Source organism: Eulemur rufifrons, chromosome 19 (assembly GCF_041146395.1).
Source record: "Eulemur rufifrons isolate Redbay chromosome 19, OSU_ERuf_1, whole genome shotgun sequence".
Classification (NCBI taxonomy): domain Eukaryota; kingdom Metazoa; phylum Chordata; class Mammalia; order Primates; family Lemuridae; genus Eulemur; species Eulemur rufifrons.
The window spans coordinates 48139174-48209163 of record NC_091001.1 but is presented as its reverse complement, the minus strand read 5'-3'; the positions used below and the strand labels follow the sequence as shown (position 1 = coordinate 48209163).

The 69990-nt window shown below is 53.3% G+C and overlaps 1 protein-coding gene across 9 annotated transcripts; it reads left to right on the top strand.

Annotated features, from left to right (window-relative positions):
• Positions 1-14002: 14002 nt before the first annotated feature.
• Positions 14003-46090, top strand: ATOH8 (atonal bHLH transcription factor 8). 9 transcript variants are annotated; one of them, XR_011236162.1, is made up of 4 exons: positions 14003-14804; positions 23573-23764; positions 39665-39791; positions 45069-46090. XR_011236162.1 is itself a non-coding variant. In XM_069493828.1 (3 exons), exons 1-3 carry the CDS (start codon positions 14061-14063, stop codon positions 45072-45074), a joined length of 942 nt encoding a protein of 313 aa, XP_069349929.1. In that variant the 5' UTR covers positions 14003-14060; the 3' UTR covers positions 45075-46090. The 9 variants fall into 9 exon arrangements, 6 of the variants coding, with proteins under 6 accessions (XP_069349929.1, XP_069349927.1, XP_069349925.1 ...); XR_011236161.1 differs by lacking the exons at positions 39665-39791; positions 45069-46090 and adding exons at positions 24887-25175; positions 25608-34290; XR_011236163.1 differs by lacking the exons at positions 39665-39791; positions 45069-46090 and adding an exon at positions 23214-23365 and having other exon boundaries at positions 23573-23628.
• Positions 46091-69990: the final 23900 nt, after the last annotated feature.

Genomic DNA, 69990 nt, shown 5'->3' with positions numbered 1-69990 from the left:
AGAAATTCCATTTGTGCACATGAAGAATTTGTAGGTTCCCCTGGCAGGTACCAATACATAACATATGGTTTTCTAGGGCTTACTGTTTGCCAAGCACTGTGCTAAGAACTTTGCCTGAATTATGCCATTTAAAATACTTTGAAGCTCACTTTGCAGATGAAGAGACCATGGCACAGAGAGGTAAGCAGCTTCCTCGAGGACTAATCTTAGCATTGGTGCTCCTCGAGTTAGAGTATATATCCAAGAGCTGGAGAGGAAGGCTCTGGGGCTGATGGGCCAGCCCTGGGGACTGAGGTTAATCTTTGAGGAGGGGAGAAAAAGTGAGGAGGGTGCTTCATGTGGGCAGAGCTCACCTCCAAGGAAGAGACTGCTTGGGATCCAGAAGAATCACACTTAATGTGGATGGGTACGATAACCTTCAGATGTCCTTGGGCCCAGACTCAAGCTCTTGGAGCAGACTGAGAAACTGAAAGAAAATAAGCTGTCTTTGAATGAGCACATATAGTGCCCAAATTGTGGTCTCTAAATATCTTTTCTCACTGAAGAGAACAAAGGCTTCTTGAAGGATTACCTGTTTCCCGGTCTGCAGCAACAGATATCCGCGATGAGCCCAGGACATCTTGTACCAGAAAGCAAGCTATCAAACACCACTGGAGTCATGGCAAAAGGACTCAGGTGCCAACTTGAAGGAGCTCCCACTGCACAAAATGGGATTATTTGTGCATCAAAAACAAAACAAACAAGCAAATATCCTGCAATGAATTGAAACACATCAAATATTGTAAAAATCCATGAGTTAAAAATGATTATTAAAAAAAGACGTTTGGAGAATGCCTAGAGAACCAACTCACTATTCTGAGAACTGATAAATAAAGGGAAATAATTTTTTTTTGTTAAAATTTTTTTAAATTTCAGCTTATTATGGGGGTACAAAAGTTTAGGTTATGTATATTGCCCATGCCTCCCCACCCTCCCGAGTCAGAGCTTCAAGCGTGTCCATTCCCCAGACAGTGTGCATTGCACTCATTATGTAGGTATACACCCATCCCCTCCCCCCACCTGGGAAAGAATTTTTTTAAAGCTGCCTCTGGGGTCTCCCAATGATATAGTGGATTTGAGAGTTGGCTGGAAAACTCCCCATGTACTCCTCAAAATTCTCCCTCTGGCTTTCTCCAGGCCTGAATTTCCACCATTAAAGATTCATTTGTTTGGGTTTTCAGATGTCCTGAACCAAAGTCAAAATACCCTGGGAAAGGTTTGTTATTTAATTTCCTTGAAGATCGTGACAGATGAAGAGTAGAGAGTCCTTTGGTTCCTAGGGTCTGGGAGATAGAGGTGCAGCCAGAGAAGAGGAGCAGGGAGGGTCACAGAACTTGGCAACATCGTCTAGGGCAGGGACTCTGCAATGCGAACATGCAGCAGGCTCCCCTGGGCTGGCTTTCTGCAGTTCAGCTCCTTAGCAGCCCAGTCAGATGGAGTCTGATCCAACAGGTAGAAAGAATGCCAGAGTGGTACATTTATTACACAACACAGCTGATTTGGACACAGGTGGTTTTGCCATCACTCTCTGGGGGACACGGCTTTTCCCTCTTGGCCTGTGTGACTTCCTGCTCCAGAGCCCTTGACTATCAAGCACCTACAGACACTGCAAGCTCCACTGGGACCCTCACACCCGGGACTTCTACCAGGTCCCTTTAAGGTGCCAGGCTCTTCCTTGCAGGGGAAGCTGGCACCGTGGAGAAGGGACCCAGCCACATGGCTCCCAGTGCGAGCCCTGCGCTGCCTGCTCTTGCCCTCTCTCATGGCTTCCCGAGCTGTCCTGACCTGCCCAGCATCTTGTGTGACTGCCCACTCACTCCTGGCCCCTGCTGTTGACAGCCCTTCTGGGACCCTGCTGGGCCTGGGACCCACACCCACCCTGTGCTACCTCCTAGCACCCTTGTTCACTGGCAGGAGGTTCTTTGCAGCCCCGCAGATCAGCTCTGTGGCTCTGCTCGATTTGTGGCCGCCTGCCCTCACTCCGGAGTCTGCTAACCACCCCTCTGTGCTCCTCCCCACCCTACGACCTCACCTAGCCCCTTCCTCCCCGACAGACCTTTCCTGGGCCCCACATCCCCTCTCCATGGCCCTCCCCTGCTGAGATGAGCTCCCGTATCCCAGGCCCGAGCCCATCCTTCCTCCGTAACTGTCCTCCGCCCACCTCTTCCCCAGGGACAAAGCACCCAGCTGGGGGCTGACCTTGACCAACGGCTGTGGCTGAGCTCCCCTATTCTGACACCTGGCCTTTGCCTGACCCCATGGGCAGGCCTGGGCGCCAGCCTTGGCCCTCCCTGGCTGGCCCGTCCCCCTGCCGCCCGAGCCTGGGTTATGACATCTTTCCACTGAGCAGCTCTTATTTTGAGAAGGCAAACACAGTGGCGCCCACAGGCATGTGCACACGCCAGCACACGCACACACACACCCTGTCCATCGCCCGGACGCCTCACGCACTGGGGTTCAAATCCGGCTGGCCATGTTTATTTTTCTTCCTCTAATTTCCCCTTTGGAACAAACATCGGTCCTGTAACCCCGACCACCCTCTCCTTTCAGATCCGTAGCCACCCCTCACCCTGCTCCCGGGTCTTCCCCTCACAGCTGTGAATGAGAACAGAGTAAGTCTTTTAGCAGGAGGCGGCAGCCTGAATGAATTGATCACAGCCTCGCAGCCAGCAGGCGAGGAGGGGTTCTGAGCATGTGTTTGAGTCTTAAAAGCTCTTTGCACACCCTGAAGCTTCTATTTTGCCGTGTGCCTTCCTCCTCACCCCCCTCCTTTAAAAATTTATTTCATTTCATTTTTGGTCCCATGCATTTTGTTTTCTGTTTTCTACAAGGGAGCCTGAATCAGGGCCTCAGAAAAACAAGGTCGAGCTGCCAACTGGAAATGTTTGCTCTGGGGGCGAGTTCGGAGGCTGGCGTCAGGCGGGGCAAGATCCGTGCCAGTGGAATGTGATTTGGGGAGGAAGCTGCAGGTCACTCAATCGCTGGCAGCCCGCCCGGGAGCAACTGGATGCTTTCTGGGCTGTGTGTGTGTGTGTGTAGACTTTTTTCCCTCATGCAAACAGAGCCCAGGAGACGTGGAGACAGAAGCATTAGGAACAAACTAGACAGGGAGTTGGAAAATCAGGGGAACTGGGGGGATAAGGGAGGGGAGGGTGCCAGGATCTTGTGCAGCCACTTCATTCAGCACCCGCTATGTCCTCAGCCAAAGCTGCGAGCCACCCCAGCCCCCAGTGACTCGTGGGTTCTTTGGAGAAACAAGGCTCTCAGTATAGAACACGGGCAGGGGAGCCTGGAAGTTCCCCAGGGCAGGGTGCACGAATGGGCTGAGGGTGTTCAGGAAGGGCTTCCTGGAGGAGGTGTGGTAGAGTCTGAGCCCCAAAGCACGTGCAGTATTGCACCAGAGGGGAAGAAGAAATGGTCAAGATACTGTTAGTAGCCATCATATGCTCTGCCCTGTGCTAAGCCCTTTACCTTGGTGATATCCTTTAATCCTCACAATCACCCATGAGGGTCATTAATCTTTCTATCCTGACTTTGCAAACGAGGAAACTGAGGCCCAGAGAGATCAGAGAACTCAGCCAAATGTCCAGCTTGTAAGCAGTGAGCCAGGGTTCAACTCAGCGCTGTCCAATCCAAGGCCTGAGCTCCCTCCACCACCACTTTTCACTTAGCCCTAAGGAAAGGGTCTGTTTCCCCAGCCACCCCTCGCCCAGGAGAATTGTTAAATCCAATGTGGGGAATATCAGGGCCCTAAGATGCCAGGGTAGGGTGATGAGTGCTTGAAGACCAGAGAGATAACCTGCCGTATTTTACTGTTCCTGGGAGGTAGTGGCTGGGTCCCTTGACAGTCCTGCCAGGTTCATGCCTAGTCAGTCCTCTCCCACAGCCTAGTCCCCCTTACCAAAGACCCCTGTCCCCTCTCGCACTCCCTAGCATGTCCCCTGCACATGCCAAGTTCTTTGCCACTTCAGACCTTCCTGCTGGACTCCCACTTCTGGGGGTCCTCAGAAGTCACCTATGTCACCCTGAGTACTGCATGGAACGGAGGGAACCGTAGAGAATGGACTTGCCCTCGGCAACAGCACAGCCCTGGGGCTGAAGTCAGGATTGCCGAGCTGCCACTGCCTCCTGTGTGAGGTCAAGCAAGCCTTTTCCCTGTTTGGGCCTCAGTTTCAAAATGACGAGGGGCCTGGATGGCCTTTGAGCTGTTGCGAATGGATGGAGAGCATCTAGGGTGGCAGGTTGACCTGAGGCTGCTGTGGGCATTGGGGCAGGCTTGTCCCAGGACCCAGCCCACTGCAGAAGGATTCTCTGCCAGAGGAAGCTGGGTCTGTCCCAGGCTCAAGAGAGGCCAGAGGAATGAGCCAGCCTGGGAGGGCAGGAGGAGATGGGGCAAGGAAGGCGAGTCCTGGTCAGGATGGTTAAACCCGCTGGACCTAAGCTTGTTGGGTAGAAATCGGATGGGCAATGATCTACCTGATTAGAACCACTCCGTTGACACATGGGGGTTTTATTGTCCTGAGCCTAAATAGTTGGTTAGCCTCCCACACGGATTCTTTTTGACCAAACTGACAACTAGCGTTAGGAAGACACTGGCTTGGGCTTCCCTGGGCCTGCTGTGTCTCCTACGTTGGGTGAACTGAGTCAATTCCATGAGACAACTGATTTTACCGGTTATTTCCAGGAAACAGGCAATTGACCAAATTAACCAAACCCAGTAGATATTTGGGCTTCTTGGAGACAATCTTTGGATCTGACATCTTTAGTCCTCAAGAGACATTTGGGCCACCTGCCACTTACCAACAGTAGTCAGATGCCTGAGAAGTCTGGGAAAAACCCACCAACAATGGGCTTTGGGGGTGTCTCTCCCAGCAGTAAAATGGGAGGGTTGTACTAGACCAGGAGCGGCACACACATGGTGTGAATACTGCCACTCCTCTTTCATCCACGCCAGACCTTGCTAATCAATTACAGCACTCATTCCCAAGGGACCCAGGTGCAGCCTCGGGATCTTTTTCAACACAGGGCTTCAGGCAGCCTTTATCAATCAATTAGATTTGGCATGCGTGATAAAGAGCATTTGTCCTCTGGACACGACATGATCTCCAAGCCTCCGTCCAGCTGTGCTGATCTAGAATTGCAACTGATGAGGCGTCTTGAGGACTCAGCCTGGAGACCACCAGGTCTATAGCTGTCCCTGGGGCTTCCAGGTCAGTGGAGCTGCCCTTGAGCTTGTGGCCTATTAATTTTCCTCACCGCTAATAAATGTGCATTGCGTCAGCTCTGTTCTGCCCCCTCATGTTCTCTGGCTGCTACCATCAGCTGGGACTTTTTCAGACAGCTACAAAAATAGTTTCTTCTTTTTTCTTTTTCTTTCTTTCTTTCTTTTTTTCTTTCTTTTTTTTTTTTTTTGAGGAGCCTACTCTGAAGAAGCAGCCAAGGCTTTTTTTGTTTCTTTTCTCCTCTGAGGGAATGGGAGAGATGAGTAGAGAAGACTTCACAATGAAGGAATGTGCTCCTTAGGGAACTGAAAGTTGTTTTCCTTAAAGAGAAAGAAGATGAAGAAGTTAGCACACTCTGGTTTCACTTCTAGCCACAGAGCACATCTGTGGGGAGTGATAACAGCTACCAGGAGGTCATTGACTTAAGGCGAGTCTCCTTAGGATGTTGATAAGTGGTCCCGGGGAGCAGCGCCCTAATGAGCTCCTCGCTCACCGTGGCACCCCGGCTGGTCCTGCGTCGGTGTTCCAGTGGGTTCCATCAAGGCCCTGCCTGGGAGAGAGCTTTTCCTCCCTGTGGCAGAGGTTAGGCATGCAGGGGAGCTTTCTTTCTCACAGGCGAATGTTTCACTTTTCCCCACTGTTGTGCTCTGGGGTTTGAAGAGGCTTAGGACAAATCCTAAGACGCTAGGGACAGGAAGAGCTTGAGGTCTGTGGGCTCCGCCTCCCCTTCACTGGTCTCCATTTACAGATGAAGCAGCTGAGGCTTGCAGGGAGTAGGGGACCAGAGGCAGGTGCCGAAGGGTACAGAGCTGGTCCCAGGGAGAGGATGCAAGTCTTGACTCCCAGACCAGCGAGTCAAAGCTGCAGGAAGCTCAGATAGCGTCCGGCCCCGGGCTTCGTGAACTCGAGTAACGTATGCCCTTGTCCCAAAAGGAAACATATTGTCCCACAACCCCAAGATTTGAATTATACTCTTATGCTTTTAATTCTTATATAACTACAAACCCCAAACAAATGAATAAATGAATACAAACAAAACTACAAAAGCAATCAACATTCACATTAATATTAAGTTAATATGATGGATCATATCGTTTTACTGAAACAGAATCCCACAGGGTGTAGAAGAGGAGCAGAGAACCAGCGGGGGACCCTGGGGCTTTTTCCCTGCATCTGTCAGAGCTTCCCCATCAGAGGCCATTAGAACGAGGACTCTGGGGGACAGTGTGATGTCAGGAGGAGGGAAGAGGCGCAAGAGAGGGCAGGGCCAAGTCAGATACCAGCCAGAGGAAGCTGAGAGCCTGCAGGAGACTTTGCTGCTTTGGGCAGCCCACTTATCCTCTCTGGGGTGTGGTTGCGCAGCACAGCCTGGCGACGGGGTTTCTTCCTCGGGCAGGGCTCCTCAAGGCCGAAATCATCCCTAGCAGACCCTCGATGGTCAGGGCAGTGCCATGTCACCTGCCAGTGGGAACCTCGCTGGGCTTTGCCCATACTCTCACCTGCTATTTCCTGTCTCCTCCGAGTGGGGAAACAGACCAAACATGATGCAAAAGTAAAGCCTAGAGTGTGTCACCAGGTGAAAACAGCTGGCAGTTCCAGTTACAAATGGGTGGTGAGGGGAGGCCTCAGTGACCATGTGACATGATAGCAAAAGTTTAAAGGAGGGGAGGGAGCAAGCTGTGGGCGTTTGTCAGGGAGATGTTCTGCCTGCCAAATCCCACCATCCTTCCAGCCTGGCTCAAATGTCCCTTCTTCCAGGTGGTCCCCAGGGCTATTCTGCCACATTCTGAATTCCCACAACTTTTCCCACAGTGTCTATGGCTTTGTACACTGGGTCAGACTTGGATTATCTTCCCTACTGGACTTGGAGCTCCTTGAGGTGGGTGCTATGTCTTCTCCCACTGGGGTGTCAGCTCCATGAGGGCAGGGGTTTTGCTCTGTTCACTGCTATATGTCTCTGGCCTCAGTAGGTGCTCTACAGAGGGCACTGAAGGGGTACAAGTGGATAAAGGGAGGGACGCAGATGGCCTGTCCTCAGTGCGTGAATTCCTGGTAGCAGACACTTCACCAAACTCATCTTCCTAACCAGCCCCATCACGGTGCCTGGCTTGGCTCAAGATTTGTCCAATGTAAGAATGATTGTTGATTTGAACCTATTGTCTGCCACTCAACTGATCAGGCAGGGAGCCCCAACACCAGAGAAAAGAGAGTGAATTCAAGACAACCACCAGTTCTCAGCAGTCAGGGAAGCTGTGCTTCTGACATGATCAGCTCTGTCTCTGGATCCACTGGTTTCTTTGGTCAAAGTGGCTGAATGAATGGCTGAGCAGGCCCTGGTCCAAAGAGAGGCATAGGCCTTCATCCTTTCAATAAGTACTTACTGAGTGTCTACTATGTGCCAGAGAGTGTTCTAGAGGCCGGGATACAGCAGTGAACAAGGCAGGCAAAAATCTCTGTCCTCATGGAGCTGCCATTCTGGAGCAAGGGGACAGAAACCAACAAGCCAGTGATGTATATGTAGTATGGCAGATGATGGTGAGCGCGAATGAACAATAAAGCAGCAAAGAGGTAGAACATACTAAAGGGAAGGGGTACAAGCTCTATAGAGGGTGATCAGGGACAGCCTCAATGAAACACCAGAAGGAGGTGAGGGAGTGAATCATGAATGCCTCCCCGGGGGAAGGGCATTCCAGGCAGAGGGAACAGCCAGTGCAAATGCCCTGAGGTGGGAGCTTGCTGGGTAGGCTCAAGGAGTAGCAAGGAGCCCAGCGTGGTGAGAGCAGAGTGAATGGGGGGAGGGATTAGAGGGGATATAGTCAGAGAGGAAATGGGGGACCAGATGCCAACTCTGGCTCTTACTCTAATATTCCAGTTCTCTATTGCTGCAAAACAAAGCATCCCAAACTGTAGAGGCTTAACACAACAATTTAGTATTTTTTCTCATGGTTCTGTGGGTTGACTGGGCTCAGCCGGGTGATTCTTGCTTGGGTTCTCTCACGAGGCTGCAGCCACATAGCGGCTGAGGCTGGAGGCATCTGAGGGCTCCACTGAGCACCTTCTTCAGTTACATGTCTGGTACCATGGCATTCTCCATGTGGCCTCTCTCTTCAGCAGAATCACCCGGTCTTCTCGCATGGCAACTAATGGCTCTAATCGGCACAATGCTGAAACAGCCAGTCTCCATAAAACACAGCACCACTTCTGCAAAGCAGTTGCAGCCTAGCCCAGATTCACGGTGGTGGAAGAAGAGACCATATCTCCATGCATGCAGGAAGGGAAGGAATCTATGGCAGCCCCTAACACATCTGAGAAAAAGAGGTTTTAAGCAGAGAAATGACATGATGTGTCCTATGTTTTAAAAGGATACCTGGCCAACTGTGTGGAAACTTGTCATGCCAGGCTCCTCCTGTTGTTTGTTGACAACCTTCTTTTTTTTTTTTTTTTTGAGACAGAGTCTCACTCTGTTGCCCAGGCTAGAGTGAGTGCCGTGGCGTCAGCCTAGCTCACAGCAACCTCAAACTCCTGAGCTCAAGCGATCCTCCTGTCTCAGCCTCCCGAGTAGCTGGGACTACAGGCATGCGCCACCATGCCCGGCTAATTTTTTCTATATATATATATATATTTTTTTAGCTGTCCATATAATGTCTTTCTATTTTTAGTAGAGATGGGGTCTCGCTCTTGCTCAGGCTGGTCTCGAACTCCTGAGCTCAAACGATCCGCCCACCTCGGCCTCCCAGAGTGCTAGGATTACAGGCGTGAGCCACCGCGCCCGGCCTGTTGACAACCTTCTTGACTTTTCCCACTTCCCTTTCTCCCCTCCACTCTGACCACAAGAGCCGAGGACTAAGTCCCGCCCCATGGGCACTGCCCTCTGCCGGGGAATGCACTGCATGAACTGCAGCGCGTGCTCAGGGCTGAGAAAGTGCACCCTCAGGTCTCAGGAAGGGAGCTCTGGAGGCCTCCCCCTCTCCCCTCCTGCAGTGCCCTTATCTAGTATCTGCCCCAGCCCCAAAGACTCTCTCCGTTTGCCATAATTGGGATGGCCACTTGAATAGAGGAAGGGAGAAGGAGGACTGGAGAGTGAGTGTGGAAAAGCTTCCTGCTTGGGTGTCTCATTGCTGTTTTCTGGATCCAGTGTCCTGCTGGTTAATGGTGTCAGTGCTGGCACTGTGACTAGGAGGTAGAGAGAGGCTTTGGGGACCACCAGGTTGACAGTATTCTACTTTCTTCTCACTCCCCTGGGTGGCCCCATCCGAGGCTGCTGTGAGTACAACTCCTGGGGGCACCATTCATAATGTGTCTGTTTCTACCAGGAGAGTTTCCTCCTGGCAGTCTAATTTTTGCTCTTCCTTTCTCTAATGGGTACCACACCAACTTTGGAACAACCTGAACAAGAACTCCAGATTTAGGAATGTAGAATTTCATGTAGCAAGCATCCAAAGTTCCATCCTATCCAGCCATGAAGACGGTAATCACTGGATGCCACCCTGCAGAGATGTCCTGTCCTCACTCACAGGTGTGTGTGCACCAAGGAACTGCTGGGCCGGTTCCAGCTGCAATGCAGGGAGGGCACCAGGACCTGGATATCAAGATCCAGGCTTCATATGCCTGAGACTCCTGGCTGTCCAACGTGGTGCCCCTGCCACCTGACCCTGACCTGGAAGGAGCCAGAGAGGCAGTGTGCTGGACCAGCGGAGGCCCGGGGTTTCATCTGATAGTTGGGATAGTCAGACAGCAAGAAGCCCACCTAGGCTGGCAGCACATGCAGGAAGAGCCAGCTGTCAAAGAGGCCAGCCCCATAGGTGACTCAGTTACTCACCTCCCCAGATGCTAGCCACTGAGCCTTTAAGAGGCAGTGAAGCACAGTAGTCCAAAACCAAGCATGGGTTTTTGGGTCAGTTGGCCTGGGTTCAAATGCCACTTCCATTATTTCCTTTCTGTTGGCAAACTCTTTTTCCTCTAGAAGACTTAGTTTCCTTATCTGTAGAATGGGTTTAGTTCCCTGGGTCATTATAAGGGTTAGTGAAATACAGTCTATAGGGGCAGTAATTAATGCCTGGCTTTCTAGCATCTGTTCCCAGTGGCCTAAGCCCTAAACTCTTTCCTTCTCTTCCCTTTCTAGTTTCATTCTTCTTCCCTGGACCAGCCATCTAGGAGATATGGAACCTTCTAGTGGCATCATTAATTCTATTCCAGTGTAACTTCAAACAGGTAACTCAGTGGGTGATGTTTTTAATGAAGGGCATAGGTTTTCTTGGGGTGTTTTCATCGTCCCATTCAAAGGCAGGGGCGGGGCCACCTAGAGTCTTGGGGGCTGGCAACTCTATGAATTCGTGAAATCCATATTACCGTCATTGCAGGGTCCACAATTAGCAAGAAGTTCCTCATAGAGAGACCTCAGTGTTGTGTGCAGTCCTGGCAGTGTGGTACCACCAGGGGGCGCTGCCCAGCTGGTCCCTCTGCCCGACTTACAGCAAGGCGAAGGCGGCAGAATTAAGAGCTGGGAGAGAGAGACAGGTTTGACCCTTAGACAGCGGAGGAGGACGAGAGCTAGCCTGGACCTGGAAGGTCTGTGATCTGCCAGGCTGAGAATGGCACTAACAGGGACCCTTAACATCAGCTGGGCTCTTTACAATTTGCCTCCTGTTCCCAACACACCATCTCATCTTAGGACAAATGGGAAAATGCCCCATGAACCGAGGCACAGAGAGGTGAAGTGGCTGCTTAAGGCCACACAGCTGGTAAGTGGAAAAGAGAGGATCCCTCCTAGGCTTGCCTGTTGCCAATGCCAGGGCCCAGGCATTTGGCTTGCGGAAGAGGCAGCATGGTGACGGGGAAGGCGGCATCTTGGGAGCCTGGCTGTATCTCCACCCAGCTAGGCTGACCATTCCTATCCACTCCCTTCCCCTCCTTCTACCCCATGGGATCTAAGTGACCAGCTCCTCTATTTGGGGGGAGTTGGTAAGGGGCTCGAGATCAGCATGAGTGGAGCCCTCGGTATTCAACCAAGACATGTGAATTTCCTCTACATAGCTTGGCTTCTTTAGGGATGATAATCAGTCCTGCCAGAGACTTTCACACACCCTAGCTAGCCATAGGTATCCCAGTCTCCAACTACACCCCGAGTCTGGGAGCAGATCCTAGGATGCAAGGGGGCCTGGGCAGCTGTGCTAACCAGGGATGCCTCAGGCCACCATGCCTGATTTTAGGTACTGTGATAAATGTTGTGTGTACAGCCTCATGTAATCCTCACAGCCCTAAGAGGTGTGCTATTATTATCTCCACCTTACAGAGGAGGAACCTGAGGCTCAGAGAGTACTTGAGCAAGTCTGGAGAAGCTGTATAGCTTTTCCTCCATCTCTGCCACTGACAGGCTGGATGCACAGGGCTTGGGTCTCCGATAGGAATGTAAAGGGCATGAGGGCTGGTTGTCCACAGCAATGGCTTCCTGAGTACCATCTCTTAGACACAAGGAGGAAGGCAAGAGCTGGCCTTTCAGGAGCTCACAAACCCAGAGGGTCCAACAGAGCTGGGTTTGGGTAAGTTGCAGCGATACTTGCAAGCCGTCATGCTCAGAGGCCAGCAAGAGCAACAGGAGGCTGTGGTGATCAGTGAAGGCTTACAGGAGGGGGACTGAAGCTTGTCATCAAAGGGGGAGGATGACTCTGCTCTGCAGAGAGGACATGGGGGAGACCTGTAAACAAAGGCTTGGGCTTTAGTGTCCCAGGCTGGGAGGGGAAGCAGGAGAATGAAGGCTCCTCTCTGGGGCACAGCCTTGGCCTTCAGGACAGAGATAAGCTGCAGGAAGGTGTGAGTGCCCAGGGAAGACAGTGCCTCAGCAAGCATATGCTTTATGATGCTGGCACTGACCTTAGTGGGAAAAATGAGGTTTTGCATTTACTATAGTCAGAAAACTGCCTACCTCAGTGGTGTGTGTCTGTCTGAAGGCTTATGTTAAAGTCCTTTTACATTCATGATCTCTTTTTACTTTCCCAACTACCCTGAGAAGTTGGCTGGACAGAAATATCCCCAAAGACAGTAACAGAGCCCCTGTGGGATGAAATGTCTTGCTCACAGTCATGGGGCTCGACAGTTGAAAAGCCAAGGCCCAACCTGGGCTCCTGGCCCCAGCTCCATGCTCCTGCCCTTGAACCTTCTGCCCAGACCCCATCCCTCCTCCCAGGACCTTGCATGCTGCAGGCCACCCTGCCATCTTCCTCCTGCAGCCCCAGGCATTCTCCCCTGCAGGAGGGGGGCACTCCTGTCTGTGTGTGAGTCCTTGCATTTTCATCAGAGCGCAAGGCCAGGGTCAAGGGTCTATCTTCTCCCAAACCCATCTTTTGGGCTTTCTAATTTGACTTTTTTCCAGAGCCTCCAGTGGAATGGGCACAGAGGACTAGGGGTCTGGGGAGTTGGCCTCTGCCCCTTGCCATTATTCTTCACAACCACCTTGGGAGGAAGGTATGATTATGACCCCTGTTTTACAGATGAGGAAAGGGAGGCACTGAGAGGTTAACTGACTTTCCCGAGGTCACACAGTAAGTGGCAGAGTGGGGTTTGAGCCTTGGAAAATCGGCATCTAAGAGCTGTTCTGCTTCAGTTAATGTTATAATAACCACAGCTACCATTCAACTAGTGGCCCACACCTCTTACGTGCCTGGTGCTTTAATTCCTCAGGGCAGTGCTGTCACTTAGGAATTGATGTTCTCCGAATTTCTTATGTCATAGATGAGTAAATCTGGGCTTAGCAGGGGCCTGGGGTGAGGTGACTTCTCGCAAATGTTAGGTAGGTCTGTCTAAATCTGAAGCTTCCATCCGCCTCTGCCTGTTTGACCCACTGTGTGACTCTGGAGCTTCTAGAGCCTCCGTTTCCCTATGGCTTAAACCCTCTCCTCCTCCCGGCTTCCCTGCTCCAGCAAGCGTGACAGTGGACGTGTGCCTTGCACTCTGTGGGGGTGAGGGCCGCCGGGCAACTGCGGAGTCCCTCCTTTCCCCATCGACCCCCGCCCCCGCTGGGCGAGTTGGGGTGGAGGCGCGGGCGGGAAGATGCTGAGGGGGAAAGGTCGGTGTTGTGTCACGGAGAGGCCAGCAAGGCCGGGTAGAGAAGGCCCCGCTACGCTACGATTTCGGGAAGGGCCGAAGGGCCCAGAAGTCACGTGCTCCAGGCGGTAGTGCAGGAGCAGACGGTCCTCGGGGAAAAGAGAAGCGCCCCCGACTGGAGCAGGGGGCGGGGAGGGAGCGCGGGAGGAGGCAGGTTCTGGGCAGAAGGGATGGGGGGGCGGGGGAGGCAGAGAGCACGCGGACAAAGGAGGCGGCCGGCAGCCCAGCTGTTTTGAAAAATGCTTCCTGTTTCTTTAAAGGCGCTCGCGGCTCGGGCGGCCGGGGCTGGGGAGGCGGTGGCGGCGGGAGCTGCCTCCTCTCCGGGCGGCGGCGCTGACTGATCTCGCGAACTGGGCTTCTGTGTAAACTGAGGCTAAACAAACACAGATGGAGCGCAGCGGGCGTTCTCCAGAAATGCTGGCACGGCGGCAGCGACTTCAGATGACACTCTGAGCGCTCCGGGAACGGACAGCCCGGCGGCTTCGCGGAGCCGGCGGCGCAGCTGCCCCGGGCGAGGGGGAGAAAGGGAGAGAGGGAGGGAGGCGGGGAGGGAGGGCGCGGGAGCGGAGGGGGAGAGCCAGAGACTCGGCGGTGCTGAGCGCGGCTGCCGGGGCAGAGCGGCGCGCGGCGTGCAGAGCGGGCGAGGCGGGCGCGCGTCCCGGGCAGCCCCACGCCCCTGCCTCGCGCGCTGTCCGCGCCATGAAGCACATCCCGGTTCTCGAGGACGGGCCGTGGAAGACCGTGTGCGTGAAGGAGCTGAACGGCCTCAAGAAGCTCAAGCGGAAAGGCAAGGAGCCGGCGCGGCGCGCGAATGGCTATAAAACTTTCCGATTGGACTTGGAAGCGCCCGAGCCCGGCGCCGCCGCCACCAACGGGCTGCGGGACAGGACCCAACGGCTGCAGCCGGTCCCGGTCCCAGTGCCAGCCCCAGTGGCGCCGGCCGTTCCCCAAAGTGGGGGCGCGGAGACAGTCGGGGAGCGCGGGAGCTCCCGAGCGCCCGAAGTCTTGGATGCGCGGAAACGCGGCTTCGCCCTGGGCGCAATGGGGTCGGGACTCCCCACGCAGCCGGCGCCGCCGCCTCCGGCGCCCCAGGGCCAGGCACTCGCGGGCTCCGACGCACAGCCTTTCCGGGAGCCCAGCCTGCGTCCCCGCATCTTACTGTGCGCTCCGCCTGCGCGCCCCGCGCCCCCAGCGCCCCCTGAGCCAGCAGTGCGCCCCGCGCCCCCCACACGCCCCGGGGAAAGTTCCTACTCTTCAATTTCACACGTAATTTACAATAACCACCCGGATTCCTCCGCGTCGCCTAGGAAACGGCCAGGCGAAGCGACTGCTGCCTCCTCCGAGATCAAAGCCCTGCAGCAGACCCGGAGGCTCCTGGCGAACGCCAGGGAGCGGACGCGGGTGCACACCATCAGCGCAGCCTTCGAGGCGCTCAGGAAACAGGTACTCGCTCCCCACCGCATGCACTCACTGCGCCCGAGGGCGACTGCCGTAGTGGGTGTGTGAGTGGCCGGGGAACTGTATGGAGGATAGGGGTGTGTTTAGGGGGCAAGCTGTCGACTCCCGGTCCGACCCCGGGGCCCAGACAGGTTTGGCCAGTGACTTTACCACAGCGTGGGTACCGAATCTTAGTTTGCGAAGTGTGGGTAAGTGTTTGAGATCTCGGGCCCGGGCATGTCCCCTCCCCCCCGCCCCCCGCCGTGGCTAGCCCCGTCTGCGAGTCTGACTTCATCCCTCACATTTCACTTTTATGGCAGCGAGTATTTGTCTCGCAGAGAGTCTCGAGGGAGCGGTGGGGAGTGGAGAGGGCAATGTGGGAATCTATCTTGGGCAAGAGAGGGGCGGACGACCCTTCCCCTCCAGGCACTTGTCGTGGTTGGGGGTCTTGGAGCCCCTGTTGGTGGTAGCAAAGCCTGGAACTGCTGCAGTGGAGCAGTCCTGGGGTTGCGGGAGTATAAGGGTCTGGCAGTCCTAGGAAGCCTGTCACCTCTCTTTAGCGCCCAGCTCCCAGTGGGGATGCCTGTGCACTCAGGTTGATTCTAGATTCTGCACCCCTGGCCCTGCTGTCCTTAAGAACCTGGACTGCAAGCCTACGCCCCCTCCCCAGGGGTGGCCTCTAGAATTGGCTGGTGGGAGTCTTCTCAGGGGATCCCTTCCACCCCCACCCTTCATCCCGTGGTGAAGCTGGCAGCTCTGCTGAGGGGCCCAGAGGGGATTCCCTCTGGTGGATCTGCAGAGCTTAGTTCTGGGGTAAGTCTGGGACTTCTTGGTTTGGAGCTGATGGGGGCTTCCCTCACCAGACAGTGCCCCTGTCAGGGTGGTGGAAGAATACTGAACCCAAGAATTACCCATGGTGGGGAGGTGCAGCTTACAAGGTTGGCACTGCCCTGGGGTTCCAGACGTCTCATTTTCTTAGAGAGGGGAGATCTAGGAAGGAGGTGGTGAGTGCTCACCCCCACCCCACACAGAGCATGGGGAAGGGTTGCAGGTGGATGTGACTGGTTTGAGGAATGAGGTTTTTTTTTTTTGCATGCTTTGCAGCTGACTTGCTCTATTACTCCAGGAAAGTTTCTCAACCTTTCTGGGCTTTAGCTGACAAGAAAACATTTCAGAAACCATGGTCTTCTTTTTGGATCATACTCTCCTCTTCATCCTGGGGAGTGGGGTGGGGCAATGGTGCCTGTGTCTGTCCATGGGAAGGAAATTGAACTGTCGGGGCAAAGAGGCCTTATGGCTCTCCAGTCAACAGGTCTTGCTTGGGCTGGGGAGGGATGTTTGGTCAGTGAGGTGGGGAGAGGGTGGGGTGTCAGGTGGTGGTCACAGACCAGGCTGGGCCTCTGCCTGGTGCCACACTGGCTAAGACGCTGGGCAGTAGGCACAGTGGAGCAGTCAGTCTCACCCTGGGCCAGCAGCTTGTGCCTGAACTGGGTAGGGGTGGCAGCCTGTGGGGCATCCTGCACCCCACTCCCCAGGACAGAAGGATGACAGAAGGGCAGAGAGATGCCTGTCCACCTGCTCACCCTGCAACTAGGGAAGCGCCTCCCAGATTGGGGAGGCCACGTGCCCAGAGCCTCACAGCTGGTGAGTAACAGGGCAGGGCTGGCACCTAGGTCCTTTGACTGCCAATTCAGTGCCCTTTCTACCCTTCCAGCTGCCTCTTTCTGTTCCAAGTGAGAGAATATTCATCTGAGTGCTCTATTACATCTCATTTGTCCAGGGGCTTTTACTTCTTTTAACCATAAATTCCGTCTTATTTGATCTTAACAATATCCCTATCTGGATTGGATCAACTCATTTTATGGAATGGAAAATGAGGCCCAGAGAAGGAAGGAGACTTGTCCAAGTCACCTAATGGGTTGGGGAAGATGACAGCGGTTTCTGGAATGGCTGCCTAGCCAAATGTTTCCCCCAGTGCCATCGGTATCAGCATTGTGGGCTCTCCCCAACCCCGGCCCATGATGTTTGTTAATAATCGAGGCTGGTGTACACTTGGCAGACTCCCTGAGATTATTAATCCTGGTCTCCTTTCACTTCCACTCTTCCTGTGGGAAGTTCTGTATAAAAGGGACAAGTTCAGTGTGTCTAAGCAGAAGGTGAAACCCAAGCCCTCTCAGGGAGAGAGTGTGTATGCACACACAAACACATAGGTACACAAACCCGTGTGCACGCATGTGCTCATGACACGTGCCCAAGAGCACACACAAATGTGTGGTCATGGAAGTATGAATACATGGTTCCTCCTTGCCCCAACCATCTGCCCCTTCCCTAAAAAGGCTGCTAGGCCAGAGTGGATATCTGCCTTTTATCTGAGAAGGAAAGAAATACAGTGCATTTCTGGTCACAGAGCCAGGGGGCGAGGCCACACCCACCATGTCCCTACCATCTCCCCACCACCACTGCATCCGTCTAATAGAGTCCCACGCTCTGGGAAGGAGGAGGAGCTCCTTCCTCTTCTGGTCCTCAGTCTCCCCTGTAAAATGTACCCTTCCTTCTGCCCCAATTCAGACTGGCTGTAGCTCTGGATCTAGGGTCAGGCCTGCCTGTTTGAAATGGGCCCTTGGGAAGGGAGGAAAGGCATAAGGGTGGCTCTCCCAAAATGGGGCCATGGCCAATGTGGTGCTAAGATTGGTTCTGGGATCGTGGCCTGGTCTGGGGCTTCATTTTCCTGAGCAGCTTCCTGGTATGATGAAAGGAGCACTGGCCTGGGAGTCCAAAGGCCAGGCTTCGAGTCATGTCTCTGCTACATGCTTTCTGTGTGGCTGTGGACAACTCACTGTCCTTCTCTGGGCCTCAGTTGCTAAAGCTGTAAAATGGTAATATCGCTTACCTCATCCACAGCTACTTTTCAAAGAGCCAGTGAGGAAAGGAATGGGAGGTATGACAGCAATGAACATTTCTTAAGCTTCTCCAAGGTCCTCAGGGCTGTGTAAGGCTCTTGACAGATGTAGCAATAAGAACTCTTTAATTGTTTTAGTAACAATCACAGGAACTACCATTTATCAGACACTTTGTGCCAGGCACTGTGCTAAGCACGTTATGTGTATTGGTTCATTTAATAAATAGGTATTGTTATCACACCCCTCCATCCCTTGCCCTATTTCACAGATGGTGACACTGAGGTTCAGAGAGCTTACATAAGTTGGCTGAGCTGTCCTAGCCTTTTGCCACAGCCTGTGGCCTTGTGGATTTTGTGCTGCATGCCACTTTGGCGTGCTGTTCACCAGCCTCCAGTGTGGTGGTGCCTCCATGGCATCATACAGTCGCAGCCTGCATAGCTGTGTGTCGCTGTCATTGCACAGCCTGGATTGGAATCAGGGCTCTTGAGGCTTTTAACAGCTCTGTTCCTCAGCCTGTCTAATGCCCTGGAGCCATCCAAACTCAGCATGCGGAAACCAGACAGGCTCCTGTTTTGTCATGATCCACTGTCCTCTCAACCAAAAAGGAGCAGGGGAGGGCAGGCTGCGTGGCCGCCTGCGAGGTGCAGGTGGGGAGAGGCCCTCTGGCCTGGTGGGGGCTGTGCAGGGCAGATGGTCAGGCTGCAGCACATGCCACCAGCCCAGCTGCACCAGAGCCCTCCCTGCTGCCTCATGTGAAGGCCATGTGTGCACAGCTGGGCCTGGCCCCTGTGCAGGGCTGCTCCCTGCCAGCTGGGAGGGGTTGGAGGGAAAGGCTGGCCTTTCTGGGTGGGGCTGGAGTGGCAGGACCTTCTGTCTCACAAGCTGTGCCCCCCCTGGGGTATCTGGTGTATGTGTGGTTTTCCTCTCTCCCCTCAAAGCCCCTCAGCATTGTTGGAGGGATGGTAGCTTTGGAAGGTGATGAGGGGCTGTACCTCCCCTGCTGTCCCTAGAGTCCCCCAGGGGTCCTCACCAAGTGAACTCAGGGTGGCCCAGGAGGGGGCCTGGGGAGTATCCCCCCAGCTCAGCACCTCCCTCACTCTCAAACCCCACAGGTAAAAGGGAGATGTGGAAGGGGGCCAGGCAGCCTATGCACATCCCCTTGGGCAGTGGGGGACAGGCCAGCTTGCATTGAGCTGCATACAGGTATGTAAGGGTGGCAGAGACCTTTCTCCTGTTCCATAATGTCCTCAGTTACCAGGGTAGCTGCTTGCTGAGCCTCATTGCATCGGTCGAGGTGCCTTACCTGGGCATGCTGTTGCATATCTATAGTGCTACCTGCCCATGTTACAGATGAGGACACTTACAGAGAGGTTGCAAATGGCTCAAGGTCACAGAGTGACCAGGATCTGTACCCAAGCCTGTCTGGCCCTGGGGCTACAGCTCTTAACCACTAAGACCCAGGTTCTCAGGGGCTAGCCTCGTGGCTGTGTAGGAGGCTAGGATTTTAAAGGACCTATTGAAATAGATCTTGAGAAGGACCTTGAACATCTCTGGGTAGAGTGGCTTCACCCCAGAAATCTGGCACTCATTGACACGAGATGATTAGAGAATGCTTTCAGATGGAATCAAGCACTCAGCTGAGTGGACATAGTGCTGTCAGAGCTCTGTGGGCCCAGGAGTCTTGGTGGCCTTCCAGGAGGGCTGAAGGGTGGGCAGGAGTTGGCACAGAAGCAAGAGGGCGGAGGGCTTCGAGGCCTTTCCTGCATTCTCTGGCAGGTTCTAGGCTTTGTTTCTTTATGGTGCTTTCCCATGGTTGCCCACTGGGGTCCCACTCTGAGGTGGCAGGCATTCTGATGCCCATTTTATTGGTGGGTAAACTGAGGTTCTGTAAGGTTCTGGACCTACCTAAGGTCACATGGGTGGCCAGGGGTAGAGCCAGGCCCTCAGGCTGCTGGGTCAGTGCCCTTTCTGCTTTTACCTGCTTGCTGGAGCTGGGAGAGGGTCCAGCTGGGGATGAGTGGGATGGAATGTTTTGGGGGTATATGGGGGCCTTGTGCAAATGCCAAAACCTGCTCCTCTGAAGTTGAAAAATCCCTGTGGGATGAGCACGAGGTAGATCCTTTTCCTTTCCTGGAAGTTGAGCAGTCTGTTGGGACGGGGAGCCAGGTGGTTCTGCCTCCCCCTCTGGCCTGTGTCCTCTGATCAAGGTGAGCAGACAACTGCTGTGGGGTCCTCTCTGCAGGTGGTGGGGTGGGTGGGTGGGCTCTGGGCCTTGCTGTGGATGTTCAAAGAGGTAACTCATGGCATGATCAGTCCAGAACTTTCCATCACCAGCTCAGAAGGATGGGCTGTCTACCTCTTCACCTTAGGCTATTGATACTATTCCAAATTTCTAAGCAGAGCCCAGCTAACCCACAACTTCAAAATCCAGCTTATCTTTCACCAGCTGAGAGATCCAGAGAGTTCCTACATTCCTGGAGGTCCCATGCTTCTCTGTAATGTGAAAGTGATCATTTCTACCTCACTGGGCTGCTTAAAAGATGAATATAGACATTGCATTCGAAACACCCACCCCCTGCCTGGCCTTAGTAGATCACAGTAAACAGCAAGGCAGCCAGGTCTCAGTGGTCATAGAGGGCTGTGCTGCATAGACTCTGGCATGAGTTGCTCTATGTAGTCCCTGCAGCTGGGTGTGGCACACAGCATTGTCCCCACTCCCCAGATGGGGGTACTAAGCCTCAGAGAGGTGGAGGCACTCGCCCAAAGTCACACTGCTAGTAAGTGCCTGGAATTCGGACCAGCTCTTTCCGCCCTCCCTCAAAGCTGGTTGCTAGATTCTCGTTTTGCTAGGGTAGCCCAGGCCAGGGTGCCTCTGAGCTGGGCTGTGTGGGGCTGGGTGGCTGCATCCTAGGGTCTGGGTGCCAGGAGGGTCTGAGGAGCCACCCCCGGAGATGGGGAGGAGGAGGGGGAGCTACCTGAAAAGAGCCCTTGGTGTCCCATATATGGCCACCTCTTATAGTGGGAGCCAGGGGAGCCCAATGGCCATGTGCCTTCCTTGGGTGCCAGTCACACGAGCTTCTGGCTCCAACCAGCATGATCTGAGGCCCAGTAGTCACCTCTCTGTTTCCTCATGTGCAGATGGGAAAATAATCTTTATTTGGGGGAAAGGTTTTAAATAGGATAATACTACCTGTAAGTAGCTACAATAGTGCCAGATATATGAGAGCTTAATAGATGGTTTTCTTCTTGTTAGACCTGGAGCTTGACAGAAGCAATGAGACAAAGTGGCAAATCTGGAACAAAACTGGCCTCAAACCTGGCACAGGGCCCCTAGGTTGGCCTTGGCCTCATGTGTTGCTCTGTAGTCCTGCAGTGACCCTGGGTGGCAGCGTGCAGATCCCTCCCGTGATCCCTGCTCCCTGCTGGAAGCCCAGCTGTCAGGGGCCAGGGACTCAAAGAGCTGGGTGTTTACGGAAAGCCCCAGCAGGGCATCTGAGTGAAAACAGTGCTAGGGGCTGTGTCACAGATCTGTGCCCAGTCCCCAGAGCCTCCCCCCGGGCCAGCACTCCCTCCCGCAGCGAGGAGGAGGCAGAAGTGCTGGCTGGCTGGCTCCTGAGACCCCCTTCCCTGCCCCAGGACGGCCAGACCTTGTTTATTTGTTCAGGCTGATAAAGCAGGATTTTCTGGACTCTGGTTAGGAACCAGCACAGTGCATTGTTCTGCCAGCTTCTCTTGGACGGGTTTGGAGCTGTGGCCGGGGCTGGGAGTGGGGTGTGGAAATGTATGGGAGTTGGCTTTCTCTGTCTGGGTTTCCTAGTCTCTGGACCCCCGGGGGGTGGAGGGTGGGGCAGACGTGTGTCCTGGCTCCAGACCTCCTGCTTCTCACCCTTTCTGGATGCCCTTTGTGGGGACCTTCTGCAACACCAACTGTAATAATTTCATGGCCCTCTGTCAGGCCTTACCCTGCAATGCATACGTCATCTCGTTTAATCCTTACCTCCTTGTGGGGTCAGTCCTGTCACCAATATGACAAGGACACTGAGGCTCAGAAAGATTCTGTACCTTGCCCAGGGTCTTATAGGTAGGCAGAGCCAGATCCAGGAGTTGAAACCAGGTGACAAAAAGGTACCTGTGCTCAGGCTGTATGCCAAATACTAAATCTTCATCCTCAGAGAGAGGAAAGGTTTTTGAATCCAGTTCAGAACATTCTGGAGTAGATATGGAGCAGATTGTTCATTTGTTCACTCACTCCCTCAATCAACAGACCCTTTTGAGAGCCTGTTACGAGCAGGGCCTGTGCTGGGCTCTGCAGACCTGGCCTTCCACCTCCGCTCGCAGGGAGGTGACAGTGTGGGCAGTCAAGGACGGATGGGTGCCGCTGGAGCCCTGTTAAGGGCAGGGTCCCCTCTTGGCGTAGGGTGTGGCTGGGGAGGTCAGGAAGAGCTTTTAGACAATGTGAGGTTTAAAGTGAGATCAGAGTGGGCGATGTCCCCAATCTGAGGTGACTGCCTTGTTCATGCTTTATCCCCGGGGCCTGGAATAGAGATTTCCATCCTTGGCACTGTCGACATTTTGGGCCAGGTAATTCCTTGTTGTGAGAGGCAAGATCCTGCACGTTTCAGGGTGTTTAGCAGCATCCCTGGCTTCTCCCCTCAATGTCCCCCTCCCTTGTGATGATAACCAAGAATGTCTCCAGACATTGCCAACCATCCTTTGAGGGACAAAGTCGCTCCTGATTGAGAACCACTGGCCTAGAAGAGTGCCTGGCATATGAGGGTGCTCACTAAATACTTGTCGTGTGGATGTGCCGAGTGGTCCCCGTCTCTGTGGGGTACGGATTAATCAGTGATAGGGACACCGGGTATAGATCCTGAAGAGGCACAGGGAGAAGGGAACCAGGACCCTTGGTTGCTGGGTTTTGTAGCCATTTAGGCGGACAGCACATCATAGGGACAGTAGGATCTATTGGTTAGTGCCCATCAGACAGATTTCGTGGAGATATTTCCACATTACAACACAGGACTCTGTTCCATTGTGCCACAGTCTTCGTGGCTTTTTGCTCATGCAGCACAAATGTCGGTAGATGATGTTAAAAACTTAGAGGCTCCATCTCTTCACCCCACACAAATCCCTGTGCAATTAGTAAGCTTCTAGTTGGTGATGAATCATTGACAAACGGGTCAAGTTTGTTTGGGGCTGTAAGTATTTATTATGCAATTTTTGTCCGCCCAGCAGCACCCTTGGTCCAGAGGGCATACAGAAAAAGATAAAAAAAGAAAAAGGAAACCAACCGTGTTTGTGTCTTTCCAGCTGAGCACTGACACTTTCCTTCCTGTGTGTTCCCAGAGTCCCAGGTGCCTACCTCTGTTAGGACGTTACGTCACTCTTGAGTGTAAGCTCGCTGAAGTCAGGAATCAAGTTCTTAATTGTTGGACCCCCCAAGTATCCAGCAAAACAAGTGTTGCTGAATGAATGAATGGAACATCAGAGCTAAAAAAAATGTCTGTTCTTTCAGAGAGACTCCTTTTCAGGGAGGGTGGAGGACAGAGTTCTGTCATGATGGAAATTCACTGTGCTTTGATTTGGATGGATTGAAGGAGCTGAGCCTCAGTTTCTTCCCCTGCAACATGGGAATTCGGATGTGTCCCAGAGCGGATGCACCGAGACGTACGTGTGTGTATGTGCGTGTGTGTGTGTGTGTGTGTGTGTGTAAATAGCAGGTCCTTGGAACAGATCATAAAATCAGGGTGGAGGGCCCAGGTGTACCTCAGACAGGCCGACCCCCCCCACACCTGCCAGGCCAAGGAGCGTGTGGGGGTTGCTTGCTCAGCACAGAGACCCCTGCAGACCATCCTGACACCTTCTTCCCCCCAGGTGCCATGCTACTCATATGGGCAGAAGCTGTCCAAACTGGCCATCCTGAGGATCGCCTGCAACTACATCCTGTCCCTGGCACGGCTGGCCGACCTCGACTACAGCGCCGACCACAGCAACCTCAGCTTCTCCGAGTGTGTGCAGCGCTGCACCCGCACCCTGCAGGCCGAGGGACGTGCCAAGAAGCGCAAGGTATGCGCCAGCTGCTTGGGCAACAGCCTCTGGGGACAGGGGAGGCGGGAACAGGAACTTGGGGTGCCCTGCTTGTGCCCAGGATTCTGAAGGGGCCAGAGAGATCAGCTCTTGGAGGTTTACTGGAGGTCCCCCCAGCTTCAGGACTCTTCACATCCCTGGGATTATGAGTGTGACCCCACTCCTGGTAATCAGGCTTCTGGGTGACCTTGGACAGTCACTCAGGGTCTCTAGGCCTGTGTTTTCTCATCACTTAAACGCAGAGGACTGTTAAGCTCTGAAGCCCTTTCTGGCCTTAGGTGCTCTGGTGCCGAATTCCCCGTGTGGTCCTCTCAGGATGAGATTCCCCTGAGCAGGGTGACTCCCAGGAGAGCCCTTTGGCAGGTTCCTGGAAGGTGACTTGGCCTGTGGGTTACCCGAGGCTGTGCATTAAGGCAGGTGATACTCATTCATTCATTCATTCTGGAGAGATTTATTGAGCCCCAACCATGTGCCAAGCAAGTTGGGTGGGGGTATAAAGATGACAAACTCATGGTCCTCCATGAGCTCCCCATGCAGCTCACAAGATGGTCAGAGAGACCCTCCTGTAGGTAGATAAGGGCAGGACAGTGTGGCTGTGCGAGGGGCAGTGGAAGGCCAGGCAGAGGGGGGACAGGTTAAGCCTTCTGCCCCAGGGAGTTTGAGTTTGAAAGGGCATCTTAGTGTAAGTGGTGTTTGAGCTAGGACTAGCAGGACAACCAGGAGGTCACTGGGCAGATGAAGAATGGAACAGCATCCGAGGCAGAGGGAACAGCTTATACAAAGCCCGCTGTGCTTGGGAAGTGTGTGCAGGAGGAAAGGTGTTGGGCACAGCTGTGGTCCCCAGATGGCCTGTGCTTCAGGCATTTACAGTCAGGGGCGAGCGCTGAGCAAGGCTCATTGCAGCCCTCTGAGTCTGTTTCCGTGTGGCTGAGGGAGCAAGACAGAGAGCGGGGCCTGGTCTGTGTCTGTGAGGAGAGACGCCGCGCGCCCTGGAGCAGGAGGGCTCCCCTGGCATTCAGGGAGCTTGGTGACTCTGTTGTCCTCCATCCATTCTTCCTTCCTGGCCTGCCCCTCCCCCTTACCCTGACATCCCTCCCCCAGACCCCCTCTCAGGCAGGCCCCTTGGTGGGTTCTCCGGGGGTTCCCAGAGGCCCCCCATGGACACCCAGGCCCATGCCAGGGAGGGCTGCGGCACCTCCTCACCGCCAGCCCTGCCGCTAATTGAACCTGCATTCCTGGGAGTGATTTACTGCGGACCAATTAGATGAAATCCTCATCAAGTGGGTGAGAGAGGAAGCGCCACCGGCTGCGCTGGGCGGCTTTCCTCTGGAAAGTGACCGGGTAAATGAAGGCGTGATTGATGGCTCCATGCAGCGCTGTGACAAAGGAGGTTCGTAAACTCTTGGTGAACTTCCCCTGGCATCCAGGCCTGTTGTTGGAGGTGTGGATGGGCAGGGTGGGCAGGCGCCCCAGTTGCCCGGCCCCCGCCCCTCCCCCTGCCTCCCCCTCTTCACCCTGGAAAGCGGGTGCGCAGCAGCCCCTCCCTCCACTGGCTCCTTGCTCAGAGCAGGGTCCTGGGCTGGGAAGAGGCTGTCCCCACCAGTGAGGAAGAGGAGCAAGTAGGGTGAAGAGCCCTGGCAGAGCGGAGTTTTCGGTTTCCCCCAAAGTCACCTCAAATCTAAGGCACCAACCTCCCCATTGTGCGGATTGGGAGGCTGAGGACACAGATTGTGGTCAAGCGCACCCAGCAGCCCTGGGCTCGAGTCCTGGCTCACTCCCGACCAGTTGTGTCGTCCTGGACCCATTTGTTACCCTCCTCCAGCCTGCTTTCTCATTGATAAACGGGGACAGTGGAAAACACTCACTCGTGGGCCACCTTGAAGATGCAATGGGTCTCTGCGTGAGAGCGAGGGGCACCCAGGGCATGTTTGTGGTGGCTCCCTCATGGCCTCCCCACCCTCAGGTAATGGGACCCGAAAACACTTGGATTTGAACTTGAGGTTCATCCTGTGGGGCCTACATAACCTAATGCCTTGGAGGGGCTGTGGGGGCCAAGGTGGGAGTTCCAGGGTGGAAATAGTCTCTTTCCACTCTCTCCCAGCCAGCCCAGGCCTGAGGGCACCTCCCGTCTCCTGCCGACACTCTGCCTGTCGTGGGTGTGAGGTCACCCCGCTGGGTGTCTTTGCCCTAATGACCTTCATGGCCTCACGGGCTCACATCATATCTATGGTGACGCATTTCCCGAATGAAGACACTCAGGGACCAGTGGGGACCAGGGTTCATGTTGGAGCCCCCCAGACCACTCCTTGCTTCGGTACTTTTATCTGGACAATCAAGATTTGGCCCTGCAGCTGTTGCAAGCATGGACTGTTGGTGTGTCCCAGGCCATCAGATTGCTTCTCGTCTCATAACCTCTGGTGTCCCTGGAGCCCTTGCACACTCAGGCACCCTCTTTTAGGCCCCTGTGACCCACGTTTTGGGCACCTGTGCATTTTCTGCCCGAGTCTTTAATTGCTAGTTGTCATCTTCCTTCTGTCTGTCTGTCAGTCTGTCTGTCCTAATCTGGGTATGGTACCCCACTCTTTCCCCACCCCCTTGGTTGGGATGTGTGGCATCACGCTGAGACCAGCCTGGCTGGCCTGAGCTAGCCTCTCTCAGCAGCTGTTCTGCTCTGGGGGTGGATTCACTGGGCCCTGAGACTGAGGGGCCTGGAGCCCCAGGGGAGAGGGTTTCCTGCCTCCTTTGGGCCCCTTGCCCTGACCTTTTGTTTGGAGGGTTGAGATGATTTGAATGAGGAGCACAGCTTTAGACGGGTCCTGGCTTCTGAGTTGTAATTGGAACCTCACTAGCTTATCTTCCTCCTTTTGTGGCCACCCAGCCTGGGCCTCCGAGGCTCCACCTCCACTTACTAAGATTCTGTTGGGGGAACCAACCCCCAGGACAATCAGACCAACAGATATTTTTTCCTCCTGTGTGGGACTGTTTCTGTGAAAAGGCTTAGCGGTAAATTGCACCTGGTTACAAGTTTGCGGGGAGAGACTGAGGACATGCTCGGGTGAGAGAGGACGTGCCACTGGCTGCTGCGGGGTGGCTTTCCTCTGGAAGTGACTGGGTACATGAAGGGCGTGATTGATGGCACCCAGCCGGGGTCCAGGGGAAGCCAGGAACTCACAGCAGGTGCAGGAAGAGCCCCTCCTTCCCGGCCTCCACCTTCAGCTGGTGTCCATCCCCTTATAGGATATGTGACCACTGCAGCGGTCCCCAAACAAGAGACAGGGCTCTTAAAGCTCTCATTGGTACATACACCCTCCCCCCCTTCCTTCTGTGGACAGCTGTTGACCACCGTCTATGTGCCAGACACAGTATAGGCAGTGTAGACACAAACTAATTTGCCACATACCACCTGGCGGCAATTGAACACTCTTTGGTCTAGAAGGCTTGGGAATCAGGAGTGGTCAGGGTGAGAAAAAGGAAAAGCAAAGAGAATTCTTGTTTCTAACATAAGCCTCCAGCAGTCAGCTGCCACCAAGATGCTGTGTTGGGGGCCTCGGTGGGCAGGAAAGCCAGGGAGGTCACCCAGAGCTCTGCTGGGGCATGAGGGGAGGGAAGAGGAGTGACAACTAGAACCTTCCATGCAGGGGTCTTCTCCGCCCTTTCTGGGTCTAGAGGTATGTTCGTGGGCGGATTGGCATGCAGTCTGTGCCACCACCCTGGGCTTGCCTGTTGGCCTCACCTTTGAGAAGGCCCTGACTGGACGCTTGGACCCAGTTTGGTTCTGAATGGCATCGTGAGTGTGTAGTTTCTTTGCAGGACCTGGCTTCAGTCCCTGTCACTCAGGGTTGCTGGGGTCCCTTGCTGTTCTTCCCTGGAAGATGAGACGACCACCCAGGCCTACTTGCTTCCCAGCCCCTTCCTACCAAAACTGAGCCATGCTGGAGTCCGTTGCCCCCTACACATGTCTGTGGTTGTGGAAGCCCATCTGGTTAATTAATTCCTGACCAGGTGTTTGTGGTGGGGGACAGCTTCATGGTCACCCTCCTAGCAACTCAGCTGCATGTTAACTGGAGTTTAAAGTCTTAGGCCCAGCAACTCTGATGATGGGCCTGCCAGGCCGGGCTACAGGAGGCTGGGGGGCAAAGGTTTGGGCCTGCAGACTCTGGGGACAGTGGGCAGATATCTGCTCTAGCAGCTGGAATGATGACAGTCATCACCCGAATGATTGATGGGTATTAGAGCCATCCCACATGAGGATTGCTCCCTCAGACTATGTCCACAGAAGGCTGGGTGACCCTCCTTCAGGACAGCTCCTTGGGAGGTTGAGCCCCAAGTGTCCTCAAATGTCCTCTGAGGTCACATGCATTTCTCATGAGCTGCCCTGTCCCTCCAGGGCTGCATTAAGAATGGGATTTAAAGTGCGCTGGGCTCACCCGCTAGGCATCCTCTGCCCATCTCAGCCCTTCCCAGTTCGGGGATTGGGGACCCCAGGCCAGTGAGCCCTCCCTTTCTGGGCCTCACAGGATGTGAACTTTGAGGGTTTGGAGCCCCATTTGGAAGCCCCAGTAGTACAGAGGGCCGTGTCAGAGGCCGCCCAGCAGAGAGGCAGGCGGGAGGGGTGGAAGGCTCTGGAGAGTTCAGTTCTGACTCGGCTGCAGCCGGAGATAATGCATGTTAAGCACCTGGCTCTGGGCCACGTTTCTGCAGCTCCTGTTTTTAAAGCAGCAACTCCTGGGAGCTTCTGAGGAGGAGGAGGAGGGAGACGAGGAAGAGCAGGAGGTGGCAGAACTGTTCTTCTGCACCTGGGCTGGGTGGGCCTCCCCAGACCTGCTGAATAGGAAAGGGCCAATTTTCTACAATCTAGGGCACCCCTGTCCAGCGATGTTAAGCCATTGAGCAGTACTAATAATAATAACAACAACAGCAGCAGCAGTTACTAAACTTGACAGAGTATTTTGAGTCTTGGTAACAAAGGCCTTGCCCTCAAGTTGCTCAAAGGCCGTGGGTTGGGGTGGGGAGAGAAGACGACCTTATGCGCTGACCGAAAGGCTGTACCAGAGGCCTGGACGGTGAGTGGGGGCCCCAGGGTGGCGTGCTGCAGCGGCCCTGCCATGGGAAGGCTGGGTCTGCATGGTGGCAAGGTTTACTCCTAGCCCCGGGGGTGATCCGGAGCCGGAGGCGGCATTTAGGCTGGGTGCCACCTGGTCAGAGCTGTGTCTTCCCTCTTTTCCCTGCTGCTTTCTGGAAGGGGAGGCAGGTCGAGGGTGGTCTGGCTCCTCTTCGGAAGAACATCCCGGGTGCAGACTTCTGTAGCTTCAGCTCCAGGGACAAGATGACCAGGGAAGAGGGGGTGGTGTGAGCCAAGGGTGTCAAAGGGGGCCCCTTACTGTCTGGATGGCTGAACCCAGGCCACCGACAGGACCCGTGAGTGCCTGCCCCTTCTGTGGAATATTCCCGGAGCCTGGGGTGTGGGGCAGAGTCTCGAGAGCCCTGGCCTGCCCGGATCTAGCCCCTCCTGTGGCCCCACCAACAGCCCCTGTCCTGGCTTTATCCCCACTGGGGCCTGAGTCTCCACTGTGAGGGGGCAGCTGTCGTAAGTGGTTTCTGAGGCCCTTGCCAGCCTCACCTCCGTCCGTCCTTCTGCCTCGATGACTGTCCCTGTGTTACCTCCTTCTGCCCATCATGGCATTTCACACAGATCTGAAAGTCGCTCCTGGAGGCTACTAGGGCCCAGTGCGGCGTGTGCAGAGGGTGTGGCTCGTGTGCCAGGGACTCTTGTCACCAGCCCTGAGGTGGGGCCCAGTGTTGTTCTCTCAGCCTGAGGGATTGCCCGAGGTCACCTAGCCAGTAAGGGAGGTGAGCCTGGCTCCTGCCGCTTCCCTGTCCTGCCTCCCACGTGGGGTGGGGTGGGGGAGGGGTGGTTCTCATTTCCAAATCCTCTGGACCAAGTTACAGAGTTAACTGCCATCTGCTTTCAGAGCCATGGAGTCCATCTATGCTGGGAAAAAAGGGGGGGTGGGAAACCACCATCAAATTCCCCTCCAGTCATAAAAATGGATGCAATTTATTTTTTCTGGCATTCCAATTACATAGACGTTTGTCGCCAGCTGTTTGTTCTAACACGGAGTGTTCTCTCAGCTGCCGTTTCTCTTCTCCCGTTTGACACCGTTAGGCCACAAGTCTGGCAGGGCCTGGGCTGGAGGGGTTGTCGGCCGGGGAACCCTACAGGTGAGCTGAGCCGGCTTTCACGAGGTTGCTTGGGTGGTCCCGAGGCAGGGTAGAGGCTGGGTGCTGCTTTCTCTCTCCTTTCACCCTCTCTCCACCCTCTCCTCCTCCTCCTCTGTCCTTTCTCAGACTACTCCCTCTCCCCAACGTGCACTCACAGATCCCCACCCTTCTCCCCAACATGCTGGGTACGAATGAAAAATCCGGGTCTCGGACATCGAGAGAAAGAACCCACCATCCGTGCTCAGAAAGTCTCAGACAAGTGAGCAGCCTCCGTGCTGCTCTGGGTGAGCACTCTTGGGAGTGCAGAGCACCCTCCTGGCGCACATCCTTGAGCCAGGACTCCCCTCCCGAAACTGCTGCAGAGTCTCAGTGGCCTAGGGATGCTGGAGAAGGGGTGTCTGTGTAGGGTGGGGTAACCCCAGAGAACACTGCAGTTCCTTTCAGTTCCCTGCGGTGCTGTCACTTAAGGGACATGGCACTACACTGGGGAGGCCTCAGCAAAACCGTGAGGTAGGCCGCGTGGAGAGTTTTGGGGCCAGAGACCCAGGTTTGAGTCTTGGCACTGTCACCTCTTGCTGTGTAACCTTGGACATGTTACCTGACGTCTCGAATCCCTGGTGCACCCATCTGTAGAGTGAGAGCACGCATACCCTCCTTGCAGAAAGGATTAAACAAGATCCCATGTGAGAAAGGGCTGGCGTTTGCTCAGTGAGTGCCAGAAAGGAAATCTCGTGAATTTACAGCTACAAGGTAATAACTTAATTGGAACCCCAGGAAGAAGCACCTCAGGAGAGGGCAGTGCCCAGGGTGGATGAACGACTGACCAGCTGCGACGCAGCTGAGGACCAACAGTTGTCTAGTGCCTCAGCCCGAACCCCTGTCCCGCATCTGGAAAGTGGGGCCACGCCAGAAATCCTCGGATTTCAGAGTGGGCGGATTCGTACCCAGAACGTGCCTAAGGTGTGATTGTACCATCACACCTATCAGCAGGCCATCACCAACAGTCACACCCGCATGTGCCAGGCACATCCCACACGTCATCTCTGCCCCTCACCACACAAACCCCTCCGCGCATAGCGGGAACGCGGAGGCCAAGAGAAGGGCAGTCACTTGCCCAGGGCCACGTGGCTAGGAAGTGGTGGAGCTCAGATTCGAACCTTCTGTCGGTTTGGTTCCAAACTCTGAGCTCTTTGACTCCTGAGGCCTGCCGGCTCCCTGAAGCTCGCACACTGCCCGCCACGGTGGCCCGCGCCTGGGAGGCCCCCAGCAAGTGCCCAGTGTGGTGCTGCGGTGCCTTGCCCGTGGCGACAGCTCTTATATAAGCAGCTGGGCTGCAGCTCGTGGAGACTCCATTTAGCTGCGGGGAGCCCAGAGCCTGCTGGTGGTGGCGGTGCTGGTGGTGGTGAGGGGTGGGGTGGGCTGGGGGGCGTCATCGGCTCTGAGCACCCCCAGCGCTGCGCCGTCAGCAAGGCCTGACACCGGGTTAAGTCGCCTGGCGGCCTCTGGCTGCAGCTGGGAGCGCGCCTGGTTCCCATTCGGGCGCTGTGGTTTTGATTAGCTGTTCTGCGAGGCGGGCCTGCTGGTGAGTCCATGGGAGCTCTGCTGGAACAGAGGGTCCCCCGCCCAACTGCTGCGGCCCCCCCTCCTGGCAGCCCCAGACTCCAGATGTTCCGAGCGCTCGCTGGGAAGGCCTGCTGGCGCCACGGAGGGCAGAGGGCAGGGAAAGCACGCGAGCTGGAAGCCCAAGCACTCAGTCACCGCAGGCCTTGGCAGCCCGCCCGGCCCGCTGCTGGCACATTCCCCAGCTCTCCCCTGGCCATCTGTTCCCAAAAAACCCTTTCAGAGCCTCATCATCACTCAGGATACAACAGCGCGAGCAGCTGGTTTGGAGGCAGCAGGGAAAACCGTGCAAAAGGTTCTTTGTGAGAGAGGAAACTCGCTTATGAATAACAGGGCTGGACGCCGTAAAAGTTGGCGGCTGGAATTCTTGTTTCTCAGGCGCCGCTGTTTTCTCTTGACTTTTTATCTCTGGTTTTCATTCCCCCCCACCCCGTTTTTGTTTAATGTTGTTTCTTCCTCTTCTCACACCAGTTGTGACTTTTCTTCCTCCCCCAAGGAGCCTGAAGTCCACCTCATTAGTTCTGGATGCTGCTGAACTTTCTTTTCTTTCTCAAAGGTGTTAACACTGGGGATGGTTAGAAGTGACTTTTCCTAAGACCTCGCTGGAGGGGACAGGCGAGCAAGAAGGTAGCTGGGAGGGCATATCAGTGTTGAGGCTCTAAACAGGCATCACTGCAGCGGTCATTCTGCCATCACCCTGAATGCACCCTGAGTGTGCAGACGCCAACAATGTCCACCCAGGGGCAGGGCCGGGGAGACCAGAGAGCATGCAGAGACCCCCAGCTCATCAGAGAGCAACGCAGAGATGCTGTGGGAGGACAGTCGCATTCATAAATACCCCAGCGCCTGGGCCCTGCAGCTGATTGCAGCATGACATGAAGCCTTTTTTAAGCACTGCCTGCCGCCGCCGCCAAAGGCTTCTGGGAGATGTCAGCCTGGAATCTGGGCACCTCTTGGGAGCAGTCACCGGATGGCCTGTCCAGGGGCCGCGTGGGGTCCTGGGGCAGGGCTGGCAGCTGGGAGTCCAGCCCTGGGAAGGAAAGGAGAGAAGGGCAAGGCCTGGCTGCCTTCCTCACGCCCCTCTGGACCCCGAGGGAGGAGCTGAGTCAGGCCTGGGGCTGTCGGGTGTCAGGCGGTGGTGATGTGATGGGGGGACACAGGGGAAGGGGACCGAGGGCTTTCTTTTTCCTTTCTCAATTCCCTTCACCCGTTTTCCCATCAGACCCAGAAGCCCTGGCAGCCCCTCACCCCAGCAGTGGAAAAAGCCCATCATTGCCACTGCTGTGGGTGGCCGGCCTTTCACAAGCCTCAGATTTGGGGCTTTGGAGGGTGTTTTGCATTTCATCTGCACTTTATTCAGCCCCTTGCACCTCATTCCTCTTGCTCTCCCCTCTGCTTTCCTCCCAGTCCCAGCTGGAGAGATGGCAGCTCTGGCGGGACCAAATATTTATGTTTATCGCAATTTCGGGGCCATTAATCTCTCTATCTGAAGGGCTCAGTATGGGCCCACGGGAGCCTCCCTCCGACCACGGCCTCTGTGGGCAGGTGTCTCGTCTGGACTTTGGAGCTGGTCTCAGCTCTGCCCTTAGGGGCTGGGGGGGGGGGCTGGGTGCTCAAGTGTCTTAGTCTCGAAGAGCCTGCTCAGCTATCTCCTGCGTCTGTTCAGCCGTCAGTGGCATAAAGGATGTGAAATCACTCTGCGAACTCTGCTCTCCCTCTCATGTCTCCTGCTTGAGAAGTTGGTCTTCACGAGGCCACAGGGCAGGAGGAGCTCCCGGGGAAAGAGGAGTGGCCACTGGGGATGGTGTGGAGTCAATCTAGTGACCAGAAATTGCTTTTGAGCCCTGAGGTTTCCAGAGAACGAGGGGAGGGGAGGACTGGGCTGCCCTGCCCACTGCACAGCCTTGAGCTCCGCACCTGGCGCAGTGGAAGGCATAGGACAGAGGGTGTCAGCGGGCCCTGGCTCCCCACCTGTCCTCGAGCAGGTCGTCCCATTTCTGCCCACCCCAGAAGACCAGAGACCTGTGCCCTCCTAGCAGTCCCAGGATGAATATTTCTAGAGGGCAAGGTTGGGAGCCATTTCCTCCTGTAAGACCTTCCTGCCTTCTGCCCAGAATTCACAGCCACCTGGGCTTGTCACACTACCCAGCTGCCCAGGCCCATCAGTCCCACCAGAGCCCCTCCTGGCAGCTCTGCCGAAAGGCAGTCAGACAGCCTCACTCCATCCCCTGCTCAGGACCCCTCGGGAGCTCCCCACAGGTCAAGAGATGAGGTCAGACTCAACAGGACACCTGATGGCCACCCCCCAAGTGACCTGGCCTGAGCCGGTCACTCCCCATGTCCCAGTTTACACCCCAGCAGTACAGAACTCCTTGCCCAAAAGGGCTATTTTTGGCCTCTGTGCTCATGCCGTCCCTTCTGCCTGGAATGCCCTTCTCCCCTGTCTGTTTGGCTAACTCCCGCTCATTCTGGAAGGCTCTGCTCCTGCTGGAAGGCCTCCCTGACCCCTACCTACCCCAGCTTCCTCCTCAGGGGCCCTTAGTACAGCCACCACCCTGCCTGTACCACAGGGACACATATGGTCTAATTCAGGAGAGCATCGTGATATACTAAAATAATGATATAAAATGTTATAGGATGTGAGACTCTATTATGTGATATATTAGATTTCATTTCATGTCCTTACATTGCGTTATATTTTTAGGCAGTATGTTATGTGATGTGACATTCCATTCATTACGCTATGCTACACGATGTTGGTTCAGTGCCTGTGTCTCTAGCTAGACTGTGAGCCCCTTCAACTTTGTGTCCCATCTCCTGGCACGTAGTAGGTCCCAAAATAATGACACACCATTCCTTCCACTAAAATGCACACAGCTAGGGTGAATATTCCTGTGCTGAAGGCAAGGCCTCTGGGAGGGGTTAACTGGGGGCTTTAGGACACAGCCAGGGACATGCCCCTGGGCCTCCCCCCGCCCAGCACTGTCAGGCTAGCACCCTTGTTCTCTTGAATCAGCAAGGAAAGCTTTGAGTTTCAAATAACGGAAACCCCTCAAGCAGCAGCTTGAACTGACAGGGGCTCGAGTTTCTCATAGTTCAGAAATCTGAAAAGTGGCCGCCGCTGCCTGGCTCCGACTCCAGGCTTCTTTTGGTCTTCGCCTTGTGGCACACAGTGGCTGCCACGGCACCAAGCCCTTCACCCTCAAGCTACATCTGGAGTCAGGACAGGGGCCATGCTGGGAAGACTGTTTGTTCTCACCAGGGCAGTCAGCTCTGCCCACCCCACTCCTGCCTTCCCTGAAAGAAGGGTGCTCGCCTTGAACCTGAGAAAAACATCAAGGTCTGTCAGCTGAGAGGTCAGCAGAGTAAATAGCTGTGTGGCTCACACCGGGGCGGGGGGGGGGGGGGGGGGGGGCGGGGGATTGACCCTGATTTGTGACAAGGTGGTTTTCTTTCCAGTTAGGCTAACCAGTGTCATAACCTTAACCACAGTGTCAGAACCCCACTTCCCTGAGCTCACCGGCATGCACCACAGCCCTGCAAAGTGGGTGCTGCTAGCCCCATTTTCAGTTGATGGTACTAAGGTTTACAGACCCTAGGTCACCAGGCCAGGCCACGTGACCTCTTACCTGAGCACCACACTGTACAGTTTGCAGAGCCGTCTCATGCCCATTGTTTTCTTGAATCCTACACCAACCTCCCGGGGTCCACGTTATTAACCACTGGAGCGAGATGAGGTGAAGCCGCCCAGGGTCACATAGCAGGGTAGGGCCTAGTTTGTCTCATCACACCCGCTGCGGCCAGTGCCTCCAAACCCAGGCCACCACCATCCCCTGTCCTCTGCTCTCCCTGTCTCCTTCTCTGCAGGGTGTGACTGCAGGGGCAGTCTGGCGGCATGGAGCCTGGGGCCTGGGGCTGGAGACACAGATCTGAGTCTCAGCCCGGCTCCTCGTGAGCTCTGTAATGTCAGACACTTGGCCCCAAACAAGCTTCACTTTCCTTATAAACTCTGGGGAAAAAACGTGGATAAAACTCTGTGGGTGAGGAGCATTCAAGGAAACGATGGCTGTGAAAGGGTTTTGGCAGCTGGAGGCACTGCTCGGTCAGGGAGCGTTGCTGGAGGATGCTGCTGGTCCCTCAGGGAGGTGGGCACAGGGACCCCCGGCACCCTCTCCTCTCCTAGGGACTCAGAGAGCAGATGCCAGGCTGGGCTTCCCACTGAGGACTCGACTGCATGGCCAGGCAGAGCGTGCCAGGTCTGCCCCTCTGCCGCCTACTGTGTGTGCATGTGTGTGTGCGTGAGCCTGCGTGTGCACAGGTGTGCTGGCGCCTCCACGGGCACCATCTGTCAGGATCAGGTGGCGGGCCTCCTGCGTGGTGGGCCAGCTTCCCTCCTGCACACTGGAAGGCTGGTGGGCTTCAAGGGCTTCAAAACTGCCCCCCGGGGGGTCAGGAGCCCTTGGAGGTGGCCCCTCCGTGGCAGGGCAGGACAGAGCCGGGCAGCCGCAGGGAGCGAGCTGCCCAGAGCCAACCTGAATCTGAAGAGCTGCAGCAAAGCATTGCTGAGAGTCGCCTCTCCACAGCAGCCACGCTGCCCGCCTCGCTGCCCTGTCACCACACACACACACACACACACACACATGCAGTATTTTTGGGTACATGAATAGAAAAAGATGAAGAAAACATGAAGGGCCTCGGACATTTATTTAAGAATAAATAGTTCTGAGGGTTTACTCTGTGTCAGGCACTGTTCTGGGTGCTGGGGTCACTTTGGAACTTTGGAGAACAAAACAGACAAAGGCTCCACCCTTTGGAATTCATAGCTAAACGACACAAAGCCATGCATAAAAATTCAGAGGAGGATCCTCTGGGACGCTTCTTCGGAGCCCACTACACTTAGTGTGTGCACGGTGCTTGCACGCGCGACGCTCAGGTGTCCCCGATCAGAACTGCTGACCAGAAACCACCTGTGGAGGCCGGCGGGGCTGGGGGCCGGGTCCTGGGGCAGGTGCAGGGAGGGCTCCAAGAGTCACAGCCAGCAAAACACAGTCGAGAGCAAAGCCACAGGCACAGAAGAGCCAAGAGGCTGGGGCCACTTAGTGTCAGGACCGAGGACCCCCCCAAGCCTCAGGGCCCCGGGAGTTGTGTGTAGACCGATGTTCATGGGCTTGACCTTGAGTTGTCAAGAGGAAGCTAAAGTACATCCAGTAACGTCTCACTGAGAATGCAGGGAAGTGCATCAATTATTGGGAAAGCGCCTGTCCAAGCCATTTTGGCACAGAAAACACGAGGCTTCCTTTCTCTAGGGAAGCTCGCTTCTGTGGAAGGGCTTGTTCTCCTAGGCCGGTAGCACTGGGAGGGCTGGGCTTCTTGTCTGAGTTGTTTACTGCAGGGTCCTCAGAGGCTCTGGTGGAGGCTGGCACGGTGTAAACACTCAGGGAACATTTGCTGGGTGCGTGGAGGAATGGAAGCACGAGGGAACGAGGTGTTTGCGTCGTCTTCCACGAATATCTGATGGGAGGAAGCTCCTCTGTGCCGTGTGAGGGAGGCCCTGGCGATCCGAAGTGCAGACGCAGTTCCTGCCTCCAGTTGCCGATGGGGAAATGGGGGGTCTGGGGACACACAGCACACGCGTGTGTGCTCTGACATGTGGCACTCGGTGCTTGACGCTGTAGTTGTCTTTTTTAATCTTCCTGACAAGCTCATGCAGTAGATACTGTTATTTCCATTTTATAGGTAAAGAAACTGAGGCCCAGAAAGGTTAAGCTCAAGGTCACCCAGCTGGTAGACTGGGGAAGTCAGTATTCAAACGGAGGCAATCTGATGCCATAACAGGCACATTTAACCACCATGCCATGTTGCCTGCTGGTGGGTGTGCGTGTGCACACACGTGTGTGGGTATGTGTGTGTGCTGGTGAGTAAAGAGCCACCTGATCAGAGATGTCCCTACTCCCACCTGGATCCCAAGGTGGCTCCAGAATCTAGCCAGGGGAGTGGCTTAGGAACAGTGGAAGAGGCTAGGGGAGGTGTTTTCTCATTTTAGAACTGCATCTGCATGGAATGCACACTATTTTTGCTGGAATCATTGGATTCTTTGGGCTGCTCAAGGGCTGGTGGCCTCTCCCAGCCACCCTATTGGTGCCCCCACTGGTTCTGAAATAGCCACGCTAGGCTTCCTCCTGAGAGTCTCCCAGAGACACAGGGTGGTCTTTGCAAGGGCTCACTGCTAGCACTTTGGCATGACTTGGCTTGTCTGGTTGGAGCCTGTCACCCCCTGCTGTCACTTTGCAGTAAGGACCGGGGAGGGGAGGCACTGAGTGATGACAGTAGTTCCCAGCCCGGAGGAGGCAGGCCTGACAGGGTCCCTCCACACTGGGGTTGGGGCGGTGGGGCTGTCTGTGTGAGGGTCATGAGTCAGGCCCACTGGGCAGGTCTGCCCAGCTGGGCCACCTGTCTCCCCAGCTGTCTGCCCCCTCCGGCCTGGGCGCCTCCTCTGGCTGTGGGGAAGGCCTTGGAGCTTTGAGCTGCTGGGGTCTGGAGGAACAGCGTGTCGTGGGGTGGTGGGACAGCGTCACAGGACGGAAGCAGATGGGAAGCCATGGCAGCCGCCTGCAGGCCTCGCTCGGGCCAGCTCCGGAGGGTGGGTGGGGGGTGGGGGCCAGAACGACAGATAGACTGATGGACGTGGAGAGACAAACAAAGAAGAGGCCAAGAAGGAGTTGGCACAGAATTGCACAGGCAGAGCCGGAGGAGAGAAACAGCTCGGCAGCCAGGGAGAGTGGCCTGCAGCCCAAGAAGGCGTCAGCACGGGGTGGCTGTCCCCTGCAGGCCCAGTGGGCCTTGTGAGCTCTGGCCCTGGCTCTGGGGGTGCCAGGCCTCTCACTGCCAGCCACCTTCCTTTCAGCTCCAAGAGTTGAAGGCCAAGATTTTCTTAGAACCAAGGAGGTGGCAGCTGGGTGGATGGCTTGCGGACCTGCCGCTTCTGTCTGCTGCTGAAGAACCCGAGGTCTCTAGGGGTCCCGGGGTCTGCCTTGCTCTGCCGCATCCTAGCAACGTGGCCTAGGGCAAGTGAGGCAGCCACTCAGGCCTCATTTCCTCATCTGCAAAATGGAAGCCGCGACAGGCACCTCCCAGGGACTGCGCAGGACAGTGCATGGAAAGGACCATCGCGAGGTGCTGGGCACATGGTTGCCCTCAGTAAATGGTGGCACTGACCGCTGATGCCCTCTCTTCTGTTCCCAGGCCCTAGGAGGACAGGGGTGCTCGTGGAGGAGGCCTGTGGGGCAGGCAAGGGGCCATGATAGTGACACTGACAATAATTCATGGCACAAAGGGATGTAGGGAGAGTTGGGTGAAGTGCTTCAGGAGTTCAGAGGACATTGCGGCACTCATTTGCCGCAGCTTGTGGTGGGGTGGGGCTGGTGGGATAATCAGTTGGACTTGAGCAGACCCTCATTATCCTGGACTGGGGAGGTGGCAGGAACACAACTGACAGCGCTGTGCCCTCCTGGAGCTTCCATTCTGGTAGTGGGACAAGCTCCAAGCGGGTTCTGCCACAGTGCAGGTCCACGGGGGCTGCTCAGCCAATGCTTGCCTAGGGCGTCTGGGACCCAGCTCTGCCTCTGGCATCTTAGCACAGGCTGGGCCCCCCAGGCTACCTGTTCTCATCCTGCACGTCATCTGATGTGGCAGGGCTGTCATGCACGTCATTGGCTGACTCTGGGATTTGAACACATCCACTGGCTTCAGTGAATGAGGGATTTGACCACTGGCACCACCTGTGCTCCTGGCCTACGGGGCAGCTGTCACTGGCTGGGAGCCCAAGGCAATGCCCTCCTCTCCGGTGAGCAACCTTGACGAACACAGAAAGGACTGGGCAGAGGCAACAGCGGTTCCCAGCTTTTCCCCAGGGCCAGACTGCAAGCTGCACCAGGGCAGGGCCTCGGACCCCAGTGCCCAGCACAGAGCTGGCACCTAGTAGGAACTAATAAATCATTACTGAATAAATGAATTTCTCTCCCACTTTATGGGTCCCAGGAAGACTCTCCTGGCTCACTGAAGGCTCTGGCCGTAACTTTCAAACTCTTAGACGCCCGGGACCTCTGAGGGCCCTCCCAGCCCGGACACAGCGTGATGGTTGATTCACGCCATGCTCCCACGCCTGGTGAGTAGCAGCCAACTCCAACTGCTCATAAATTTCCTGCCTGTCACCCATGGCGCCCAGGCCAGGCAGGCGGAGGCGCTGGGGCTGGACTGGTCCATACCTGCTTCCAGTTCCCTGGGAAGTTTGGAGGCCAGAAGCCCAGGCCTGTGCCCAGAATAACCCCTGCAAAGCCTGGCCCTCGGAGAAGATGTGAAAACACATCTGTCAAATGCCAGGATGTACGGGCTTGAATGTTAAAGAAAACATAAACACCAGCTTAGGATGTTTGTACAACGTAATTCCACTTTCATAAAATGTTGTATATGTACAGCTGTGCACAGGAATGGCAAACAGAACGGCAGTCACCCAAGTGTGACCAGTGGTTTTCTCTTGGTGGGGAGATGGGGGTGATTGAAATTGTTTTCTTCTGTTCACCCTTCTGTATTTTCTAATTTTTTCATAATTAACTTATTATGTAATTAAAATTTTAACAGCTTTATTAAAATATAGTTCACCCATCAAAAGCATATAACTCCATGGTTTTTACTATGTTTAGTATATTCACAGATAAGCGCAACCATCCCCGTAGTCAATTTTAGAACATTTTCATTACCCTGAAAGGAAACCCATAGCTTTAGCTGACGTCCAATCCCCAGCCCCAGGCGATACTAATCTTTCTGTCTCTGTAGATTTCGCTGTTCGGGACATGTCGTGTGAATGGAATTGTGTAATATGTGGCTTGTTGTCGCTGGGCTGCTTGTCGGTTAGCCTGATGTTTACAATGCTCTTCCACAGTGTCAGATGTATCAGTGTTTCATTCCTTCTTATGGCCAAGTACTGTTCCATTGTGTGTATATGCCACACTGTGTTTATCCATTTGTCAGTTGGTAGACACTATCTCTATAATTTTCAAAATTGTGTTTACTTTTTAAAAAGAATTGGTTGAAAGCAAATTGGTCAAGATGGTGGTTGGTTCAAAGTGACTATTTCTGGTTATTTGTTTTGAGACTTTCCAGCCGGTGATGCCACGTTACGTATCAAACACTAGTTAACGAAATAGCGAAACCGAGGACCCCACTGCCCTGAAAAAAGAACTCAAGCCAGCGCCTTCAGGGCCTTCCCTGTGTGCCAGGCCCTGCTGCGGTGGTGGCTTGATTGTCTCATTGATTCTTTGCAGCTGACCTAGAAGGTGGATGATACAACTGTGCTCATTTTAAAGATGAGGCAACTGAGGTTTGGAGAGGTTAACCGGCCTGCTCAGGGCCCCACACCTGGCTTTGGGGCCAAGATGAACCCCAGTATGAGTCAAGAGCAGGATTCAGAGCCAAACATGCAGCCCCCTTTCTAGCCCACATATCGGTGTACTTAAAAGTGAAAGGCAAAATAATGCTTAATGGTTTGGGGAAAATATTTCTCCATGCCCTCTCTGCTTTTCTTTCATACTTTAGTTTTAAAATAACATTTGAAATCTGACTGCTCTTTTTAGGACAGACCAATTAAAAAAAACTGTCAGGATTTCAATCCTGTTGGATGTTCTTTTTTTTCTACGTGTAAGAGGCTGTATCCAAATTGATTAAATACATTAAAAATGATTATACATTAAAAATGTATAATTTGAAAATAGTGGAAAGTGGTTAAGTAGGTAAAGTGGGCATCATAGACAATAAATTTAAAAAGTAAAATAACTTAGAAGGCAGATAAAATCATCTTTTCGATTCCCCCAAAGTGGTAAAATTACCTTGCCGTATACAGAAGTGATCACGACAGGAAAAGATTGCACTTAAAGCCAGAGATAAGCTTAGTATGCAGAGGAGGTATAGTTAGAAGTAAAAACAAACTGGAAATGAACAAAAGCAAAAAAGATGCAAAATTGTTCCAGGGTTCATAACAACTACCAAAAATTCCCCTAAAGTGTAGATAGACACATTTTATAAAAATGTTCCAATGTTACATTTGAAATAGGAAAAATATTCCATGGTATATAAAAGCTATGTGACATAAAATGCCTGTGACTGGGGGTAGTCATCCACTGGGAGCAGCAGGTGTTTATTGAGATGCTACTGTGGGCCAGGCACTGTTCTAGGTGCCGGGGCCACAGCAGACTGTGTCCCTGCCCTTGTGGAGCTGGCATTCCGACCACAGCAAGTGAACAGATGAAAAGATGACTTCTGATTGTGACAGACTCAACCACTTTGCCACACTGACCCAATCGTCTCAATTTGACTCAGCAGGTGGGACCAGCTGAAAGGGACCAACCAGGTCTCATCTAGTCCTTCTCAAAGTTTATTTTAGCAGCAGACCCTGTTGTTTAAAGGACATCTTCTGTGGCAGAGGGGGCTCTGAGGACAGCGAGCCAGGGAGTAGGCTGTGCCCAGAGCCGAGGCCCGCAGCAGACACACACAAAACCCACAGAAGGCCAGAGCTGCAGGGTGCAATCCTCCTGCACTGCGCTCCTCACACAGGACGGACACAGGAGGTTGCCAGGTGTCACGGGAGAGGGGCTCTGTGGTGTGGTGTCACACCGGGGAGCACTTGCTCTTCCCTGTGTTTGCAATCGTGCACCCCCACACTCCCCAACCCAGTCCCATGTGAAGGGGTGTCGTCCGCCCTCCACCACAGCTGATTGGTCTAGGGGAAGAAGTCTGGCCTGGGCGGGCCCAGTCGGCTTCCTCCACTGGGCCCTCAGGCTGCCGTGCTGGGAGCCCGGCCAGTGGCGGTCAGGCGGGAAAGAAGCAGCTACCTGCTGGTGGCCAAGTGCTGGCACCTCGAGGGTACGGCTGTGGGCCCTGCTGAGCCCTTTTCTGCCTCCCCTGAGACCTTCTCCCTGACCTCGGTGAAATGCTCTTTTGTAGCCTTAAATAAGCTTCCCTTCACTGGAGGGTGGAAGTGAATTTCTGCTCCTCCCAATGCAATCGCAATTACATGGTCAAATCCGTTGGAAAAATTGGGTAAATAAAGCCACAGGGATTTTTTTCACTTCAGGACTTTTCAGAGCCTTTACTATGCTAATATACATAGTGACTTTCCAAGATGAAGCCAAGGTCTGTGGTGTTCGCCAGACTCATGGGACACCTCACCTGGCTGGTGCTCAGCAGAACACCCTTTGGGGAATGCTAATCTGCTTACGCCCCCCTCACTGTACACGTGAGGGAATTAAAGCACAGAGAGGGAGAATGAGTTACCCAAGGTCACACAGCTGCTTAATTGCAGAGAAGGTCCTGGCACCTAAGGCCTCCCAGTGTTCTCCCTGCCACATTCCGATGGGCATACGACTTCCTTGCACGGAGGATGTGTGTGCTGGGATTCCTGGGCCGAGGTGGGTGGTAGGAATGCAGGTCCAGTGTAGACACCAGGAGTAGGGTGGGGTCGAGAATTGGAGGTCAGGCCTCAGTGAGAGAAACCCCTGTCTCCCTTAATGTTGGGTGGTGGCGGTGGCTTCAGCAGGGTCTGAGAACCAACAGAGGGCTTGGGGCTGGGCCCAGCTGCCCCAGCCATCTCTACGGCGTGGCCAGTAGCACAGCTCCAGCCACCCCAGCCTTCCACTGCTTCTCCAGACCTCAGGCAGGCTGCACAAGAAAGGCACTCGGGGCCCAGGCTGTGGCAGGGCCCGCCCAGGCGGCCAGCGCCAGGGTGACGCGGGCTGTAAATCACCGCGTGGACCACAGACCCAGTGCCATCCCCATGGGTTTCCTTTCCGCTTCTTAATCCTCCTCCTCAGACTCGGTAACAAAAAGCAGATTCCTGCTGGGGCCAGCCGTGCACAGTGGGCTGGGAGAATGTGAGCCTGGGGTTCACCACATCAAGATGCTCCCGCCTTCACTTTTCCTTTTTTCCCTTCTCAGCCACTATTAGCCGGAGAGCCCTCCCTCCCCCTGGCCCGGCTCCCTCGCCCTCCTCAGACCCCACTTCCAGCCTCGCCCCAGCCTTGCATCTTGGCTGGCTGCCCCAGGCCTGCGTGGCTCACCGGGGCCTGTGGTTAGCAGCCCTCCAGCGTCGTGGTTTGGCTCCCTCCCGGCTCCCCGAGCCTCCGTCTCAGCAAGAACAGCCTCTGTGTGGTGGAACACACGCTGCTGATCTGGATTCAAATCCTGGGGCTGGCGACCTCTAGCACGTCCTTCTCTGAGCCCAGCGTGGCTCACCCTTGCCTTGGGGTGTGAGAGCGCTCCCTGGCATGTCGCAGGCGCCTGGCACATGCTTTGCTTTGAGAATAACTGCTTAGCTGTCGGTTCAGGGTTGGTGCACGAATCGAAAGAGAAGTAGTTGGAGCTGCTGCACCAGGTTAAGGGACTGTGGTTATTCTTTTTCATCTTCTGGGTGGACCTAGAGCCCTCACACAATCTCCCCACTGGCTGTGACCCCCCCAGAGGCCTAAAGCAGCCCTCATCTCCTGTCCAGTCCGTTTTCTCAACAGCAACATCAAGTTCCACTGCTGGAGTGAAGATTCTGCAGGTCAGGGCTGCGAGGAACTTAAAAAAGGTCTAACCTAGCAGTGTCCACGCTGTGCTCCTTAGCACCACAGAGTCTCAGAGATGTCCCGAGCTCTTTGTTGGAGGGAATGCAGTAGGACTCTGGGTCTCCCTCTCTGGGTGTCCCCCCACCCCACTACTCCAAATAGAACATGTTTATCTGTTTTCTGTTAGGGTTCCACAGACTTTGTTCTACTGCTTAAAAGAAAGCTTGAAAATCATTGATCTGCTCTGGCTGTGCCATTTTACAGATGAGGAAGCTGAGGCCCAGAGAAGTTAAGTGACTTGTCTCAGGTCACCTAGCCTGCAGGTGAATGTGCTGCAACTAAAGTTGGCTTGTGACTCCTGGTGCAGTGCTCTTGTCTGAACGGCGTAGCGGCCAAGGAGCCACAGACGGCCATTCCAGGGGGTGCTGAGCAGCCTGCAGAGGAGCCCTGCACCCCAGGGTGGGGATAGGCCTGACTCTGAGATCCCTCAGAGGTGTGACCCTGGGACTGTGGTGTCAGTACCAGGTGTCCCTGAGCTTTCGGAGGCCCTGCCCATCCCCTCAAACCATCAAAAACATCAGGGGCTCTGAAATGCCGAGGTGGGGAGAAAGGGGGCAGTGTGGGCTGTGCAGGCAGCCAGTCCTGGGTTCGAATCCTGGCCCTGCCACTTACTGAACCCCTGAAGGTAAAGTGCCCTGCTTGGGCCATATGAGCCCCTCCAGGGCCGCTGCGGGGACTGAGTGAGAGGCTGTGCTGTGGTGTCAGCACCTGGTACTGGTTGGCCTTCCGGAAACAGGAATCAGGATGAATAGGGGCTGCTTCTAACGGCTAGTCATTTCTTTCAGGAGTGACTGCGCATGGGCTAGACCGAGGACGCTGCTGTGGGCCCTTTCCAGCGCGGCCTGAGGAGAAGGTGAGCTTGCCAAGTCCAGCCTGGTCGTCTTCTCCAAGATGCCACCAGATGCTCAGCCCACCGCCTCTCAGGGTCAGACAGGAGCGCGCCTGCCTCCCTCCGGCCCTAGGCCCTCACCCCGCCACTCCGAGGTTACTTCGCACTTTGCCCTCTGCCTGGGGGTGGGGGAGCTCAGCCTCCCCCTTGCTCAGGGCCTGAGGCCCACCATCCGGCTGCAGAAATCCATTGCCAAAGATTCAACAGAGACGCTGAACAAAATGGGGTGATGAAACCCAACAGCGAAAGGCCACACTGCCGCTCTGACCTCTGCCCCTCCTGCAGCCCGAGTCCCATCTCAAGGCAAGGACGAGTCAGCAGTTCCACCAGGAACTCATGGACGGCAGGGGCACATGACCTCTGGAAGCCCGTGATCCTGACCCTGCGTGCTCTGCGCTCGCCATGCACTGGCTGGGTGCGGGATAAGCCCGGACGCTGGGAGAGGGAGGCTGGAGGTACCTGGGGGGGCGGGGGTAGGGCCTGAGATTCCTGCCCCTCTCTCCCAGCCACCAGCTGCCCGGGCACTGGCCTCGATTCTCAGTGTTCTCTGGGCTCAGGCCCTTGGGCCCTGAGCCTCACAGGAAGGGAATAAGGACGGAAGAAAGAAATATCACCTCGTCCTCCACCCCAAGGACTTGCCCCAGGGCACTGCCCGAGGGTCCTTGCTCCCCCAGTCGCTACTCCTCCCCGGTGCCCACTCTTGTGGCTGGGCAACCAGATGGCGGCCCGCTTGGAGGCCAGCATCTGCCACAGGTTGCTCGGGAGGGGCAGAGGGAGGAGGGGACTGGGCATGGGCCAGTATGTGGGAGGGGGATGTTCAAAGCCAAGGCCTGCTCCTTCCTTGTGCTCAGAAGGCCAGAGCTATTCACATCTGTGCTCAACCATCTGCTTCAAATTGAAGTAAAAGCCCCAACATGTAAAGAAAATACTTGCTTGTGTTGAGTGGACTCTGTGGGTGACCAGGACTTCGACTGGTCATTGGCTGGGGAGCTGTGAGGGAGGAGGTTGGTCTCCACCTGGAGGTTGAGAGCCCTTCAGGAGCAGGCAGGGAGTGAATGTGTGTGTGTGTGTGTGTGTGTGTGTGTGTGTGTGGAGGGGGTGACCACCATGGCCCAGCCTCGACTAGTGACCAGGCCTGGTTAGGAACACATGAGGAGCCCTCTCTGCTTCACACCTCACTTAATCCATACCATGAATTCATGAGATGGGGACCACTATTATTAATTCCATTTTACGGATGAGGAAACTGAGGCCTCAAGGAGATAGCCAGCCAGCGACAGAGCCAGTTCCCGGATCAGGATGGCCTTACTCCAAATTCTGTTCTCTCAAACACTTTCCAGCCCCTTGCCCTGTCCCAAAAAGACTTTGGTGTGGCCTTGTCCCATCACTCCACCTCAGCAGGCCTGTCTTAAGATAGGGACAGTGAAGGCCCACCGGGGATGGCGAGGGTCGTAAGGTAAGAGATGGGCGAGCACTGTCAGGGTAGAAGGAGCAGAGCTGCTCAAGGAGAGGGGGAGGGACAGCCAGCAGCTGCAGCCAGGCAGGACGCACAGGCTGTCCCTCAGTTTCACCTGGTGTCACTTTCTCTTCTCTGCCCCTCGGACTCCCGGGCAGGGGCTGGGGCTGGCCGGCTGCAGAGCCCCCTCCTCTTGCACTAGTGTTTCTCAGGCTTGGCTGTTTACCAAGGACCAAGGCATGTGCGCTGTCTCTGGATCCCTGGGCTGGCCCAGACACAGGGGACACAGACTGCTACAAGTGTTCCTCAGAGCAAAGGTGCCCTAGAAGCAGGGCGGACAGAGCAGGTTTGGAATGTTAGGAAGGGTTAGCCACCATGAGACCCCAGGTTCAGGTCATAGCACCACTAGGTTGTCCCTCTGAACCTCTGAGTAACCCTGGTGGCACTTCCCAGGGAAGCAGGAAACGTGAACCAAGCTGCCAGCATAAGAGAACCCCTTCTGTTACTAAAGGGCGTGGGGGGTACCACTGTCCTCTGCTGGGGACAAGATCCACGGCCCCACCACTTAGCAACAACCTGTGGCCTCCACTTCCCATCCCTCTTCCGCTCATGGTCTTCATTACCTACCTCCCTTTGGTTCTGAAGCGTCTGCTGATCGCAGCTGCGTGTCAGGCATTAAGCAGGCACTGGGAATAGAGAGACCAGTCCTACAGAGTGCGTGTCGTCACAGAGCTCATGGTTCTGTGCAGGGGACGGGACACACAGGCAGACAAGCAAAGAATTGTGATGCAGTCGGGTGACTAAAGTGTTGTTGGGAGCCTCAGGAAAGAGAGAACTAACTCTCCCTGGTGGTGGTGGGGGTGGGGTGGGGAGGGTATCAGGAAGGGCTTTTCTGGAAAGGGGTCATGGGTGTTGAGTCTTGAAGGTTGAGTAGAAGTTTTCTGAGCAGAGGATTAGGAGAAAGGCTTTTTATGCAGAGGAGTACTCAGCCCTGGAATCACCTAAACAGATTATTAAATATTGATATGAAGTATTAATGCCAAAGTCCCATCTCCAGAAATTCTGATGTATTGGTCTGGGGTATGGCCTGATCATTGGGATTTTTACAAAGCAATTTCAATGTGCAGGCAAGGTTGGGAGCCACTGGTCTGAGTGGGCTCCGGTCTCTGACAAGAAAGTGATTTAGAGCCACTGATGTGGGATACAGGCTGTGCCAGAAATATAGATGGATGTGTGTGTGTGTGTGTGTGTGTGTGTACACACACAGATGTATGTACATGAATGATAAGTTCGTGCCTTTCTTTCCTTTTCCAGCTGCCTCCTCAGTACAGCAGCTTGTGTTCTCATGCACACACAGGCACGCACATTCGTACTCCCTCTCGCGCGCACGTGTGCACCCGGACACATAATGTGCACATTCCCAGTAAATGGACATCCATTTCAGATAGATTCAAATTCCACTGGCAATTTTTTTTTTTTTTTTTTGAGACAGGGTCTCACTCTGTCACCCAGGCACCCAGCAGTGGCAGGATCATAGCTCCCTGTAACCTCGAACTCCCAGGCTCAAGGGATCCTCCCATCTCAGCCTCCTGAGTAGCTGGGACTACAGGTGCATGCCACCACACCCAGCTAATTTTTAAATTTTTGTAGAGACAAGGTCTCACTGTCTCAAGCTCTTGAGCTGGTCTCGAGCTCCTGGCCACAAGGAATCCTCTCAACTTGGCTTCCCAAAGTGCTGGGATTACAGGCATGGGCCACTGCGATATTCTGGCAATATTCTAAACAGTTTTATGCAAGTAGTCATGCGAGAAGATCCTCAGCAAAATATCAGTTAAGAAGAACTGCCTCGTGGGGCCTTGGGAGGGCATTTTCCGCTGAGGGTTTGGGATCAGAGCCACCTGCAGACATATTTGTGGCGCACCCTCCTTGCTTTATCCTTTGTTCTGGGTCATCAGGCATAGGCCACAAAGGGACGAGGGGATCCTCTCCAGGGGCCCATTCGCCCTGTGTGGATGTGTCTACCTGGAGCCCCACGTGCGCACACACATCTGCATGTGTGCACGCCAGGCTCCTGCTCTCCTCAGGACAAAACCCACAAAGAATGTCTCTGGGAGTCGGAGACCTCAGCTCATCGGCCGCGCTTTGCAAGACCCTTCAAAAACTGGTGTCCACAGGCTGTGTGCTGCTTCCTGGGTCTGGCCTTAGACTGTCCCAGAGGAGACAGAGGTTAAGTTCTGGAGAGGAGCTTCCCAAGTGGGTGTCCATCTCCCCACACTATATTTTCCTGTCCCCATGGCCACATCCTTCAAGGCCCTGTGCTGTTCTATTTTTTCCCGGTTACCCACCCTCACTGATCTCCCCTTTCTCAGCCGCTGGCGGCACGAGTGGGCAGGTCCCAGAGCCAGACACTGGGTACAATAGCCAGGTGCAGGGACTGCGCTGGGAGCTGCAGGTACAGACAGAGCCTCTCTCTGCTCAAGGGCTTGGCTGTGACCCAGGGCAGAGGCACAGGTACAGCTAAGGAGGGTGACAGGCACCATGCTGTGGTCAGCCGTGGGACGCCGGCTGAGGAGCTGGAGCAGGGGCTCTGCTTGCCTCCCTCCTGTGCTGCTTCCTGAGCCACACAGTGGTCATTGCCAGCAGCCCGGGTGACAAACAGCAAGACTCAGACATGACCAAGTTTCCTTTCACGTGGATTTGTACCGCTGTTCCCACTCTGCCCTCTTGCTGCTGTGCCACCTTCCAGCTGCTGTTTCCCGGCTCCAGGAGGACTGCGAGGCACAGGGGCCCTGCCTTGCAGGGAGGGGGCTGGCTTCACTCTTTGCCCCATGCGTTTTCACCCTCCCATGAGTCTCCCTTCTGGTGCCCTGGACCCCTGACAAGCTATGTCTGCCTCCCTGAAGCCAGGCGCCCCAAGGAACTTAGATTGATAAATAATGACTTTGTTTTACAGATGTGTGGGCACATTTATCTAATCTCTGGATGGCACTATGAATTCCTGGAGGGCAGAGATTGGGTCTAATTCAACTCTAAATCCTCAAAAGGGCCTTGCAAAGTGTATATATGGGTTTCTTTGTTGAATGAATGAATAAAAAATGGAAAATATGGTAATTCACTCATTTTTGTTTTCTCCCTTCCACAAATAACTACCAAGCATCTCATTTACTCAAGATCCTTTTAGGAAATGGGATCCAGGCCAGACGACCTTTTATAAGGCTCCGGAGAGGCTCGAAGGGAGACAGGTCAGAAGAGAGAAGCCCGGTCTTGGGCCTCTTCGTTCTTTATGGAGATCCGAGCTCCGGCGAGGAGGAGCACGTGAACATTGATCGATGCGTGTGCAATGAACGCTGCTGCCGTGCCCCTCACAGCCCCGCCTCAGACGTCACTAGGCAGTAGGGGCCCTTCCCCGAGGGGCCCTGATGCTGCCTGAATTCCTCCCGCGACAACGCTGCAGGCAGTCACTACTGCTCACTGGAAGAGGTGAGCTCTCTCTGCCACCCTGGTCTCGTGGCCTCCCTGGAGGGCACTACCAGGATGGTATGTGTGAGGACACGTCAGAAGTTCCACCTTCATTACTGCTCATGGGACCATGTAGCTGCCTCCTGACTGGCCTCCCAGTCCCTGTTCTGTTCCCTTCTGGTCCTTCCCCTGCCATGGCCGATGGAGGTTTATTTCCAAAGTCCCTGTCTGGCCCCATGGCCTCCTCCAAGCTGTAGTTCATGCTCCGTAGCTGCCCGTCATCACGGACAGTGCCACCAGTCATCTCCTCCAGGTCTCCGTCATCCCCCAGTCTTCACCAAGTCTGGCCATGCCCCCAGCGTGGCCGAGTCCTGCCCTGAGATGTCATTAAGCAGTCCCTCTTTCTCAGTCATGTCCCTGCTTCCTTTGGTCTGACTGCCCATAAGACAAGATTCTTTCTGGACCTTGGTGTTTGCTGCAATGGGAATAGTTCCTTTTTGTCCTAACTTTCCCCTGCATGGAATCTCGCGGGTGCCTGGATCCCTGGGAACTCTCTTTCTCTCCATCCCAGAACCTGGGGCGGACAGGGAGGCCCTACTCAACCAGACAGCAATGACCTAGGTGCTCACCCTCCTGTCCTCAGAGCCTGCCTTTCCTTTTCATATACAAATAAAAACATCACTCCTGCTCCGTGTTCAGTGGGAGCAAGCCCAGCATCGCCCAGATCTCTGAGGATTCCCAGGACACTTCCATCCACATGGTTGTCTCTGGCTTTGGTCTCCTGAGTCCACTGGATTTGTCATCTGTCCCTCAGTTGCCCCCTACAGCGGTTCCCTTCTTTGTACCCTGCGTCAGCTCAAGGGAACACAGACAATTTTTCTCAATTTCCCCGAAATATCACTCACACGAGGCAGTGGTGTGTAGAGGAATTGTTTTTTCTGCTCTTGATGAATTTCTTTAAATGTGTGCACTCACCAAAAAAACCAGGCAGGACCTTGCCTTTTACTTCCTAATTTATGCAGCTAATTTCATGTATTTTTGACAGGTTCATCATGTTTCCGGCAGTTATAACATTTTTTCCCCCTGGCTCCAGTCCCTGACGCCACATTTCTGGGCTGTGACTCACCCGAGGTTGTCCCACAGCTGGTGCTTAAATCCAGTCTTTTTGTTTCATTCTAACATCCTCTCCTGCCCCCTCCCTGGGCACAAAAACTGGTGGCTAATGACCAGATTATGAGCAAACACAGGCAGCTGGCTGGGGCATTCACTCGCCCTCAGTCGAGTGTCCAGGCTCTTGCCTCGGAGAGGAAAGATGCATCGCCCTGGGCCAGCCACAGTGCTCCCCTCAGGATGGCCTGTCACCAAGGCTTGTCCAAAGGCAGCAGATGGCCCACACAGGGGAGAGTAGGGAACAGGACAGAGCCCGCCCCTCCCTAGGAGACAGGCAGAGCCAAGCCCATGCCCCAAACCACCTCCAAAGCCATCTGGCCCACAGACAACACGCTTTCATCCTCTGGGATTTCATTTCCAACGCCACAACCAGAAGTTTCTAGAGAATTCCCCTCTGGCAGGCGCGCGCACACACACTTTTTTTTTTTTTTTTTCAGTAAAGAGCTCAAAATGTTTCCAAGTCCCAGGAAAGAAATCTCCATTTTTGGAGAAGAAAATAGAACGAAAAAAGCAAGTTTTTCTTTTTGGTGTACTTTGGGATAGCTACACTGACCTTTATCTCCTAAATAAAAATCAGGACAAGAGGTTTGGCTAAGATTTAAGTGCCTCTTCCAGACAGGCCCTGGTGTGAGAGGCAGCCTAGGAAATCCAATATTATAATTTGGGGAATAGTTCTAAGATGAATAAGACAAAGCCTTCCAAGAACAAAGGATTCAATGATCCTGTCCATGGAGGACCCACAGCATAATAGAATATATCCCTTTGGTAAAGGCTCTGAAAAGTCCTGCGGTAGGAAAACTCATATAACTTTGTGAACTCAGTGCCTCTCAAACTTATATGAGCACTTATTCTTTTAAAAATTTTTATTATGGTAAAATATAGATAAAATATTGTTTATCATTTTAACCATTAAGGGTACAATCACTATTACTAAATAAATTCACAATGTTATATAACCATCACCACTATCTATACCCCAAACTTTTTCATCATTGACAACAAAAACTCTGCACCCAATAAAACAGTGACTCCCCCTTCCCACTTGTACCCTCTTGAGTACAAGTAGGCAGTGGCCCCAGACCTCCGAGGTTCCTCCCAGCTGGGCAATCTGCCTTGTCCAGCCTCGAATGCTGGAGTTCAAGGTCAAATTAAAACTCCCCACATGGGCTCTACTGCCACGCAGAGTCTGGAATAGCTAAATTTCTCCTGAGAAATCATTTTTTGAGCCAGAGAATTATTTGAAAGAGCAAAGACCTTCCAGAGTTGTTCAACAAAACAAAAACACAATGGAGCATCTCTAAGCAAATTACAAATTAAATGGGTGTTCACCCTTTGAATCTGGTTAAAGGTCACCTCCATAGACCCCAGACCTCAACTAAAGGTCCTTTAACTTTTGACCAAACCTCCCTGTACCTTGGGCCTCCCCGGACACGTGCTGTCTCCCTCACGCTGGTTCCGTGCGTCTCCGCTGTGGTCCTGCAGCCCTGGGAAGGAGCGACTGTGTCTGGCTCATCTGCGCAGCACAAGGTGGCCCTCAGGACCTGAGGCATCAGTGCAGCGTGGCTGGCCTGGGCCAGGAGAGCTCCTCCCGATTCTCTGCCCTGGCGAGGGGCTGCAGGGTGAGCCCACAGGGCCCTGTCCACCCCACCACAGCCCCTGGGCTGTCCCGCAGAGCCCCGTGGAGACTCAGGTGCGAGAGGGACGTATGACGTAGGCTGAGTGTTCTGGGCCTGACATGAGTAAGGAGCTGGAGCCAGACACACAGTGAGGGAGCCCTGCGCGGCACTGAGCTTCTCCAGCCCAAAGCTGTTCAGAGGCAGTGAAGCAACACATCTCGCTCACAGGACAAGGGGGCGGGGGGTGTCTGTCTGCACCTCACTCCCAGGTCCTGAGCCCACCTTGAGGCCTGCTTTCCCACAGGGCTTCGTCTCCCTCTCCCGCTGGGCCGGATCTGTCCTCGGGGTCCCCCTTCCCTCCCCAGGACCCACCCCTCTCAGAGCCAAGCCTCTCTCCGTCTACCCTGCGCTACCCCAGCCCTTTGGCCTCTCCTGGGTCCTGCTCTCCGTCCCGGGTGGGTTCCTTCAGTGTGTGGATTCTCGTGGCAGCAGCATCTGCTGGGCACCCTCTGGCATGCAGGCTGTCACAGGGTGCCAGGGGCGGCCCAGGTGCTGGTTCCTAGCCTGCCACTCACTGGCTGTGTGACCCAGGGCCAGTCACTACCCTCTCTGAGCCTCAATTTCTCCCTTTGCAAAATAAGTGGTTGGAAGAAATGATGACTAAAGCCTCATCCAGCTACATAATTCTCTCTCTCTAGGTAATATCTGTTCACTTAATGCCAGGCTGCGTTAAAAATCTAAGTAATTCTACTCTAAATTCGTCATTCTAAGCCAGCCCTGCCCCATCGGGCATCAGCCATAACAGGAAGGAAGAGGCGTTTCATTCCATCTGCTTTTCTCCCTCTGCACTGGCCTCAGCTGGCCTGTCCTCTCCCCAGGCCCTCTGGGCCCCTCCCAGGGCTGTGGCCTTCCTCTGGCCCGGCCTTAGTCAGGGCTCGTTTCCTCCTCCAGGCCTGAGCACTGTCCCAAGGAGCTGGAGCCTGTCCCTGCTGCCTGAATGCTTCCTCAGAGGCAGCGGCTTGGCAAGCACGACCTTGCTGTTGACGAGCCTTAATTAACACAGGGATCCGCTTTCCTCCTGGCCCCGGGTGAGAGGTGCCTGCCTGGGAGCTCAAGGACACAGGGTACCCCATTGTTCTCAGAACACAGCTGCCCGTCCGCAGCTGCTCCTCCGGGCCTGTCAGCTGCCACCCGTGTCCCTCCTTGCTCTCAGAGGTTCTTCCCACTTCCCTTCTTGAGGGGCTCATCCGAGTGCCACCCTCAATGTTCCAAGTCCTTCCCCAGGACTGGCATCTTCCAACCATTCTCCTTCAAGAGGCCCACGATGCTAAGTCAATCCTTAGTCCTCAGTGGAATCGACCTATCAGACATCCACCGCAGCCCATTCCCCGCCCTGAGCTACTTCCTTCGCTCAGCTCCCCAAGCTCAGGCTGTCCGGCTGGCTCTGCTCCCCCAGCTGCTGCGTCTCAGGTCACTTTGCTTGTTGGCAGGCCCTGGGGCTCAGCCCTCAGGCCTTTGTGTTTTCTCTCCTCACTCACTCAGGGTGTTGCACCCTTTGGAGACACTTGACTTCCAAATTCATATTTGTATCCCAGACATAGCTGGATTCCACTCAGAGTGAGGCCACGTCCTTACCTCCAAGGCCCTGCACCACCTGCCCGGGAACGCCCTGACCTCATCACCTCCACTGTCCTCTTCATGATTCTTTGACACACCAAGTCCAGCCTGCCTCTAGGCCATTGCATTGGCTGTCCTGCTTACCTGGAACGCTCTTCCCTTGAATGTCCCCGCAGCTTGTTCCTTCATCTTCTTCAGATCAAATGCCACCTTCCCTGTAAGGTCTTCCTTGATGACTTCATTTTAAATTGCAACTTCCCCTACTTCCCCCACCATTCTCACTCTCTCTCTTCCCTGCTTTATTTTCTCCAAGGTTCTCATCATCAGCTCCCGTGCCATGTCAGTTTAATGACACTGCCTCTCACCTCCCTTTAGAAGGTAAACTTCATGGGAGCAAGGATTTTTTATGTTCTGTTCACTGCTGTATCCCCAATGTCTAATCAGTGCTTGGCCCATAGTAGCTGATTAACAAATATTTATTAAACAAATGAATAAGTGCTTCACTAAATATCCTTGTACGTAGATTTTTATGTTCCGGTGTTTTTACTTTGGTAGAGTAGATCCTGGAAGTGAGGTTGTTCTGTCCAATGTATGTGTAAAGTATTTTTAATTTTAATAAACAACTCCAGATTACTTTCCCAAGAGGTTGTAGCAATTCATGCCCATTTCCCTGCTGATGCTAGATGTTATCAGGCTTGAATTTGCGCCAGTCTTCTGGGGAAGAGGGAAGCCATCTCATTGTTTTAATGTTCATTTTCCTGCCTAATAGAGAAGAACATTTTTCATGTTTATTGACCACTTGAATTTCTACTTCTGTGAATTGTCTTCTTTATAGTTTTTGCCTATTTTTGTTTTTTGTGGGGGGCTAGGGGAGGACTGACCTTTTCTAACAAGTTTGTAGAAGGGAATCTGCATTTTAAAAAAAAAAGCATCCCAGATAATTCTGATATCTACGGCAAGTTCCACAGCTGTCGCTCTAGTATGAGGACGCTCCTGTTCTGCTACTGCCTGAAAAGCTCTGGGGTCCTCTATGGGTTTTAGAATTAAAAGTTTTGTAAAGTGTTTTTCTTGTTGGTTCTCTGTACTTTCTGCAATGATCTAGTGTTACTTTTTTAAAAGAAGGATATTAAATAACAATCATGGGAAAATCCTTGTGCTGTAATGCTGAGTGGAAGAAGCATTTACAATTAGGATGTACATTTTTATGATAACCACATAAAAAGGCTTTCTGTATGTAGAAACTCTAGCAGTGAATCAGCCGAAATATTAATAAAAAGGGTGAGACTGTGGGTAATTTTTCCTTACTTTGACAAGTGAGGGGAAAGGAGGTGAGGGTGAACCGCTGTGGGAAAAGGCCGGGCTGTTGGGGTGATGGCACTCGGGCTACAACGCCCTCCTTCTGTGCCTTGGCAGACATCACTAATCAATCACTCAAGTAGTTGCTCCTAAGCTCCGCTCAGTCTTAGAATCTTTCCCAGCCCAGTAGTCCGGGGAGCTACTACTCACAGATCAGAGCTGGCAGGCAAGATTAAACCCATTTACCATCCTCCTTGCCTGAGCAGGAGGCACTGCAGTTAGCACTGGCAGAGAACTGTCTTGCTGGGGCAGCAACAGGCTCCCTGGCAGCCCTTGTGGCTGTGTCGGGGCTGTGGGCCAGTTGGCTGCTCCTGCCTGGCAGTGCCCTGGGGGTGGGGGAGGCACCTGGGGTCTTTTCAACCTGCACCGGCTCATTGATACCGAACATCGCTTTCTGGAATCTCTTCTCCTGGACCTTGGGGCTCGTTGGAACTGAGAATCCTGGCCTCAGCCTGGATGCTTTGTCTGTGCCTTTGCCTAGACCCTGGTACATTCTCTCTAGTACCACACCTTTACCACCTTCACTTTTTGGCCTGACTCTCCAGACTCTCACCTCTGTTCTCATGATTCATGGCATAGCTCCTCTCCACTCCTGTGGTCCCAGCTGTGATTTCGTGCCCTGATGCTACGTTCGCTGGCATATCCTAAGTGTCTAACCAGGCCCCTGGCCCTGCCCCACCTGCCTGCCCTGCACTTGGCATGCCTCAGAGCCGACAGATTCACCAGCCAGACTCACTGCACAGTGCCAGGAATTCCTCATCAATCTTCTTCCTCGAGACCAGCTTGGGGAAGTGAGCTGATCAGGCAGGATAGGAAGAAATATTTTTTTATAGTCTTTTCTGTTTTTGGAGAAACAGTAAATGATATAGAAAAGTGACATAGAAATGTACGGGGAAATCACCAGTAACTCAATCACCTGTAGATAACAACAGTTATTGTGCTGGTGACGATCCCTGCAGTCACCCCTCTGCCTCCACACCCATTGAGATGTATGTATGTAAATTGTCATAGTGGGATCATGCTGTTATTCAGCCTGCATTTTTCACTCAACCATATGTCATAAGCATTTTAAAGAGTGTCAGTGATGAAAAACATGTTTTCCTCTCCTAAAATATAAATTATATTCCACAGGATTCTTTTTTTTTTCCTTCCTAGCATATCTGCAATTTTGCTTTTTCTGAGCCAGGAATGCCATTTATCTCCCATTTCTCTCCCATAGTGATAGGCCACCAATTTTTAGTTGAGTATACAGCCACTAAAACGAAGAGAAGATATCCCAGCTCCCCATGGTGCAATGTGTGGTTGTGTGACTGAGTTCTTGTCCATGGAGTGTGAGCAGAAGAGGTATGCATACAACTCCATGGATGTGTCCTGTAGTAGTTTTACATATGTACATAAATTTTTTGACATTCCTTCTTTCATTAAGATGGAGCCTTAATTTCTTTTCCTTAATGTAGCCTGTACTTAGTGACTTGCTTCTAATGCACGGAATATGGTGGAAGCAATGGACACCTGAGAGTGGACAGAAGAAGGAGTTGGCTTCCCTCTTGCTCTCTGTCTCTTGGATCGCCCACTATGAGGAAAGCCAGTTGCCATGTTATGAAGACAAAGAAGCAGCCCTGTGGAGAGGCCCAGGTGGCAAAGAACTGAGGCTTCCTGTCAATAGCTATGTTAGTGAGCCATTTTGGAAGCAAATCCTCAAGGCCCAATCTAGCCTTCAGATGACTGTGGTCATGAATGACACCTTGACTACAACCTCTGAATTCCTGACCCACAGAAACTGAAATAATAAATATTTATTGTTTTAAGCAACCAAGCTTTGGGGTAATTTGTTATGCAACAATAGGTAACTGATACATTCCCTTGAAACGGCGGGCTTTCCTTTCCCATTTACCCTCTCTCTGGATGGAAGGTGGATATGCAGTGTGCCATCTTGGATCTTGCAGATGAGAGCAACATTCTAGGGATGGAGAGGCAACAACATAGATGGGGCCTGGGCCCTTGCTGGCTTCATAGAACAGGGTCAGCATAACAAGCCAGACCTCTATATGAGAGGGACATAAATGTTTATATTAATTAAGCCAGAGCTCCCCAACCAATGTTGGGCCTTCCCGATGTGCTGTAAATGGGTTGCAGGTGTGTGAAGCTACTGATTTCCCCTCTGTCCTTGGGCCAGTTGCCTCTGTACACAAGCAGCCTGCTATGGACTAAATGTTTGTATCTCTCCAAAATTCATATGTTGAAATCTAATCCCCAGTATGATGATATTAAGAGATGATGAGGTCTTGAGTGTGGAGCTGTCATGGATGGGATTGGTGCCCTTGTAAGGGCTGAAGAGACCAGAGTTCTCCCTTTCCACCACATGAGGATACAGCAAGACGGTGCCATCCATGAACTAGAAAACAGGCCCTCACCAGACACAGAATCTGCTGGCCCCTTGATCTTGGCCTTCCCAGCTCCAGAACTGTGAGAAATAAATTTCTGTTGTTTATAAGCTATCCAGTTTATGGTATTTTGTTTTAGCAGGCCAAACGGACTAAAGCACAGCCTTATTCTTTTACCCAAGTGAGCTTTGCAATTGTTACCATTTTCTCTGTGTGCTGTGGATGGGAATAAAATTTGGGAAGCTTTGGGTCTCTGTCATAACAGTCAAACTTTATCCCAACAGATATATTCCCCAAAGAGGGATGTTGCTTAGTACATTTAACATGTGTTACACTCCTTAATCAGGTCATTGGATAGTTGTGCTCTGAAGGGTATATCAGATCTTGTCAGGTGAAGCTGGCAGGTCTTACAGGTGGCCAGGCTTTCCCCAGGTCCAAGGGGACCCATGTGTTGGTGGTCACTCAGCCTGTCTGTGCAGAGGGCCAACTCTGCAAACAACAGGAACAACCTCTCTTCTCTGGCCTTGGAGAACTGCTCACAGTCTGCCTCTGACTCCGGCTCTCTTCCCCTGAGCTGTGTCCATTCTCCAGCCTCCCTTCTCTTCTCAGCCTGTGTCCACCTCAGGAACAGAGGTGGCAACACAGCTAAGGTGGATGCACTCCATCTTCTTATATGATACTCAATGGTGTCTTAGCTCCCTGAGGACGGTCATGAGTCACACATGCAAACTGAACCAGAATTCTATTAGGAGGGATAGGCTGGGGCTTTCCTGATTTTGTCCACTCAGAACAACAGAATCTCAATTTTAATAGCTAGGTGTTATGGACTGAATGTTTGTGTCCTGCCAAAATTCATATGTTGACATCCTAACCCAAAAGGTGACAGTGCTGGGAGGACGGGCTTTGGGGAGGCATTTAGGATGTGAGGGTGGAGTCCTCATGAATGAGATTAATGCCCTTATAAAATGGACCCCAGACTGTGGCTCATGCCTGCAATCCTAACTCTCTGGGAGGCTGAGGTTGGAAGATCACTGGAGCTCAGGAGTTTGAGACCAACCTGAGCAAGAGTGAGACTCTGTCTGTACCAAAAATAGAAAAATTAGCCAGACATGGTGGCACATGCCTGTAGTCCCAGCTACACAGGAGACTGAGGCAGGAGGATCACTTGAGCCCAGGAGTTTGAGGTTGCAGTGAGCTGTGATGACATCACTGCACTGCACTTTACCCAGGGTGACAGAGTGAGACCCTGTCTCCAAAATAAAAAAAGGGGGGACCCCAGAGAGCTCTCTCGCTCTCTTCTACCATATGAACACACAACTAGAAGAGGATGCCTTGCAACCTGGAAGAAGACTCTCACCCAAACCTGACCATGCTGGCACCTGATCTCGGACTTCCAGTCTCCAGAACTGTGAGAAATACATTTCTGTTGTTTATGAGGCTCCCGGCCTATGGTACTTTATTGTAACAGCTCAAAGGGACTGACGGTAAGGTCATCAGCTGGAGGTGTCCTCTCCTTTGTTTAAACTCATGAATGAAGTCAACAAAAGGATTTGTTTTTAGCATAACTGCCCTCACGTGTGACATAAGAACAATATACATTTTGTGATATTGCTTGTGCAAACATAGACTCCAATGTATACAACCACAAATACTCTATAAATACTCAATCTATACGACCAGTGGCATCTGGTCTCACTGCCTGGTGGCTCCTCACTAATAACTGATGGGAACCCTGAACATCATGGCAAAGAGACGGCGTTGGCTCAGGTCTGGTGGGTCCCTTTCCTGCCAAGACCTACTGCTCCATTCGGCCTCCACGCCACACTATGCCCACACTGCTGGTCTTGGGATTGGATGGAGTTTTCTTTTTTTTTTTTTTTAATTTCAGGGCCCTGATTTCCAAACTAATTTAGTATCTGCTAAGGTGATTGTGCAAAGTTTGCTTTGAGCATTAAGTTGGATTTTTTTTCTTCTTTTGGGGAGTATGGGTGATTTTTTTATGTGGTAAAATATACATAACATAAAAACTCACCATTTTAAGCATTTTCGAGTTTATAATTCAATTGTGTTAAGTACATTCACAGTGTTGTACAACCATCACCACTCTCCATCTCTGGAACATTTTTATCATTCAGAATTGAAACTCAGAAACCATTAAACAATAACTCCCCATTTCCCCACTCCTAGCCTCTGGAGACTCTGTTCTTCTGTGTCTATGACTTTGCCCATTCCAGATACCTCATGTAAGTGGAATCATACAATATGTGTCCTTCTGTGAATGGCTTATTTCACTTTGCCTCGTGCCTCCAAGGTTCATGTAACACGGGTCAGAGTTTCCTTCTTCTTTATGGCTGAGCATGAAGTTTTTTATCCAAAGATTTTACCAAGGGTTGATGTTCCAACACCTTCTGCAAAATGCCCACAGACACTTATTAAACTCTGAATTGGCTTCTCTCTTCCCTGCGTCTTTGTTCTCTTTGTCCTCTACCCCGAGTCTGTGTGGCATCTGGTAGCGCCTGGACAGGGTGTTTCATTCATTCTTCTTGTCTGAGAAGCGGGACTCGGGGCTGGAGGTCTAGGCTGGCAGCAGGTTCCCCGCGGAGGGACACCAGTGGTGACACCCAGCGACGCCTGTGTGGTGGGGGCTCAGGAGCGCCGCCCATTCCACCCCGCTCTGTGCTCTGCATGCCTCATTAACATCATGCTCTGGGGATTTTTAGTGTGGTTTCACATTTGTCACTTGATTGAATCCAAACGCCCTGATGTCAGTAACCCTGCTAACTCCGAGGAAACTGAGGGCCGGGCGTGGTGGGTGCTGCCTCCCCTGTATGTCCGCGGTGAGACCGAAGCTCGGGGCACCCAAGTCCAGGACTTCTTTCTGTTACCCCTCAGCATGTCTCGAAGGTGGCGAAGGCTCCAGGCTCCCCCCTTGCATCATCCTTCCTGCTCCTGCCTCGATGGGCATGGACAGAGAGATAGAGAACGCGGAGAAGCGCGGGAGAATGAGCACCAACCCCTTCAATTCCTCAGCTTCCGCCAACCTGGCCTCTTTTGAGCTGTCCTAGGGCTGAGTCTGGCGCCGCCAAGAGGCAAGGGTGGGAGGGGAGCAAAACAGGCTGCGCCATCTCCTGCCGACTGGGGCTAAAGCCATGGGGCCCGAGCTTCTTCCCCTGCAGGAGGACGCCAGAATACAGCCATTCGAGAATAATCGAGTCTTGCATCTGGTTAAAAATTATGAGATACAAAGGAAGTGCAGCGAAAATCTCTTCACTCTTGTCACCAGCACCCAGTTCCTCCCTTAGGGGCATCTATGTCTTCTATTTTGTATATCTTACCTGAGAACTGTTATGTATATACATGCAAGTACATATATACACGTATATGTATATGCCTCTGTGTGTATATATTTGTATGCTGTGTGTATATGTGTATGGTGTGTGTGTATGTTTATGGGGTGTGTGTGTATATGTATGAGTGTGTGTATATATGTATGGGGTGTGTATATGTATATACATACGTATGGGGTATGTGTGTTGTGTGTTTATGTATGTGTGTGTATATATGTACAGGTGTGTGTGTACATATGTATATATGTATGAGGTGTGTGTATAGTTGTATGGGTGCATGTACATATGTATACATGTATGGGGTGTGTATATATGTATATATGTATGGGGTGTGTATATGTCTATATGTGTGGGGTATGTGTGTTGTGTGTTTATCGACATGTGTGTTTGTATATGTATGGGGCATGTATATATGTATGAGGTGTGTGTATATATGTATGGGTGTGTATATATGTATAGGTGAGTATATATATGTACAGGTGTGTATATATCTATATCTGTATTTATGTACTGTGTATGTATATATGGATATATGGATATATATTTTCATTTCATTTTTCCCACAAATAGTAGCATATTATACATATTGCTCTGTGTCCTGCTCTTTCCCCACTCTCACTTAATATATAATAGTAATAACAGTGAATATTTGTAAAGTACTTATTATGTTCCGAGTGCTGTTCTAAGAACTTGATATGTGTTGTCTTAATTCATCTAATCCTCACAACAGCCCCATGAGATAGCATTATTATTTTTTCAACCCTACTCATGGTAAAAGCTATGCAAGTTAAAACAATACTGGCATACTATTTTTCATCCATCGTGCTGTTAAAGACCAAAATGCTTGCTAAGACACTGTATGGGGAAACCGATGCTCTACAGATTGTTGGTAAGCAGTTTAACAATATCTGTTAAAATTATAAAGACACATAACTGTGATCCAGCAATTCCACTTCTAGAAATTTTTCCTGCAGATATACTTCACAGATGCTGAATGAGGGGTACAAATTATTTATGCACCATTTGTAATAGCAAAATATTAGAAAAAAGTTAATGTACATCAGTGGGGACTGGCTAAATTATTATGGTATATTACATTCATTCATCGGAATATTGGGCTGTGATTTTAAAAACTGAGTAAAGCCTTGGTGCACAGAGGCCGGATGCTCCCCAAGATGGAGGGCCAGTGCAATGTAATGGTTAGGGATCTCATTCGAGCTGGGCTCCCTCGCTTTTAATTCTGCCTCTGTTGCTGATCAACTGTGCAAAAGTGGACTATGATCCTACCTCTCTATACCTCTGGTTTCCAAATCTGAAAAGTGGGGCTTATAATAACACCTTGTTATACTCCCAGCCAACCCTCAGACAAGTGAGAAATAAATGCCCATGGTCATAGGCTAGTGGGATTTTTTTTGGTGGGACATTTTTACACAGTGTGATTGTGGTAATAGCTGTTACGGGTGCATAGTAGCTGGTCAATATATATTGCTTAGTAGACAACTGAGCAAGCACTTACAGTGCGGAACTTCACAGGTTACCCAAAGAATAACCATACAGACCCCAAAGAAGAAGAAGAAGGGTTAATATCCAAAGTACAACGAAAGCACTGGGGTTTTATTTATTCAACAGACTGGTTTTTGAGTGCTGGCTGTGCTGGAAGCCAAAACAGATATGAGCAGAATAAGGATTGGCCCTTGTCCTCAGAGCTCAGAATCTCCAGACGAAAAGATTGTAAACAAGTAATTACAAGGTATCTGCCACTTGCTGTAACAAAGGTAGGCAGAGAGCATGCAAGAGAGGGAAGAAACATGTCAGCCCGTGGTGGATGTGGGGCAAGGGAGTCACCAGAGGGGGTGGTGTCTGGTGAGGGGTAAAGGGAGTGTATAGCTGCAAAGGCAAGCTGAATCTGGGGTGGGAAGGGCCTTGAGGGCTTGGGAACGGAGTTGGAGTGCTGTTCTCTATAGGTCTCAGGGAAGCTGGTAGAATTTTTTTGGCAGAGGAGTGCCATGGTCAGGTTTGTGCTTTGGGAAGATCACTTTGGAGGTGATGTGGACAATGCAAAAGGCTGCCGCTGCAGAGCCCAGGAAGTGGGGCTGCTTACCACACCTCCTCCTGCAGGGCAGGTTCGATCCAGGACAACTTCTGGGGGCAGGAATGATCTGGGGGCCATGTGGCCCCAGATGGGGAAAGAGGAGAAGCACAGTAAGTACCAAGTGTCTTGGTAAACAGAAAAGGTCCTTTCTTCCAACTCCGCTGCCGGGCACTGTACCAGTTAGGAAGGCATTTGGCTGCAGGTAACAGGAAACTCGACTCTAGAAGTTTAAACACAGGGAGGGGTAGGTTTTTCTCATAATAAGAAATCAGGAAGTGGTGTTTGCTGACTTTGCTGTGGACACTCAACAACTCTGAGATTCTGATGGCCTCTCCTCATGGTCTTAAGATGGTTACTACGAATCTAAGTATCATGCCCACATTCAAATGAAAACGAACAGGTGGAAAGGTGGAAAAAGAAGGGCCACACCAGCTGCACCCGTCCCCTTTTGTCAGGAAAGCAGAAGCTTTACTTGACACTCTCCCTGACACTCCAGCGGACTTCCACCTGCGTCGTATGGTCCAATCCGGGATGCCAGGGGGCTCGGAAACCGAGGAACAGCCTTGTCATACTTGGGGACCATCCATGGATCCTCTGTTTGGAGCTAGACCCATTTCCATCCCAAACAAACTGGGTTTGTTAACAAGGAAGAGGGGGAACTGGATATTGATAAGCAGAGGCAGTCTCTGCTACAGGGACTCAGGCATGTCCCCAGGCACAGCCAGAAATGTTTTTTTCGGCCACAGGTGCTCCTCATGCATGGCAAGAACTCAGACATCCTGCCTTCTGGACTTGACACTGTGAATGTGTCGCCTCACTTCCATTCTAGGACCCTGCCTCGGTGGGTCCCAGTTCATGTCTGTCCCTCCCAGAGGGGCCCTTAGAAGTAGATCCAGCCCCTGGGTGGGGGCAGTGACTAGCGTTAAGCAGAACGGGAAGGTCTCCCTGGTCACTGGGTGCAAGCACCACCACTGGGTTCCCTGCTGGCCTTTCCTGAGCTGGGCTGGTGCAGGGGGCCTGGCGACAGCTGCTGCTTGGGTTCTGGTGTTCTGGTAGCAGGAAGGGCTCGTGTACAGCCATCTGACCTCTCTTGCTGTTCTCCTCTTGTGGCAAATGGTAGTGAGCCACGAGGACTCTTGAGAACAGATGGGAAGAGCGTACAAAAACTCCTAGCAAAGTGCACTTACCCTGGAGTGAGGGCACCTAGATTCTTCCAAAATCCAACTTGGTGGCTGTATCAGTCAGGATAGGCTGGGTCATGCTTGATAACAAATGGCCCTCAAACATAATAGCTTAAACACAAAGGTTTATTTCTTGTTTATTCTGAATGTCCATCATCAGTCCACTGGGACCCAGGCTGATGGAGCTGCCACCATGTCTAACTTGCTGGTTGCCACGACAGAGGAAAAGAAATGATCTGGAGGGTCTCACAATGCCATTTAAGTGCCCTGATTTGGGACAGACTCATGTAATTTCTGCTCACGACACATTGGCGAGAGCCAGTCATATAGCCCAGCCAACCACAGAGGGGCCCTGAGTGTGATCCTGCCATAGATGTGGAAGACAGGGAACGGGGAATGTTTACTGAGCCTCACGGTGACCACAGCAGCCTTGGGAATGTCGTCTGAGTTCTCCAGGCCTCCTCTACTGCATCTGAGAGTGCTGCTCTGAAAGCAAAAACTGAGTATGGTCAAAACGGCTCTTAAAATCCCTTCAGCCACTGAGGATAACCATGGGCTAAAAATGAGCCTGAAGTTAACCTCACACTTGACACAAAAATTAACTCAAAATGGATCATGGACTTAAATGAACTTAAACACAAAACTATAAAACTTGAAAAAGTACAGGAAAAAATCTCTGGGATCTAGGGCTAGGCAAAGAGTTCTTATACTTGATAGCAAAAGCATGATCTGTAAAAGGAAAAATAGATAACCTGGACCTCATTAAAATGAAAAACTTCTGTTCTTTCTGTTCTACAACAGATATTGTTAAGAGGGTAAAAGACAAATTACACAAAGCTACACATATAGTAAAATTGCAAAGAACTACACACACACACACACACACACACACATATGAGTGCATCTGACGAAATATACATCTGATGAAATGCAGATACATTCTAAGGATCGTACCAAGTTTCCTGGCTTTGATATCATACTATGGTAATGCAAGACCTTGGAGGAGTCTGGGTGAAGGTTGCATGGGACATTTCTTTGTACCTGCCTGTGAATCTCTAATTATTTCAAAATGAGACTTTAAAAATATCCTTTCAGCCACCCGTAAAAAAATGTGCTTTGGGGGCCATATTGTGCATAAGCATCCGTCTATTTAAATACCAAAATCACTGTTAGTCCTACAAGATGTCCCCAGTGGGCTGAGGGGCCAGCAGGTCCCATCCTCCAGAGTGTCATAGTGTGGAAAAGCACAGCAGAACCATCTAATCGTTGCCACCGACATTTCTCTCTCGCTTGGTCACTTTTATGGTTTTCGCTGGTTCACAGCTTTTTATCAGAAACCCTTGGAGTCAGGAAGTTTTGAAGTTTGTTTTTAGGAGGGTTAGAAAAGTCATAGTTCTATGGTGTTTACTATGTAACTCCCCCCTACAGGAGGGTCTGGGGCAGACCTTGTCATCAAACACATTAATATGAATGCAATTAATATTTGTTAATGCAATAATGAATATTCCTAGTGAGTGGGATAAAGACAGATTAAAATAGTCTCATATCGCTTCAAACCACTAAATGAGTTTAGGTAAGATTTAGCCTCAAACATGACATATGCACTCACACTCACCACACATGCGGTTGCTTTTCAGAGCTTTTCGGTTTCGGAATTGGGGAACACAGATGGGAAGGCAGCTGAATGTGTTTACTGTGACTCCAGCGTGGGGCCGGGCCCTGTCTGAGCTGGGTTGTGCAGACACAGGTGCCTGTGCTCAGGCTGTGAGGGGCCCCGGGAAGGCCAGTGACTAGTCCCCCAAGAGCAGGGTGCTCAGAGCTCCCACAGCTGCGCCCGGGCATCCCACCACTTGTCCAGCCTCCCCTAGATCTGCGGGGCCCTGAAACTCACTCCTCCCCTTACTGGCTGGTTGTGAGTGTTGCAGTCCCTCGAGAAGAGGCCCCCCGCCTCTGTCCCTTCCAGAAAGCTCCGCACCTTGCCTGTAGCCCAGGCAGCTGTCTCCTCAGACTCCATGGTGCTGGAAGCTGGTGCTGGCAGGGGCCAGAGATGGAATCCAAGCCCGTCCGGTTTTACAAATGAGGGAACTAAGGCCCAGAGAGGGTGAGTGAGTTGTGCAGACTCACACAGCTAGTCTGGGAACCTTGACGGGTGATTCTGGGGAGGGCACGGGGAGCTGGGGGCATGTTTAAAAATCAGGGACTAGCAAAGCCTCCCAGCCTCAGAGAAGACATCTGGAGCAGCCACAGGGAGCGCACCCTGAAGCCTGCCCCAACGAAGTAGGAGAGGTTCCCAGGCGCAAGGGAAGAGAGAGGTCACACAGTCACGCCTTTGCCTCCCCCAACCCCGGAGTGCACCCTGGTCCACGAGGGTTGCTGGTGGGTGCGGGGCGGCTGGAAGCCGGGCGGGGGTTGTGGGGGGTGGGGGTGCAGCCTGGACGGGTGTGGGCCTGCAGCCAGCCTGCCCCCCTCGTCCCCCAGACCGCCGCGCCGCACCCGGACCCCCCCACCCGCAGGCGCCTCGCCGGAGACCCCTACGCCGCCCCCTGCAGGCGTCCGGCCCCCCCTGGCTCCCCAGACCCCCCTCCCGCCCCCTGCAGGCGCCCCGTCCCTGTGTGGGCTGCTTTGACTCAGCGCCGGAGCCGAGCTTAGGCAAACCACGCCGCACTGGACGCCATTCAAGCTTTTACAGGCCCTCAAATTGGGGCTGGAGCCGGAGAGGAAATACTAAAATCCTGTGTACACAACTTCTGTCTGTGCGCGCCGGGGTTCCAGGAGAATCAGGCGTGGCGAGGGACACATTTGTACTGTTTAAGGGCTCCTTTCCCCCTGCTCTGCTTTTAACAGGCATCACTGACGTGTCGCCTAAAACCCAGACTCCTGGGCGTGGGCGCTGGGAGGGGTCTGCGGACCTGGTGAGCAGAGGAGCGGCGTGGGAAACCCAGCTTTTCTCCTTCCCCCAGGTGCCGGGCACACAGCGCCCAGAGCTGGGTTCAGAAATCCCCGTGGTCCACAAACCACACCATCTGCATGGCCCAGGCCCCTTCCCCCAGCAAAAAGACGCAGCTGTTAGACACTGGGTCCTCAGAGCCCGGGCTTTGGAGTCAGGTTGGCCTGGGTGGGAACCTGACTCACCTGTCTGCAAGGGCCTCTATTTCCTCATCTGAAAAATGGGTGTGATAATGGTAAGCTACCTGCGAGGTTTCCTGTGAAGGTTAAAGAATGTGGGTGGGAAAATAGCTCAGAGCCTGGCACATAGTAGGTGCTCACTAAATGTTAGCTGTTACTGTCTGTATGAAGGAATAGTAATAGCACCATTATGAGCCAGCCACGTGTTAAGTGCTGCCTATGGTTCAATTCATTTCATCCTCACAGCAGCCCCTCACGGTACTACTGTAACCCCATTTTAAAGGCAAAAAACTAGAACACTGAGGAACTGAATGACTTACCCAAGGTCTCACAGCTGGTGTTTGGCTGGGAAGTCAACTTAATTGAACAATTAAACCCAGGCCAGTGTTTTCATAGTCCAGGCTCCTTGCCACACTCTGAACTGTAACAGAGGAAGAGCTGGTGGCCAGAGCTGCTGGTCAGCTGTATGTGTCCCTGGTGTCCTCAGCCCACACTTGGGCCCCATCCCACTGTCCCAGGTGCATCCCTGCCAAGTACCTTCAAGCTCCTCCCACCTTGGCCCACCAGGCACCCAAGCTGCCCCCTTACCTCTCGTAGCTCAGCCCCTTCCCCTAGCCCAAAGCTCTGCCTGCTGCCCACCTGTGTGTTAGGCCCTCCCACCCCCTCCGGAGAGGCTCGCTCCTTTTCTGGGCTGCCCCACACTCCTCCTCCAACGCAGCACCTTCAGTCTCCCATCCCTTTGACCTTGGGCCACCTTGGTCTGTGATGCATTTGTCTCCTTCATTCTGGCCCCTCATCAAAACCCTGCCGGTCTGGCCCAGCCTCTTGTGCACAGCAGGGTCCCCCATTTGGGGAAATGAATTTTCACTAGTGGCAAATCTGGGGTGATTGGTGACATTGCCCTTGCTGGTGACTTGTATGAGGGAAGAAGAAGGGCTCAAGCCAGCCTGTGTAAGGAGTGGGGAGACAAGGTGGACATCACCCTGTGTTCCTGACATCTGCTGCCAATGAGCAAGAGTAGAGCCCAGGCTCACCTGCCCACCCCTGCCTCCACCTCCCCCTTACCTGTCCTGTCATCAGGCCTCCCAGGAGCCGGTGCTGTCTCAGGTAAGGGCAGACACTCCACAGGCATCTGAGCTCCTGGCTGGGCTGCCCCAAATCAGCAGCCTGCGAAGGGTATCTGTTCTGGCATCGGAGGGGTTGTAGGGCTGCCCGTGGTCCACATGACACCAACCTCAGCTTGGGCTGTGCCAGGCCTGTGACCACATAGTGGATCTTCAAGACCTCTGCTAGAGCCGCCATCCTGCTTCCCCAAACAGCCTGAACCCCCAGTGCCCACACCCTAGTGGCTCAACAGTGTTGTGGAGATAATACGGCCTTTGGAGTCCAGAGATCTCAGTGTGCGTCCTGGCACTGTGGTTCCAAAAGGTTTGGGGTACGTCACTTAACCTCCCTCTGGGCCTCAGTTTCCCCATGGGGTGATTGTGTCTACCTCAATTCTTCAGGACTGAGAGGTATGAGAGCACCTGGCACCCATGGGAGCTGAAGTGTTGGTTTGTTCAAATGGGAGTCATGGTTGGGGTGACCTAGCCCCCCAAAGCAGGCTGGGGAGCTGGTCTTGAGGGGTGACAGGATGATCTAGTGAGCTGGCCCAGCAGTGAGAAGAGAGAATTCGGAGATGGACAGGCTGATGTCCCCTGGTCTGGTCCCTGCAGGACTCATAGGTGAGTCCCCCGACCCCTTACAGTGTGGGGCGTGTTCTCTGCCGCAACCGCTAAAAGCTTTGACCACTGGGGGAGAGGTCCAAGTGTAGGTGGAGTCTGTAGTGCCATACAGGACACCCTGGACACTTGGCAGAGATGCAGTGGTACACACTGGTTTGTGACCACAGGTGAGCCACCCCAGGGCCTTCCAGAAGGGCCCAGCGCTTAGGAAGCTGAGGATCTGCCAGGGGGAGCCTCAAGGGTGCAGAGAACCTGGGGGCGTGTGTTTTGTGCCTACACATTGGTGGATC

Excerpts from the sequence above, each read along its gene's own strand:
- ATOH8 (XM_069493823.1), top strand. The coding sequence starts at position 14,061 with ATGAAGCACATCCCGGTTCTCGAGGACGGGCCGTGGAAGACCGTGTGC. Across the intron at positions 14,805-23,572 it reads TCGAGGCGCTCAGGAAACAG|GTGCCATGCTACTCATATGG; the intron begins GTACTCGCTCCC and ends TCTTCCCCCCAG. Across the intron at positions 23,765-24,886 it reads GACGTGCCAAGAAGCGCAAG|ACCCCCTCTCAGGCAGGCCC; the intron begins GTATGCGCCAGC and ends TCCCTCCCCCAG.